The 60,948-nt window shown below is 39.0% G+C and overlaps 1 protein-coding gene across 1 annotated transcript; it reads right to left on the bottom strand.

Moving 5' to 3' along the window:
- Positions 1-513: 513 nt before the first annotated feature.
- On the bottom strand, positions 514-60,364 carry LOC145551475 (semaphorin-6B-like). The gene is made up of 7 exons (XM_081606455.1): positions 55,640-60,364; positions 54,279-54,428; positions 52,601-52,780; positions 47,975-48,115; positions 43,575-43,652; positions 34,558-34,616; positions 514-9,363 (listed from the first exon to the last, which is right to left on the bottom strand). Exons 1-7 carry the CDS (start codon positions 55,738-55,740, stop codon positions 8,456-8,458), a joined length of 1,617 nt encoding a protein of 538 aa, XP_081462581.1. The 5' UTR covers positions 55,741-60,364; the 3' UTR covers positions 514-8,455.
- Between the last annotated feature and the right edge of the window lie 584 nt (positions 60,365-60,948).

The raw sequence follows: 60,948 nt of genomic DNA, 5'->3' as shown, positions 1-60,948 counted from the left end.
ACAAGCTTCCTACTGACGTCAGAGAAAGCATTCAGAAACAGACCAGAGTGTTTTTCATCATCTCTGCTAGTATTTTGCTCGTTTTGTTTCCTGCTTATTAACATAATCTTAAACTCGTCCATCATTTGTCTTTACAATTGAGGTCAAAATTAATAGTACCCCTACAAAAAAAAAAATCTATATATATTTTTATTTTTTAATTGATTAATTTTCCCAAAATGTAGGCTAGAACGTCTTCCATATTGAATGACTCAGGATTCACTTCAAAATGAGCAAAAGTCTCATCTGTTGTGTTTTGGTTCACCTGATTAACATACCTTTCGTAATGCCATCAAATCAGATATACTTTGCAGAATTAGCAGTTTTGTTCTGCAGTGTGCCTTAAAAAAAAAAAAAGGCATGTTGTAAAATCCGTTATCCACACACCGCTGTACAGGAGGAACTCAACGTGCTTCTGTTTTTACATTTTTGCTTTAACTAAAGGTAATAAATAAAAAGCCAAAGACACTGCGGTCAATGATCACAACTTAGACAAGAATGTCTGAGTGGTTTATTAGAATAAGAAAATCAACACAGAGCAAAGTCTCCATGCGGAGTGACAGGCAGAGCTCGGGACATTGTGGTGGACGGTGAACAACTGCTGGAGTGAGTCCGGTTTTCATGTGCCTGCGTGTGTGTGCTGTGCAGCTGTCAGAGGGTGCATGCATGTGTTTGGCGTTCTGTGTGACAAGAGACACGTTTGTTTTGCGGACACGAGCGCACACACCTGCATGTACGGTACAAAATTCACACATCGCTACTTCAGTACATACACACGCACACGCACACACACAGAGGCTGTGTTGTCATGCAGCTACTGCACTGAAATTACATGTAAGCATTTAGGTTATGTACACATAGCAGGGACATGTGTTGCCATCTGATGACAGCCATCTCAAAGCCCCCAAACTCCCCGCCTTTGGGATCGGCTGGGAGTGTGGGGAGTTCAGCCTCTGGTCGGGGCGACAGGAAAACGGGGATCCTTCACAGTAGCAGGAGACTCCACATTAGTCTTTATAAGTTAATTTACTTCCTCTCTTCTTGTAATTCATCATTTAAACAGGACACAACACTTCGGTGCTCACAGTACTGCTTCATAATAATAATAATAAAAATAATAATGATAGTCATCAGGTTCAGCTTCATTGTCATCAATGAAAAAAAAAAATTCGGCACAGCAGAGAATTGAAACATCCCACAGAAGATTTAATTCAAATATCTACCACAGAAAAACAAGTAAAAAAAAAGAAAGAAAGAAAAAAAAGAAAACAAATCATCAGTGCCGTTTAAACACATCTACAAGTTCACAAACACGCAAATGTCAGCTGGAATCTTGCTTTTGTGCTTATTCCTGTCGCAAGTTGGCTTGGATGGGAGCAGCTTGATGACGCGCCATTTCTTCAATTTAGTCCCCGTTTCTGAACAACTTTTAGGACGTATAGAGGAAACATGCAGACGGGGGGCAAGACGGCAGTAATCGGCTGGGGACTCACACTGCAGGGCCACATGGTGAAAAAAACCCTCCAACCCAACACACACAGCGGCACAGTGTGTTCAACGAGAGCAAAAACACAAGATGATAACAGCGTGTAAATGGGAATTTTGTGCATATGTGAAACAGAGAAGCTTTTTCTTTTGCCTTGCAAAAGTATTCACACCAGTTGGAGATTTTCACGTTTTGCCATTTTTCAACCACAAGCCAGAAATTTTAAGTGTTAGACAAATCCATTGGTGCATAACTGTGAAATAAAAAGAACACGACACATGGTTTAAAGAAGAAAAAAATCATAGCTGAAAGTTTCTATGTGCATTTGCAACCAGTTCCCTTTGTCCCCTTTATCCTAATGCTCCCACATTAATTCAAATAACTTTCACAAGTTTTAATCTAAGTGAAACAATACAGATGTTCTGGAGTTTGGTTAAAAATGTTCAGAATAGTAAACAAACAACATAATTTAGACCAAATCTGGCCCAAAAGCTAAAGTGGAAAATCTTTCACTGCCACAGGGGCAAAAAAAGTCCAGAATTAGAAATGTTGTCCTGCAGCTCTGTGTGGAGAAAAAGTAGCACATGTAAACCCAAACATATAATCGCCAAACATCATTAAAAACACCACCATGTTTCACTGGTGATGGCAGCGTCATGCTGTGGAGATCCGTTCTCTCTTTTTTTGGAAGAAAGGAAGAAAGAAAGAAATGCAAACAATACATTTCTGTAGATTCGCAGAACTAGAAGAGTTGCAACAGCTGCAGCTGTAGTTACAGTTGAAAATGTAAATTGTAAAGATTTTCAAAAAGAACATATCCTTCACAATCCAGCCGCAATTACGCACTACTTCGTGATGGTCTGTTAAATAAAATGCATTGAAGTTGGTGCATTATGACAAATTGTCCTAAGGGTATGAATACTTATGCAAACCCACTGCAGATGCGCCAAGAAGGGAAAAAAAAACTCCCAACTTAATCAGTGACGGCAAAGAATAGCAATTTCTCACACGAGAAGCTGGATAAACATGTAAAAGAACAAGCTTAGCATTTAGGATCTGACATGAATTTAAGGAGGGTGGGGGCGTTGCTAAAAAAAAGAAGAAAAAAAAATCAGTTTTTGACTCATTAACCTGCAGACCTTTAACAGTGGAAAAAACACAATGAAAACCCTGGCTTTTACTTAGAGGAGATAATACGAATGGGTTCCCAGGCAAACTGGGCTTAAAAACACAGCTGCTGCTAGAAGAGAAGGAAGAGGAATGGAGAATTACGTAAAGTATGGAGAGATGAGGGAGGATGAGGGCTTTAATAAACAGACTTGCCTCTATGAGGTTATACCTGAATACTTTAGCTGCCTTGTAATGTTGAACTAAAGTAATCAAATTGTGCAGTCGGTAAGATAACATCATGAAGTGCTCTACCTTTATTTGAACCAGCCTGTGTCAGGCTCCGGTTTCATTTCTGATTTAATTCAATTACATTCCCCAATTTGTCAAATGGGGTACTTGCGTGTATGCGTGTGTGTGGCTGGTGGTCTGTAAAGGGTCAGAAAGCGCTGGCTGAACGAGTAGCTCCCTCTCAGAGACAACCTGTCTGCAGCAATCTTCCTCAGGGGGCACATCAGGCCATTAGAGGGGCCTGGCGTGTACTTTGCCTCATCAAGCATGTTTAGTGAAACACCAGAAGAGATGCGGAGTGAGGACACGGCTGGGTGGGCACGCCGGGCCCAGATAAAGAGGCCGCATTCAAAAACGCGCGTCTAAAAAGACGCAGAAATGGGAACACGGGATCAGGACGAGAGGCTGGGGTTCGCAGAGTGGAGCGGTCCTCGACACTAATGACCCGTTTCAGGGTCGAATGTGTAAAGCATACACTGCGCTAATGTAGCGAGGGAGTAATGTATTAAGATCACATTTGCCTGTCTGACCTCCTACGCTTGGTCTTGCTTTTATAAATCTTTTTAACTGGACTGCCTCATGTATTTTTATTTATTTATTTTTTCCTCCACACATTTTCATTGTACACCAAATGAAAATATTTCTCTCAGCTCGTTCCAGAGTACGTTTTGAGAAAAGGTTTGCATGTGGACAGGTTGAAGAAGCACACTTCACATCCTACAGCAGAAGCTGGACTTCTTCCCAAGCAGACTGTTGTTGCTGTCTGTGTTCTGGATAAATGAATGTATATTTCTTTCAGCATTCCTTATCATGGCTTCACACTGGCAGCACTGTTTCTGTAAGCCATTTCCAAGCTGTATGCCTCACAGCAGTGCAATGGATGTTGTTGGCTCACAAGGTCCAAACCTCTTCTGCAGCAACATATTTTCTGTACATTTTTCAAAGCTCTCACTGTAAGAAGCAGGTATAAGCCTACCCTCTCTTACAAAACTTATTTAGCCAGTTGACAGTGTGCAAAATGTCTTATTCAGAGGTTTTTTGTTGTTTTGGTATAGTTTGAAATCGGTTACATTATTCCTGCCTTTTACCAAAGTTGTGTTTACGCTGCTCGTGACTTTCCTCACATAAAGCTGGTAAGTGTAATATGGATAGACAGAGAGTTTAACATTAGGCACCATCACAATGCCAGAAAAACCATTCCATTCTTGAGAGCTGATTATTTCAGACAGTATGAGAATCAGCCACGCGCGTTTGTCATGTGATTTGTTATACGGGGAGTCTGAAAGTGGCTGCTTGTACGTTTTGCAGGGTCCCGTATTGCTCTCAGTTTATGTTTAATTTATCGACAGCGATGAGGATAAACCCCTGTGTATTTAGGACAACAGATTTATATAAATATAGGGGAAAAAAAACAAAAAACTTAGAGCAGACCAGCACAAAACAGCTGCAGGTTATTTAGAGGAGCAAGCATATACAAAATGTAAATATCAGCAAGAAAGAGACTGATGCGTTTTTTTGTTTGTTTTTGATTGTCCTGATGCTGTGGTTTACGTTTGAGTTGAAATATGAAGCGACAAGGGCAGTGGCGAAGGCAACCATCATCTTTTGGCCAGTACAGTAGATGGTTACTATGGAGACTGAAGAAAGGCTTTGAACAGACTGCTTGGGCATCAAGATATTTGACGGGTGCTGCTCCCCAGTCGAATGCTTATCGGCTCCTAAAGGAAGACAATGTTTTATCAATATCTCGAAGAAAAAAGAAATGCAGTTGTTGTTTTATTCTGTTTCTTAGCATACTTGAAATTATAAATAAATGACTTGTGATCCATGGGTTTATTTAGCCCGTTCGTGAAAAATGAAAGGCAAGAGAGCAAGGCGAATCGTAAAACATTTCTGAAAAGTTTTTTTTACTTCCAGATGAGAAAATAATGGTGGCGAAATGTCTGTATATTTAGAAGAAATATTAAATTTTGTATACATAATATCACAAATGGCAACTAAATGAGTTCCTAAAACATAAACAATTAAGAGTAAACTCTTAAAAGAAAATAAAAGGTGTGATTTTATTTTCATAGAGGCCTAGTTTTTCTTTGCTCTTTGTGGACTGAGGGACTCGTCATATCACCCTGGCAAGAGTGTTTATTTTTGTACTTTTCGTCATTTGATATCAAACTTTTTTCAGGCACAACTAAAAGTTATTATCCAAAGGATTCTTCACAGCAGCCATGCATCAGCTTAAACCTGCCGCTTGATGTTTCACACAAATAATGCATAAATACATGTGTAGTTGTTGTTCTTTGATCTGACATCATAATTCCTCATTTTATTGCATCAAATGGCCTGAAGAGGAATTAAAACAGCAACCAGTGGACAGTGTGATTTAAGATGTTCTAAAAATAAAACTGGGAAATTAAATTACAATCATGTGAAAACGTGGGCATTCTGTCACAACTATGAATTGTTCATAAAAAATACTTTACGGCTAACAAAAATAAACTGATGTGCCAATGGTTAATTACATGGGGAAAAACTGGTTTGCTTACATGAATGTAATCGAAAGAAGTTGAGACAATAAAAAAAAAAAAATTAAAGTACCAATTGGTGAGGGGGCAGAGTGACATTCTGCCACCAGGTTTCTCACTAATAAAATGGTTTGGTTTAGCTGTTTTTGTCCCTCTGCATGTTACACCATGCTGTTATTTTTCTATGTTCTAATTCCACTGTAACTCAGCCTGGGGGTCCGGCGCTCTTTTGCTCAGTTCAGTGAACCATCATATTGCCAAACGGCAGTGGCTGAAAACATGATACATTTCCTAATTTACAGAAGAGTTTCAACATTTGGGTCAAATGTGAGGTAAATCAGAGGGGACAACTAGTCCTGTACCGTGTTTAAAGAAAATGTTTGTAACCTTTGAGATTCTTCACATCATGTTAAGACAAACTCTTGTGCATTTCTTCAAAACTGTGAAGTGAAGGGAAGAGGATATATGGCTTTCTCATGCGTTTGTATAAATAAGAGTGTTTATATTCAACCCCTTTCATTCTGATATCACTAAATAAAATTCAGTGTAAGCAGTCCACCTGTATGTAACTTTATTTCAGTATGCAGTCTGCCATAAACCAAGTAAAGGAACATGGCGTGCTATTACTAATACTGATCATTATCCTGATAGGAGACGAGCTCAGAGGTTCCACACAGCAAGAGATACAATGAAATGCTTTGGGTTCGATTGGTCCAGTCAAAGTCCACTCCTAAATCCAAATGAGTGACAACATCTCTATCCAAACTTACTGAATTTGAGCAGATTTCTAAAGAAGAACAGGATCAATATGTTAAAGTTTGTAACATATTGAATAACTGCAACAACAGGCGCTTCTATCGAGAGTCAGGGAACTGAATCCAAATGCATTTCCTGCTTTGGGGGATTTTTATTTGCAAAACATTTTTGAATGATGTAACATTTTTTTTCCACTTTACAGTAACACACTACTTCATATTGGTCTATAAAATAAAATCCCAATTAAATACATTAAACTTTGCTACTGTAATGAAACTAATTGTGGAAAAGTTCAGAAGGCGTAAATAGTTTTGCAAGGCAGTGTGCATTATTGAGTGTTTTTTTTTTTTTTGCCAGACCCTTTTAAGCTAAGCTATAAATCGTAAAACACATGTGGCCTTGTTATATTAACAATATCAATCATGTAAAGGAAAAGAGCCAACTTGTTCTTCTATTTCAGCAGGATTTTAGGCCCAGTCTGATACTTTTTGCTTACATTTTGCAGCAGCACACACTGCTCCCACACAAAGCAGTGACACTGTTAGTACCTATTTGTAAATGTAAGGCGGATGGGGTTGAAAAGATAAGGTTTGGGCGAGAGCGAAACTGATCAAAGCCGTTTCTTGCACTCAATATGAGCAACACAGTGATGTAAACAAGCCCCAAGAGACTCTCTCATACACAAGCTGACAGACGCAAACAGAGCTAAATACCACCTTTTAACGAACCCTGACCCAGATGGATTAAAGCTAAGCATATCTACATTTGAATCAAGAACGGATGAAAGCGGACAAAAAAAAACATAAAACATGAAAAGATCAGACAACGGAGTGAAAGAGAAACTCCACACCCAAGTGCGCGCATGGCCATCTGTTTTCTTTATCCAGCTTTTGTTGGGAGTCACACTGAAAGGGACAAAAAATAAAAAAGGGACGAAGCCACCAGGGATGACCATTGTGATGGTTAGCCGTGTCCCAACACTGACCCACGCTGGGGCTTCAGGCCCCAGGTCCTCCCCGCACTGCCGACAGTGATTTGCCGCGACCGGTGATCCGCAGGAGATGCCCGAACCTGACTGGACGGAGCTGAAGCTCTCCTCATTGCTATTCTGCTACGCTGTGGTGAGTCAGATCCCTGACTCTTAATTGTTATTTGTGGCCGCAGTTTCTTCCTGCGCCCGGGGCACAAAGAGGCTCAGTGTCGGCAGAAGAGACTGAATGGAGCTCCCAAGCGGCGGAGCCTCTCCGCCTCGGTCAGATCGCCAGACAGCTCACATTCCCCCTTCTTCAAATGCACCACGGGTCCCAGGGAGGCCTCGTTTTGGGTCGGGTCAGACAGACCCAGGCATGTGGAGAGAGCCAGAAACTGTCCTCGTCTTCGTTGTAAAGACTCATTTTATAAAAAAATACTTAAATTAGATAGTCCTTTTCTCGTCATTGTCATTCATTTAGCTAATTATTGCTTTCTCTTACTTCACCATGGCTCTGTACAGCCCTAACTAGCCATTGATCAGCCGCTTAAGCTTCTGATTGGTAATCACACTTAAAATTACACACAATAAAATCATTTCTGTATAAACAATATTATCACCAAATTCATTATATAGCCATACTTCACAGTTAAGACAGGACGCTGGTTGGGGTTGCTGTGGCCAAACATACACCCTTACATGATGTATGATTTCTGTCTTTTTCAAGGTCCTCTGGCAGAGCTACGACAGTTTTGTCTCGTCTGAAATCCAAAGTAAAGCACATCGTTGTCTGCTGGCTGCCACTGGCACAAGACAACAGAGACAAAAAAATTCCCCAAAAGAAGGTCCGATCATGACTTAGCAATGAACGAAGTGGTCAAGGGGGGCCTGTCACATTTGCCCTTGAAAGGAATATTGTTTTGTTTTTCGTTGTTGTTTTAGGTATAAATCCTTCAGTTGTCTTTTCTTGGCCCCACTCTTTACCTTCCTGTGAGACTTGTTGTGTCAGAGCTATGAACTGCGGGTGGCACATCACAGGCTATGAACAGAGAAACTCAATGGTTTGAGAATTATCTCAACTTTCAACTCTTTTCTCTCTGCCTCTCTCTGAATGACGTCAGGACATTGAATGACAGTGAGAGAGGACAGAAAGGATAAGGTCGGATCAGGACGGCGAGTCTGAGGGGTGGATATTTTCCAGTTTTCTGTTGGCAGGAATGTTTTTTTTTTGTTTATTTTTTTTTAACCTAGAGAGCTTGGCATCAACGCTCGCTTGACTTCACCTCATTGGCCACTGGGGGTGTGCTCTCCCATGTTCTTCCCCAGAAGGTGGCTGAATTCAGCCAGCTCTCCCAGACCTCGAGGTCCGTGCATGTCTGGCCTGATGAGACCCTGGCGCTGGGCGTAGTAGGGCATGCCGTTGTTGCTGTTGTAGTTGAGCGCCTCGTGACTCCAACGAGGCTCTCCGTAGTCCACATGTGGGGTGGGAGCAGAGACCACCCTACGTCGATCTGGCGAATCCTGGGGAGTGGCAGGGTAGATGTACTCTCCTGCTGAGTTCCTCAGGCTGCCGGTGGGACGGCTGCCTCCATGCTCGCCTCTTTGGGTGGCAAGGATGAGGTAACGCTGGCGATCAGAGTGTGTGGGTAGGACCACCTCGCCGGGGTCCTCTATCCGTACCAAACCCCCACCTCCTCCGCCTCCGTGCAGAAACTTGGAGCTCAGGTAGATGACGGCGTTGCTGGGACACGGGTTTCCCACGGAGGTGAGGAAGGTCTGGCTCTGGTCCCAGTCGGCGTCTGGGAGGCGCATGACTCGTTTCTGCTGCAGCGGGGTCTGCTCGGGAGTGGGCAGTAAACCTGGGTCAATCTCTCCTTTAGGCCAACCGTTGGGCATCACGAACAGGTTATCTGGCTGCGAGCGCCGCCTCTCGCCTCCGCTCGTTCTGGTCACGCTCATCACCGAGCCGCTGCGACCCTGCCCCAGCATGGTCTGCTCTTTGTCGTTTTTGCGACGGGCGCCGTTGGCTCCAGAGCCGCGGGAGCTCCTGTGGCGGTGGCTCATGATCCAGCAGACAGTGAGACCAGAGAGGATGGCTCCTGTGGAGAAGGCTGAAACGGCAGACACCACCAGCAGGTTTACGGACACCAGGCCGTCCGGCTCCTCGATGAAACTCTCCTGAAACAGTATTCCTGCAGAGGAAGACGCAACAACACACAAAGACAGGAGGGTCGTCAGTCAACTAGTGGGACCGTCTTAATGGCGTAAATATTTCCTGTATTAAACTTGTGGGAGTTAATGAACGGCCAAATAAAACGACTTGCTTTCTCCCTTTCCTCTGTGGGTGGGAATGAGCATATGTTTTCCAGCCAAGGTAGCTCTGGTTAATTGCCTTCATTACATAAAGTGGATAGTGATTTTAATGGCTATAATAACTGTCTTCCTGATTGAGAATGGCTCTCAACCGTAACATGTTTTGCAACATTAGCTTTACAGGGAGAAAGCCAAGTCTGGCAGTAATGGTGAGTAATAATCAAATGTTTTCATTTCATAAAATCTGCAGTGTTTACAGTAAACAACAGAGGTGAGGGCAACCTCGTGCAACTTCATCTACAAAAATTTGGTTGCAGAAAACTGAATCATCGCTCCGTAACTGAATTACATTTAAATTGAAAAAACTGACAAATTACTTTTGGCACCCAATAAAATATTTGAAAAAAAAAAAAACAAACAAACTTTGGAACAAAAGTAAACATACACTTTATTGGATCTTACACATGAATCCGAATGACTTATGTATTCTCTGCACACCAATTGCAAAAATATTAATATAAAACGACCTGTTAAATGAAGAGCTGTGCAAGTAATGAATCATCGGACGACCTCTTTTCTTTATTGTGGCCTCACAAACAGCTATAAGTGTAATCACGAGGCACAGAATACTCAACTTATTTGAGTAGCTGAGGGGATTTCCTCAAAATAGCAGCACAGGCAGGGCAAAGGGTATTAATTTCTAATGACAAATGAATAAAAAAATATTTTATTTAGCTAAATCTTAAGAAAGAAGCTGATTAATGGGGGTGAACCAGGCCAAATTAGAGGCAATGACTTCATAGCCCCACCGATGAAGCACACATCAAAAACCTTTGTTGATGCATCATGGGATTTTTTTTCACAAAGAAAAATTCAAAATACAAGACAAATGTGCAAATGACATTGCAAAATCATTTCTAAGAAAACGACACAAGGGTAAAGGAGATAATTTCATTTTACTGAACATTAACAGAGACATATTTTTGTAGGCGAACTGAGTCAGACTGAAAGAACTTCAAATAATAATAATAATAGTAATAAGGGATGGGGGCTTCATGTTTTAAAGATGTATCAAAACATTTGCAGACGACAACACAAATCATCATGGATATGCAAAAGTATTACCTGACTAGATTATTGGAAGTGAAGATGCTGAGGAAAACTGATTCTGTCACAAGAAAATAAACAGTATAGAAACAACAAATATCTACTTACAGCAATACTTTTGCATTAAGATAATTTATAAATCACTGCAATCACTGTGAGCTGACAGTTTGAGTTATTTGTTATGCACAGGCAACATCTGAAAAATGCCCATTATTAGAACATTTGTTATATAGTCACTGATGTTTTGTCTACTGTTTTATCTTTATCATTTAGTTTGTGTTTTTATTATAGGCTTATGTTATCTATAGTAAATATGCAAAGCTTTTTCTTTTAAATCATTGCACTGAATAATAAATGTCTGCTTTTCATGTCTTGAACATTTATCAGTGTGTTTATGGATAAAGGATATCACATGTGCAAATGAAAATATTCCACATCATCTTTATACAAGTACATTTAATGAACTCCCTCTCCGTGAAAATCTTATGAATTATTGAAGACAAGACTGCAGCGAGACCACAGCGCAGGCTGCCATGGATCAATTAGAAAAATGCCAGAAGAAAAGTTGTTGGTTTTTTTTCCTTTTGGCTCCACAAGCTCCTGGGACCAACAGCGGTGAATACAATGAAATTGTGCCAAGGGAAGCAGATTGGAGAAAAGCAGATGAGGAAAAGAGGAATGAGTTACAAAGAGAAAAAGAGAGATAAAGAGAGGGAGAAAGACAGAGAGTTGCCTAAAGCAAACTTGAGCATTTGGGGGCTTAGACAAACAGTAGTAATAGTTGTTAAATTACAGCAGCAATAGTGGCAGAGGCAAAGTGTCTCCACAAGGACAGGAAAATAAATCCTTTTTCACAGAAAATTAATGGATATCATTAATAGGAATTGGAAACCACTTACTCACTAACCCTATGCAGAAAAAGAGAGAAGGAATGAAAGTATTCCAGGAAATAGTCATACAGTTTTTGTTTTTTTAAATAAACAAACTTATTTTTTTTTTTATGGTTTGATGAATTATTTTTTAATGGGGACTCGGGGAAGTTGTTTGTGTAGAAGATCCTGCAGTGAGACTTGGCCCGGTGGGTAATTAATGTGGCCTGTGGCTTTGTAATGTAAAGTGTTACTCTAGACACATCGGCATTAAGCTGAGGAATGGTAGATTAAACCCTGTGAAAAACCCTTAAACCGCCGCGCCGCACCAGAGGTGATGTTGTACATGTTAAGCTGTTAATATGCACAAGACGGAGACCAAGAATTAATGCAGACAGTATATATATGTTCCTGTCTGGGCCCAGACCCGAGATTCTATAAGGAGCAATTACTGTGATGGGAAAAATACACAGCAGGTACAACAACAGGGCAAAGGAGGAAGCCACAATCTACAGACGCAGATTCAAGAAATGTAAATGTTTCTCCCCCAAGTAATTTAGCGTAATTACCGAGGCAGCACAACGACATACAGTAACCCTGCTTGGGATTCAAACCACAGCTGCATCCTGTGGGATTGGAGAGTCATGAGTGCCTCTAATAATAACAGAAACACCAAGTAAATAAATGAAAACTATTTGGATTTTTAACTGAAGGTTTTAAATCTAAATTAGTTTAGCTAAAAATCACAGTTAGCCGCTTATGGAAAATAAAGATCATGAATCATTGTCTACAAGAGTACGAGGCAATTCTGATTTCAGCTAAAAGCATTCATTCGCTTCGGGGTTCTTGTGTAACGTGCAAGTATCAAAAATAATAAAGCCTATACTAAAACTCAAAGAGTGTGAAGGAAAAGCAAAAACATACTTCATTTATAACTGGCAACTACCTTAGTTGAAGATGAAGATGAAGATACTTTTCACATCTAATTAAAAACCTTCAATTGAATTTTCATCAGTTGCTTCACTGCGACTCTTCTGGTTTTTCTTCTCCTGGCTAAACTTTTCACTCGAAGCCGACCGATTTAAAATAACTCTACCAGTTCTCGTAAGAAGACTTGTACAAGCTTGTTCGTGGCTTCGAGCATTTTGTTTCTCTGTAGCTTGTTTGAAACATTTACCAAGATTTTTCCTGCGGGTGATTTCAAGCCTGTGTGCATACGTTACCTGGTAGAATACAGAAAATCCAGATCGACTTCAAAATGCGAACCTCGTTCTTGTTTTAAAAAAAAACATTGGATGCTCTGGTGTCAGTCAGTCTAAATAAACCGGGGTGCAAATTTATTAAGGTATTCATGTCTGTGATGTATGCATGTAAAATTCAAACTGAATCTTTATATTATTTAGCTTGTTTTAAGATAATAAAAAAAAACAAGAATCTGAAGGAACACATTTGTCTTACTCCTGTTTTCCATTACAGACTCATTCACATTTGGATAATACAGAGCATTAAAACTATTACTCCTTAAAACAGCGTCAAGTGGTTCGGACAATCTTACATGTGTCATTTCTGGTAAGAAATGAATGTGGACACCATTTATCACTTTTCTTTCTGCTACAAAATGCTTGGAGCTTGTGTGGTAGAAGCAGAGCTTCCAGCCTGTCAGCATGATTGCATCTGCTAAATAGTAACAAAGGGGAAAAAAAGAACATTTCAGTGAGATGGTGCTATTAAATATGTCCTCAAACAAAACATTGGGCATCTTTTTTTAAAAAAGGTTTGCACCATTGTTAGCATTTCTCTCAAGGGGGCAGGAAAACATCACATTTAATGACATTTAATGACACTTTCTGACAAGTATTTATTTTAAAAAGGTCGAAACTTTTGATTAGTGTCGTCTCAAAGGAAATTTAAGTGGATTAACATTTTCTGTTCTTCTTTAGTCAATAATTTCACTGTTGAGCTTTTTATTCACAACCTAAAAGCATAACTGCCCTCTAAAAGCCAAGATGACAACGACACAGACATTTCTTAAGCCTTTTATCCATTTTGTGTCGCCAACAATTGGACCTCCGAGTTCAGACAAAGGATTCTCAACGCTGTCGATGCAAATCAACATCCTCAACAAGTTTGCCTTTGCCATTGATCGAGACCTGCTGTAAAACAGGCCATGTTGGTGAATCAATATCCGTCCAGCACTAATTACTCCTTTATTACCAGACTGATAAGAGTGGATCCGCATGAAAGCGGGTTGTAGTTATTGCTCGTTAATGACGTGACAGGAACGTTTTAGTTCTTCACCTCATCAGAGGAATCCTTCCCTACATTCCCAGTCATATTTTATCAGGGGATTAATGTGAATTTATGCAAAATTTGCTTTTAATTCACTATTTTGTGTGATGCCTTTACCCTCTAATTTCTTTTCACATCAACTCTCCCTTAGTTCGGCACCACTTCTGAATATAAATTTTTGGAAGAAAAAAATTAACTCCTCTTGAAGTTGGCCCAGGGTAATAGATTTAAAAATGTGCTTTGAGGTATTTAGCAAAAGGTTGAGCTCTGAGGGTTCCTTTTCTGAGCTGCACGATTCACAATAACTCAAAACTACGACAACTTCTCATTCCCTGTATTGTTTTCAGATAAAAATATGTTGGTTTTTTTTTATGTATTTGATAGATTTAAGCTTAAATAATAAATGTTTTTTTTAACTGAGTTATACTTTTCCCTTTAAAAATTTCATTAGAGTCTTGGCATGAGCAAAGACTTTCTGTGAAGGGGCTTGTAAATGTATTCATACCCCTTGAATTGCAACTAAATCAACACATCTTGAGTCTAACCAGCTTTTCACATGAATTTTCTCCCCGGACTCAGATCGGAAGCAAAGTGATGCTTCTAATTTTCAATTAAATTCAAGTCTGTTTTTTGCCTGGAGCACTCTAACGCATGAATATAATTTAATCTAAGCCATTATGTTATACAGGCTACATCACCACAGCATGATACTACCACCACCATGTTTCACAATAGGAGTTGTTTTGTAATGGTGATGTGCAGAGTTTGGTGTCTGACAAATCTAACCTAGTGTTATAATTACAAATCTGACAAGAACACGTATTCCTCTGTGTTCTTTACACAGCAAAAACATGTTCCTGTTTGCAAAAACTGGAAATAGTTGTGCAACAAACCTTCCTGCTAGATAACGCGCTCAACAGCGCTTTGTGTGTTCAGAGTTTGAGATACTGTTTTGCAATCTCTTCTGGCCTTTTTAATAACTTTTTTCCTGACTGATTTCCTGACTTACATTAGTGAGTCTTCATGATAATCATTAATGTTCTTCAACTGACCTCAAGACTTCACAGATGTATTTATACTGATGGTAAATTACACGCAAGAAGATTTTATTCATTTTATTGGTGATTTCTCTAGGCAATTAGTTGCACTTGATTTTATTTAATAAAGGGTAGTACAGAAAACACTTATGTGTTATGGCCAATGTATGAAACACTTCAGAATTTTTATTTGTGCAGCTGGAAAACATCACTTTATCATTCTTCTTCACATGTATGTACTGCTATTAATTGGTCTGCCACATCAAGTCCCAACAAAAGACATCAACGTTTTTGCAACGTGACAAATTGTGAAAAAGGTTCAAGGCGTATTAAAACTTCACATAATTCATTCTGTAGAAAAATCTCATGGTTTCCAAATATTGTTGAAATCTAATTTAAAATTCCCCACAGTCTTCTTTTCCCCCCAATATGATCACAAAGTCAGCTCTTGGTTGTTGGGCCTGATTGGCTAAATGCTCTGTTTTTTCCAATAGCTCAGCAGCCATTTTTCTATGTTAAAATCTACAAGTTTGGCTCAAAAGTTGCTTCTTTTTAAGTGAAGCTAAAGTTTCTCTCCCCAAATCTGCAAATGTAACACACACACACAAAAAACCCATCTGCTGGTTAAAACAGATACAAATAAAAAGAGGTCAAGAGTGTCAGGTTTAACTGATTGACCACAGCTTTGGCTACTTAAAAAAAAAAATTAAAAATGAAAAGGCCAAAAAGCACAGACCGTTTCAGAGAGATAAAATTAATGACCACAAATCTGAAATTTTTCACACACGCTACATCTGGAAATGCTCTGCAGAGGTTACAGATGACATTTATCTCCACTGTGGTTCAGGGTTGCTGCATGACACTTCTGATTAAGTTCTGCATACTGCAATAACAGTGCTGTCACATTCACACAGGGGGAACGGTTCCGACTAAAATGGACACAGACCGGTTCGGCTTTTCCTCCTACGCATGGACGCCCCATTATCGCAAACTTATGATTTTTCTTGGATGAACAAAAGCTAAGCAAACATTTATAGCCAATGGCTAAAAGTTATGTGTAGCATGCACACATATTTGGCAGCGTGTGTGTGTTGTTGTTGTGACACATTTCTGTGGTTGCTACCAGGGGTGACAATAAAAACAGCTGGCTGGGCACTCTGTCCTTCCACAACTTCTTTCCCAAACCCGATCGCTTGTTAAAGCTTAATGGAAGCCAACAGGCTGTCTGTCAGCCCGACGAACACTGAGCTGTTTGTCTCGAGGTTTCTAGCTCCAATTACAACATAACGAGGAAAGGAGAGGAACGGGGAGGCAAGCCAAGGAGAGGAGAGAGATTTTTACAGTATGTGTGCTGAAAGGAATTGGGAGGACAAGTGAGGAAATGAGACAAAAGAGATGACACAATAGAAATGAGAGTACAAGAGCAGAATTCAGCCAAAGAAAACAGCTCGGGCAAAAAAAAAAAAAAAAAAAAAAGAGCAGATAGGAGATGATTAAAGCAGTGAATGGAGTAAGAAAGGCGACACACGAGCAAAAATGGACTAAAAGCACAAGAGCTATAAAAGCTCTATAGCTACAAACAATACCTAATGTCAATTTGCGTAAGTATAGCTTTACACCAGTTAACATTTAAAACACAAAGACTCTGTAGTTTAATACCTAGCTTAGTTTTTCCTTTTCTTGAAATACCATGTATGTTGTTTCCACTTTCGCCTCCTAAATCGTCTTGTGAGCTGTTATTTCTCTCCTGATATCTCTCTTGTAGCCACCTGCCCATTGATAAATACACTGCTCAAAAAAATAAAGGGTACACTTAAGTGAACACTTAAGTGTTCCCTTTATTTTTTTGAGCAGTATATATTGGCATGAAGGGAGCAATTTCACATTCCAAAAACATGCACATGTCAGTCAGTGAATGCTTTAAGCTGTTAAACTAACATAAGTATTTGTACAAATAACTTAAAAACAGAAAAAAAGAACTTCATTATAACTTTTAATATGCCTCCATATTTCACATCTCAAAACATAAAAATTCCCCACAAAACTGGTTTATTGTATTATGTGAGACGATTATTAAATCACTGACTGGTTTTATTGTGTACTCTACCCCAGCAAGTAATAGCTTCAGGATTACAGCATATAACCTAGTAAATCTTTAATACCCATTATCCCTTAAATGTGTCCCCTGCTTACTCAGCAGCTGGTGATGTAAAGGAAAACCTTATGAAGAGGACTATATCTACTCAAAAGTTTTATTTCCAATATAGAAAGCTAATGTTTTATGAGCAGCCCTTAGTACAATATCCGACATGGTTGCAGTGTGTATAACTCAAGTTGAAGTTGCGGGTGTGACCTTTTTTAAAAGCTCTTGTGAGGTTTTTCCCTCATTAAACCAGATTTAAGCAGCCCTGCACAAGGGTGTTCATGCGAAAACTGACAACATCACCCTCTACTGTGAATGCTTACTGAGTGGGAAGACTCACAGTTTGCTATAGAGAGAGAGAGAGAAAATTGGGAATGTTTCAATTGAAGGAACCACAGAGGTATGAAAAGCTTTTTAAAAGGAAAATGCATCTTAAGATCTAAATGAATGAATTACATTTAGACTGCGGAAGATTGAGAGAGAGCAACACTTAAAGCAGATAACAGACTAAATGTTGTATATCAAAGTTGCTGTGTTTTATTACTTTGAGCTCTCATCCTGTCTGTTTAGTAAACTGATGGATTTAAAATGTCACACTTAAGGTAAGGAAATCATTTTGTTTTTGCTTTAAATGACGATCACATATGTGGTGTGTCATCATCTGAGCTCCCAACATAAATCATTTTTTAAAAATCCTTATTTTTGTTTTATATCCACTTATACGTCTTGTACATATACATACATACAAACTCAATAAGCTCCCTAAAATCCATTTATTGTACAAGGCTGAGGCCATGTGAAATCACCTGCTTGGCCACTGCTCTGGCTTTGATTGCAGCTTGGGAGGGCAGGTGCTAACTAATTAATCTGAGAGCTATTCTGAAGCCGCCTACGGTTCGATAGGTTTCTTAATCAAAAGCCAGACCTGGAAACTTTTATTCACTTTCACGGCTAGAATACATGTATTACAATCAGGGCACATCAAACTCGAACAAAGAGACTTCACCGCGTCCCAGTGGACCCCGTCGATGGCATAAGCACACACTTCTAAGCTCGACAGGCTACGACTGTGTCATGGAGCAGCAAGTGATCTGAAGGACTTTCATCTCCACAATCTACCATTTCCATGCATAATGCCGATGTGTTTATGTACGGAGTGGAAGAGGGACGCACATGCCAGAGCGCGTGCACTCCACTGTGAATATGTTTGCATTGATGCAGGAATATGTGTGTTAATAAGTAAATGTGCGCACTGCTTCCACGGCTGAGTGACTTTGCTCATTATCCTCCTCTCCTTAGTCTTTGCTTAAAGGCTGCCGCTTTTTTTTTTTTTTTTTTGTTTTCTTTGCCACATTTTTGTCCTTTCTAGTTTTTGTCTCAACATGACTTGTAAATACATCTTCATCTATTGCTTTTATTTCTCTGTCACACAACACCAGACAGTTTCTCTCACGTCATCTGTCAAACTAAGACTGATCTGTATTATTTAAGTACAGAAACAAACTAATAAAGAATAAAGATGCTTTAAAAAAAGAGCTCAGTTCCTTACTTGGACAAATCCCTGGTTGCACATAAACTGTGTTGACTCTCGGGATGACAATAAAACCCTTTATAGGCCTTCGCTGTCAGCCTTTTCAGAACTGGGTTTTAAAAAGTTTCTGGTGAGTTCTGCAGTAACCTATTTAGCAAAAAAAATAAAAAATAAAAATAATAAGGTAAAGAAAAAAATTAATTCAGCCTTTTATCCTGAGGGCCTGTCAGACGTGCCTTGGCTGATCAATACGGTGAAACATTTATGCACACCAGCCATTCATGTGTTTATAATTAAAATTCTGTATAATCTGCCCCAGAAAAACACAGTCTAGATGGATTCAGGTTTTCCTCGGGGTTTATTAGCAGGGGTAGATCAGGCTGAGAGTCAAGGTTTGCTATGATGACTACATAATCACATACCTGCATGACTCTCCTGTTGCCCTTACCGTTCCTCTTCAGCATATTTCACTTCTTCCTGCTACCCAGAAGAGCTTCATTTTTAATTCGGCCTCATTTATGTTTATTTTTCGTCTTTAGAGAGTAGAGAGGTTTCTGAACGGGGTAAGTGAGGTAACTACATATTTGCTTCAGGCCAGGCTGTGTGTTAAAATCATCGGGGGGAGAGGGGATGGCAGCCAAGTAATCAAAAGGTAAAGGCTTTTTTTTTCCCGTTTAGAAGGCTTTTCATGACGGTTTTTCAGTGCCTGGCCTGCAATCAGGAATATGTGGATTCAATTATATCAGCAGACTTTTTTTAGTTTGTTTTCCCAAATCTGGTCAATCTTTTTTAAAGGGAGTCTTAACAAGTAGATACAGCTGAACCTTATCCAAGTAAAGCCACCAGATTGTGGTGGGCAATGTGGTGAAAGAAATTGTTTTATGTGCATATTTGCAAAAACTGATTGTTTTTTTTTGTTTTTTTCAGTGGGAGGCAGTGTTGTTTTTCTTTTTACATTGACTCTTAAAAGTGTACAAGCTCTTCTTAGAACACCAGGTTTTGGTCTAGAGACAAATACAAATAATTTCAAATGTCTTCCTACCTTTTTTTATGAGCCAGGTATCCTGTTAAATCAAACTGAAACTCGTTTGTTAGGGGAATGTGTGTGAAAAATAAAGATATAACAACCTGCTTGCAAAAGTATGGACATTCAGTCACGCTTTACAGAACCAACTACAGAATATTTTCAACATTTGTTCTTCTTGGGTACACCCCCAACAAATCCAGAAATTAAGATAAACCATCTAAGAGATTTTTCATTATATTTACCAACTTTTATATTTTTTAAGCCAGAGTTTGCAAAAAAAAAAAACAATATAAGTAAGTATTGAATAAGTGGTTTCCAGAGCATCTCGTCGTGCAAAGGTATCAGCAAGAACAAGGGCATAAAAAAATTATAGTGCATCACAAGAGATAGTGTAGAAGTTTTTTTTTTTATCTTTAAGAAAATTCAAAAAATGCTGCAAAACGATGACATTGGTGAGACTGGACTTTCCTCCCAAATGGATAAAAACAAGAGATCGATAGCAATGATGAAGGTGCTTCATAGGAATTTCTGTCAATTACTGACTTGTTTTATAGGAGAGAAAATCTTGAATTTCAAGAGAAAATCTTGAATTTCCTCTGTATTTTGAGATAAACGGCTTTTCTTTTATCCAGGCCGGATACAATTCTTAAAATGTTTAAGTTGTACAGATAAAGGGAACAATATTCAAGCTATCCAGAAGGCAGCTGGTTTACAGTTCTCTTGTTTCTTAAAGTTGTTCCTCAGTTTTGAACATAAATTGAAGTTATCACACTTACAAGCTGACAGTCAAATCTAATCTACTTTACGGCACAGTGAGTATTTATGTAATCAGGTTATTGTGGGGGTTTTTAAAGTTTTTTTTTCATGATCAATGATTATTTGTGGTAAAAGGTTTGAAGGGATTCAACACAGTCTCCTTTTTAAAAGCTGTCAAATACAAAATGATGTAAGAATTATATTGTTGGCTGTGCAAACGTGAATGCATATGGTGTAGAGCAATAAATATTTAAAAATATGTCTAAGGGAATGAATTAAAATGTAGGTCTGCATCGAATTAGTCTAACGATCTGCCCCCTGGGGTACATTATTCCTCATTCTTGACTTAGGAACCAAATTTCAACTTAATTTCTCTCACCTGCTGGAACTATATATAAAGTCAGAACCATATAGATTACAGTACTATATGCACAACAACAAAACACACACACACGCCAACAGGAGGCATGCCATCTGGGTGGCTGTCTGAACTGCTCTCACCTCCTCCTTTCCACCACTCGCCCGCCACCTTTGGCAATTTACAAATCACTTTTAATGAGATCTCTCCTCTGTGACCCGAGGCCAAGATACCTTCGAGTGGACATGCCATCGGGGTGCGTGACTTGAGCTCAATAATCGCTCAGGATCAGCGCGCCTGTCTGGACCCGGGACTACACAGAGCCTCAGCTGATCAATACCGAGGTACACTGGTAAACTCCGGGGTTTTAAGGTGACAGGATGGAAAGACGAGCAGAGGAAAAAAGATCAGGAGAAGTGACAGAGACGGACTGGAAGAGGATGTGCCGCAGAGAAGAGAAGCATGCACGGGGTGAAAGCCAATGAGAGTGTGGAGGAACGAGAGTGAGACTCGTGAGAATGAGTGAAAGCCTCAGTGGAAGTGGAAGTGTGGAAAGAAGGATGGCGGTGTTGTTGATACGCTGCAGAACAGAGGGAAGAGTTACTTAATGCAGAGTTATTCAAACTCATCTGGAGGGTTTTTTTTTGCTTTAGTGATAGAAAAACATCACGGCAGCGACAGGAGTGAGAAAGAGTCCTAGAACCCTGCATATCACATTAAAGGATGCTCTTAAGCTATTTCCCAGTGCCATCAAGACCTACCCTCTACCAACTGTGCAACATCTGTCACCCAGGAGGACTTATAATCATAGATAGGTAAAAAGAAATCTGGGAAATGAAAATAGGATACATCACAGCTTCTGAGTGCTTAGGTTAGCATAAAATGGGTTTTTGGGGAGGTGTTACTGTCTAAAATCATTTGCTCATTGTCAGGATTTCTAGAGATGTTTTAAGATAAGTTTTTATAACTGTATCCAACTTTTAAAGTTCACATACAGTAAGACTGTAATGCCTTTAAATAATGTGTAGAATCCCAAGTGACGATGTGATTGCTTTGTAAGGATGGTCACGAATGTCCTTAGAGGGCCATTTGTGGCAGAAAGCATTGATAAAACTCATTAAAAAAAACTTTTAAAATATAAATAAATAGCTGTGTCTGTGTTTAATGATATTGAACATGTTTTCACATTGATGTAATTTGGCAGTATGTTGATAAAAAACGCTTTGATGCGAAAGAAAAAAAAATATTTAAGCACCTATGTAATGTAGATCTGTAGTTCTTGTCTGTAGTTATAAGGGAATGTTTGGCCACTGCGGGGTATTGTTGTTCCCCTGATGAGCAGAGTAAATTCAGCTTGATGGTTTGATCAGCCAATAATATTTTGATTTACAGTCAATTATTATCAGAGATGCAGCTGTCACTTCAAATTGAAGACCAATCCATAAAAAGAAATGTCCTGTTGAAAAGGTTTGCATAGTACGTACAGTCATATTCAATAAATCAGAATATTACTGAAAAGTCAACTTATTTTGATAACTCAACTCACTAAGAGAAAACAGATTAATAATAGATTGATGTTTTCAGATTTTTATTTCACCTACTTGTGATAATCTGCTTGTATTACATCAGACCAATAAAAAACATTCTTAATTCAAAATTATGGGCTTAGTAAAAAGTATATTTAACAAAGGTTGTTAATGTCAAAATGTACTTTTAATCTCACAAGTTTGATTCACTGGAATGCATATAAATTTTTTTTTATGACTGAAGTAACTGTTTTTTTAGTTTGTGATTTGTAACCATTTCTGGTTGGCCACTGGGAAGGATGAACTTGGCTTACAGTTTAACGCTTAACTCAGGAGGTTCTGGTGTTGGAAGAAATGTATGCACCGATGTCGCAGAGTGGAGCTGGAAAAGCTTTGATAGCATAAACTGTTTAATTAAAGACACATCAAAAAATAACAGGTGGTTTTAAGCTAACAATCAAAATGACACTTGAGATCACATGGGAAGAATATTGGCAGATTTGAACTATTTAAATGGATTTAGTTCAACTAAATATTAATAATGGGAAACTTAATTTATTTTGATGCAGTAATTTGAGTGCTATCAGTATAGAATGTATTGCTACAAACTAAGTAGTTAAAGTAGGACTGTTGCAGGGTGACTATTGGGTTTTTAGGAAGAGAAGGCCCAACAATGTGAACCAGGGATTGTCATTGATATCGAGCTCATCTCCTGATGTGGCATCGTTTTCTTTTGGGTTCTGGAACACACAATCCTCATTTAATTGGACATTTTGAACCAACTTGGATGGAAAAACATCAAAAATGCAGTTGTGTAGAGAGTGCCTTAAACTGCAGAATAATGGTGCTACAAGTAGAGACCAGTTCCATCTTGGCAGACCACTCAAAGCAAATCGAAACTTAGCGCAAGATGTTGCATATATTCAACAGGTCTTGAGTGTTTTTCTCTCATCGTAATCGGTGCAGTTGAGCAACATCAGAACAGACAACTCAATAAAATCTCGGAAGGTAAACGAGGCCGAGTCTGTGGTGTGGACAGCTGCACAGAGACCCTTGAGCTCTCTCAAAGCAGAATATGGCAGGAGTTGGCAAGCATTGTGGAAAACATTGCACAACCTCCACACAACATGATGATAAAACCATGAAAGTTTCTTCAGCTGCAGATCTGTTTAGCTCTGCCGCAAAAAAAAAAAAAAAAACAGCCCAGATGGTCATTCCTGCCCACAGCTATGGCCCTAAAGACTTTTGAAAAAATATTCAAAGCATTAGGTTATTTTATTTTAATTAAAGATTTATATTCCGTTAATTATGTGTGCTCCAACAATATAACATTCCCCTAGGGGACTGAGTTTTTTCTTTTTAATTCAGTACAAATAGGAAACATAATTACTGTGCTTTTGGTTCAGATAAAAAATAAAAAAGTACTTTATCTACAGGATTGCAATCAGAGAAAATGTTTTTCTTTCCTGAAAACTCTCCTTAAGGTACTCTTTAAGGCATTTAACGATTGCTTTTACAGATGAAATATTATGAAAGTAATGTGATATAAAACTGAAGCTCTTTCTTCTGAAAAGCTACAAAGCACTGTGGGGACATTCCAATAACTTCAGGATTTATTTCACAATCACAAAACGACATTTAGGATTTACATACCCCAGCTAAGGGTCATGAGTTGGAACTGTAGGCCACTCTGAGCGGAGCCCAAAACACACAAACTCATTTCAACAAGTCCTTGAAAACACCCATATATCAGCAAGGGGCTGCCGCTTGCTGAAGGGTTTTTCAAGGTTCTCTGGGTTGCATGCTGTGCAGAGAAAGATGTGAAGAGAAAGGAAGGACTCAGACGAACAGACCAGATGAAAGAGTCGAAGCCTTCAGGAGTTCTTGCACCTCACCAAGAGCTCAAGCCACTGCTCTTCTTTTCAGCTTTCTTAAAAAAAACAAAAAAACAGAAGCCTCTATGCAAGAAACTGCACACACCACAAGGTTCAGAAATATATCAAAGCGCAAAATTAGGCCGACTGCTATAATGTCTTTGATTTTCAGCGAGGGGAAGATCAGGTTTCTCTCGTGAGACTCTCTGAAGCTCATTGGGATGGGAATGAAGGTCAGACCGTTGCAAATGTTTCCATACTTTGAATATTTTTACATTTTGTCACATTATTACCAACATTTTTCAATGTTCCTTGTTGGGATTTTGTGTGGCAGATCAGCAAAAACTAATGTACAGTTGTGAAGTAGGAAAAAAAAAAAGTGTTTCTTTGCTAAAAATACAAATTTGAAGAGTGATGTGCATTTGGTATTTAGCCCCACTGAGGCAGTACCTTTACCCTTTACCTAAAACCATCATTCACTGCAATTACATTGGCAAGTCTTTTGGGGAATGTCTCTACACATCTAGAAGCTTTTCCCCCAATCCATTTTCTAAAAAAAATAAAGGGTCAAGTTTGGGCAGCCAGGAAGGAGAGTATTTCTGAACATCATTTTAAAATTTCTAATGAAAGATTCAGAATAGGATTTAGGTTTGGACTTTGACCGAGTCATTCCAACACATAATTTAAACATTAGTGTAGATTTTTCCATCATCCAGAACATCTTACATGTAACTTGACGGCTTCTCTTGTGCGAAGGCCGCCTCGTATCACCATGGGAACGGACGGTGTGTTCAGGGCGATGTGTAGTATTACTGTTCTGCCATCAACATTGTTTCCTGCATCCAAACAATTTGATTCTGAGCTCATGTGACCAGCTCGTCTTCGTCCATGCGTTTGCTACACCTTAAACATGGCTTGTGGAAAATTGTAAATGGGAGACATTATGACTTTCATCTGGCCACTGTTTCATAAGGCAATGAAGAAAGTTTCACACTATGCATCCTTTACCTTTCACTTCACATTTATGCAGTGTTTCGTGTCGGTCCGTCACAAAAACCCCAATAAACTTTAATAAAGTCTGTGCAACATGAAAAAAAATGTGGAGATTCTAAGAAGTTTGAATGCATTTTCAAGGTACTGTGTGTGATCTTCTGTGGCCTTTCGACACAAGCCATTCTGCTTCAGGTCCATCTATTTGCTTCGTTGTGTCTTGGTGGAGTGACAGTTTAAGGAGTCAAGATCGAAAAAAGGTTAGAGAGCTGCCTCTCTGTGTTTGAAGAAGGAGCGTTTGTAAAGAGGAGACCTCCTCTACACTGTTTCTTTTTCATTTCCTCTCCATCTCTGTTGGGTTTCAGGCTAAAGGACAACACATTTATCACCAGCAAACCTACAACTGAGTGTTTTTAACAAGCTGCCATGTAAATCCAGAGAACTGTGTAGGTTTTGTCGGTTCCCTCTCCTAAACCTCAGCACCAGAGCCTCTCTCCCCCAGACCGCAGCAATTAGAGAGGAGTTAGAAGAGCCCGCTGTCGTAAATTTGCCAACTAATTTTCTTTCCTATAGGAAGCCTCCCACACGCATTAAAAACCACGCAGCAGAAAGCTAAAATGTGACCTGGCTCTGCGGTGATCATCACCCGCTCTGACGTGACGCCACGAGGAATCTCCGGCCTGCTCGCACCTCACTGATGTTTCAGTGGACCTCATTTACTGAGTAACTGTGTGTCCGCTGCTCAACCAGTCAAAACACTGCCTTTCTTTGGGAAATATTTTCACAGCACCATAATTGCTTCCATCTGTAGCTACACTGCAGCAACACTAGCCGTGTCATTACAGCCCGGATAGTTCAAACCAAACGGGTGGCAAATGTGTGACTGAAAGGGTTTTAGTGGCAGGCTTCGATTTATACTCAGTTTTTATTAGCCAAGAGGCAACAGAGATCTGAGGAAAGTGTTTGCGATGCTCCCGCTGCTAGAGGATCACACTTCCTAAACACACATCAGCTCCCACTACCAATTAAATACTGATGTAATACAACTGGGTTAGCAAATTGCAGTCCTGTAAAATGTCCCCCCTTGTTACAGATTTATTTTTTTTGGCCTCACTTAGAAGTTTCACATCAATAAACAAATGACTAAAGCAGACAAAGATGGCCTGAATTAATACTAACAACTGCATTCTAATAATCGATTAAGAGACTGTCCATCTTTGAAAATGAATGATTAAAAGTAAATAACCACATATTTTGGATAACTTAGTTCACTTTCATCAGTTCTTTAAATACAGACGGTCAGGCAACATGACAGGCTGGTAAGGTAAGAGGTATCAAAAAGCAACATCAGTGCACAATCCCCAAAATTTTAAGAAGTCAGTGAAACAAAGTCAGGGACATCAATCAGTCTGGTAATGGTTACAAAGTCAACTTAAAGGCTGTGGGATTCACACAAACCAAAGTGAGGAACATTAACCAGCAGGTTTTAGAGGAAGATCATATCTACACTCAAACAGCAGCGGTGGTGGTAGTGTTATGTTTTTTAGCTGCCTTGGTTTTTCAGAACCTACACAACTCTGTAATCGATGGCATCCTAATTCTACTCTCAACAAGAAAAATCCTGAATTTGTGACATGAAGCTCAAGGAAACTTTGGTAATGCAGCAGGATGATGATCCAAAACACACCAGCAAGCCAGCCTGTAGACAACAAATAAGCAGGTTTTTGAATGTCATAGTCTGAACTTGAATCTAATTATCATGCTGTGGTTTGACCTTAAACGGGACATTTATTGTCAAAAATTTTCCAATGGTTGATATTCGGTGCAAAGAAAAGTGGGTTGCAAGTTACTCCACGTTGCTGCAAGTGACTCATTGTTGTAAATACTTTGTGGGAGTTGATGACACCAGTTATGGGCCAACCGGTTGTGAGGTTTAGGGAGCAATTCATTTATCACCTGGTTGATTTACGGAGCTTTATTTTGTTCACTCAGATTATCTACGTTTGATTCTAAAAGTTCATCAATGATGTAAAACATTTAAGTGTGGCAAAAAGGTAAAAAAATTAATAAATAAATTGGCACTTATACATTTTTAAGCATCACCCAAATTTGACAATTTCCTTCAACTACAAATAGTTAAACTACAAAACGGGGAACATGAAGCTCTTTGCCAGTATAGAGTTGCAGGATTGAAATAAAAGATTTGCATGCACAAATCTATCCTTTATAATTATTATCACCTCAGAGTAAATCAAAAGAGTGAACCTGGCAGTGTGGCAGAGGAATCAGTCCATGTTTAGGCTGTAACTGATTGGCCTGTCAGCAAAGGTCGTGACACGCAAAAGCTGAAGGAAGCCAATCGACATGTCGCGATAACGTGCAGCAAGTGGATCTGACATCCTATACGGTCTGTTGATGGTTGAACCAAAGCTGACTCACTGCGATGTAAACAGTTTACGCCACCCGTCACATGCGCGTTCACACCTGCTCATCTCTGGTGTGAACACACAAAAATACAGCTCGGAGGTTTCTGTTAGCAAAGTCGGGACTCCTGAACCATCGGTGACACTAAATCTAGCGTGAATAAAAGGTGCAGTTTAGAAAACTGGTGACACCAACATGTTTTACTGGTGCATACAAAATTGACATGGCAATTTTCAGGATTTTTGCAGCATTTTTTTTTCTCTCATTACAGAAAAAGCAATGAGGTCAAGGTTGGGATGTCAAGGTCTGGTGTCTATCCAGCACAACGCAATTGCCTCGCAAAAAGAAAGTAATCGCAGCAAAGTTGATAGCTCAGATTTACGCTGTTATGATGAAGATTAGCAGTATGAGGAAGAGGAAGATGGGACAATTTGACTGAGAGGATGATGATCCATTAGATTAGAGATTTAAAAGACTGACGCCCTGCCAATTCAAATCGAAGGCCCTGCTGCGCAGACAAGGTGGAAGAAATGAAGCTGGTGGAGGAAGACGAAGAAAATTAAACACTGACTCAGTTATTATTTATGCAGGTCAGTTCATTGCAGCGTCCTTTTTCTTTGGTCATTTGCTTCACACATTCTCAGTGTTTAAAAGATCACTACTGCTGATATTTTATTTGCATCGCTGTAAGATTTAATGGGCTCCGTTTTCTAATTTTTATAGGAAGCCACTATGAAATAACTCACATCTGTTATCTTTAATTTATAGTGTGCAGTGTTATGTACAAAGTCCGATTTTTCTTTCTTTTTTGTTTGAGAAAACCACTCTATTGCTGTTTTAATTATCTGTATCAAAGGCAACTGTGCTCTACTTTTCCATGCAACACATTGTAATTCTAAATATGGTAGTCACATTTTGCTTTACAAAGTAATCCATTTAAAGACCCTTATGTTTGAAATTAATATTCCTTTTTGAAAATAATCAGAAGTGTGACTTGATTTTTGTTTAAGTTAGAACTGCCAATATTAGCACATTTTCTCCACATATGACAAAAGACGTAATTTACTGAGCAAACAAATGCTGGATTAAATCAGGTGCCACCAGGGACATTAATCTGAATTACCTTTCATCTACACAAATGAAAATACATAATACTGAAAACCTAGAATCCAAACAAGCTGACCAACTAATTTGTGCTACATTCAAAAGTGTTCAACACATGAACAGTCTATGCAGAGACCAGACCTGATTACGGAAATGGATTAACAGATTAAAAGATTAACATTTTATTAGAGGGAGAAAAACAATGTCAACAGGAGTATGAAGCACCTTCTTTCCTTCTGGGTGTAAAAAAAATAAAATAAAATAGAAATATTAGTTTTGAATTTAGTTTTTATATCCATTTTAAAGCGAACCTGTTAAGCAAATATTTTTGAACTTCTACTTGAGTCTTTACTGCTGAAACTAAAATATGGTTTGCTGTTTCTGCTCGTATTACCTCATTCATAGCTGTGCCTGCATGTTGGTTTGGACCATAAGAATACCAACCAAACGCAGCCGGAGATTGTAACAGACTTACAATACATTATGCACAAACACGCGCATAATTGAATCCAGACATTTCACCGAACTTCTCTCTTTCATCAGGACTGTAACTCCCACAACCTTTTGTCTCAACCGAATTTTGTGCTTCTAAAGTATGCTTTGATCAGATTAGGCTTAGAGGAAGGGCATGTCTTCTACGTCCTAATATCTGGCTGCGTTGGAAAGTGGGGGTAAGGCGAGTTCCCTTAGCGTCCAGTAAATGCATTAGTGTCGCCTGTAACCACAAGTCAATACTCGACTCCCTCAGTTTCCCCATTATGAAACTGATCCTTCTCTGTGGTCTTCTGATGCAGCAGAAAGACATTCCTTCAGTGATGCAGTCAAGAACAGCATTCTCATTTTATTTTATTTTATTTTTTCAGGTTTTTTTGACAGATATTAAACAAAACTGAATGATGCAAACTTCACAATTTGAGAGAAATAAAGAGAGGCGCAGCAAACGTGGCAGATTAAGAGGAGATGAAGCAGGTGGCTTACACCTACTTGACAAAGTTACAGCCTGGCAGCGGGCCATCTGAGGAGGCCAGTGGCAGTGTTGTGACACAGGAGATGGTGGTGGAACTCGTAGCCCATTTGTCATTGCGCCCTGACTGAACGGTTCTGAAAACAGATGCTGCTCTCGCCTCCCTGCAGCTTTCTTTACTCTTAGAAGTCGGGAGGCAGGTTCCAAAAGCAAACCGTGAGCTTTTCTAAGCTGATCCAAGAGTACAAAAAAAAGGCCGTCTGGCCAACAACACAGACAGCATGCCGAGGAAGAGTGTGGCAATTTAACCAATTAAAGTGCTGTGAAAACGTATTCCCAGAGAATTCATATGGTTTTTGTTATTTTATCAGCTTTAAATGGTCATAAAGATTTTAATATCAAAGATAACCTGAGTAGGGAAAAAAAAATTATAAGTTTAAACCAACCTTGCTTTGTGTAAAAACTTTATATATGTGGAAAAAATTAAGAGACCACTTAACATGACCAGTTTCTCTGGTTTTACTTTTCATAGATATAAATGTTTGAGTAAAATGAACATTGAGTAAAATGGAGCTCAAAATAGATTTGTAGCCCTTAGTGGAGCTTATAGATATCAATGACTTATGTTTCTTATTCTTGGGTTTCTTCAGATTGAGGTATGTTGTGCTGCTTTTGTTCTTCAGGTTGATTCGGATAGCTAATTTTTAAAGAAAAAATTATATATTTTTTTGTCAAACTTAAACGAAAGAAGAAATATTTCAGAAAGAAGATTCAGTTTTCATGGCACCATCAATAATCTATGCATACATATGAAAAATGAGCAAAAAGTACAAACACACAAATGTGATAAGTGAAAATCTTTCCTCATATTTTTTTCTGTGACGTCGCTCTTCCTGTCCGCTCACCGTCTCGTTTCAATATTCATACATCTTATCACCTGAGCCAGTTTACGCTTTCAAACCTCAAAGTTTTCCTTCGTCCTATGATCTCTCAATCTCTTCCTCATTCCTTTTTGCTCTGCCCTTTACTCTTCGATTTGATTTACCCATCCTTCCCTCTCCACTCTTGCCCTTCTCAGTCCCACTCCTTTTCCCCTTGCAGCATCACCCTTGAAATCTATTCGCCTGCCATCAGCCAGAAAGGAGATGAAAATCGATTCTCCTTCCAGCAACTGCTTCTCCCTGGTTAAAGGGAGAGGGGAGACAGTTAGCTGGGCTCTAAGTAAGGCCGTCCATCCATCTCCCTTTGTGGTCTGACGACAAGGCTGCTCTGAAATCGGTGCAGCCCCGACTGAGACAGCAGAGAAATGAGTAAAAGGAGAGCCACAGGGAAAGCAAACGAGCCAAAACTACATTGTGCAGTAATAGACTTGCAATAAAAAGCGTAAGTATGAGTTCCAAAACTTAAATATAACCAACCTAACTTCAAGGACTTTAAGAAAAACAAGAACTACCTGCCTAAAGAAACCTCTGTGATAGTGACCAACCATGTGACGAGTTTATTTTAAAATTTAGCATAAAACTTTACAATTATCCTCAACATAACATTACCACTTGATCTGAAAGCTATGTGACTGTGCGCAGCATGTTTTTAAGGTCACAATTTTTTTTTTGTGCACAGCTTTCAAAATTAGTCAACAGATTATGAGATATTTAAGAAGCTCTCCAAATTTATCGTAGGCATTTGCATCCTTCACGATGACAGTGAAAGGGAGACTCTTGACTGCTGTGATTGCGACTATGCTAACTGCGTTAGAAGAGGAAACTCCAGTCATTAAATTTCACGGCACTCAAAGCGAAACACTAAGTTTATCAAGTACAGCTTTTTCAGAAAGTTTTCCCCACACCTTTAACATTACCTGGAACCACGGAAATAAACGAAGATGGCAGTTATCAATGAGCCACAATGGGGTGTGAACATGAACGCTTTAGATTAGCATAAAAACATGGTCAGCAGGATGATGTCAGCTTGTCTTGAGCTGTCAGATGAAAATTATCTTTAAGGAAAATGTATTTTTAGATGACGTGTAGCTGGAAACCATGTGAACATGTTAATCTAATTAGCTAGATGAGCATATTGAGGCAAACGTTTAGAAACCCTGATTCGGGCAAAATCTGCAACAGCCGAAGCAGCCATAGGAGACGAGTTAAGAGGGACACAATCACGATACTAATCTAGATTATATAAAACTGATTAAATGTTTTGCCTTTGTGGAGTTATTCGTTTTTTAATCATATCCACAACATTTATTTTAATACAATCCACGACTGCGACTTGGTACCTAAACCCTAATCCTTAGGGTTTTTTTCATAGGAAGAATAAGTGGATTCAACCAAAGGTTACCATGTTTATAAATGAAACATCCCACCACATAAAATTTTAATCTGAAGATAAAGGAAGCACAGCTAAAATCGAAATATAATATTAATCAGATTTTTATTGAACAACCTACAGAGCCACCAAGCAAAGATTTTAAAACAAAGTCCACAGTTTGGATAAATGTATCAAGTAGAAAAATGTTTTTATTGCTTTTGTTTTTAGCTAGATTTGCTAAGCGATTTATTTTATGTTACACATACTGAGCTTTTGAATAGTGACTGGAAGCCAGAGGGAGAGAACATTTCATTTGAGAGGCAGACACACAGAGTGAGTCACAGAGGGGGGAAAAAAAAATCTTGCAAAGGCAGAGAAAATGAGTTTGCTGAAATTTTCCAAAAGAGAGATAAGCCAGCCAGACCACAACTCTGCTTTCATCTGCTGGGTCAAGATACAGACAGGTGAAATGAGCCAAATACAGGAGACATGAAATATTCAGCAGGAAATATTTCAAAGAGCTTGTGCTAATGTGGACAAATCCTGTGTGAAGGTGTTTACAGGTACAAAGATGCAGAGTACGTGTGTCTTGAATGCATGAAGAACAACCCCGTAATAAACAGGAGCTCAGAGACGGACCCAGAGAGAGAGAGAGAGCAGACAGTTTTCAAAGTCTTAGTGGTGTCAGTGACAGTCTGTCATAACAACCTTCTTGAAGCTGTGCCTCTCTGTCTTCCTCTGACTGAAGATTGCGTGTGCAGAAGGCTGTAAAGATCTCAGCCAAACAGAGAGCATTAACAAGAACAACACGAGCGTCCAAGGCAAAGTGTCACATTTAAATTGATATTTGACGTAAAAATGGGTCACAGCCCATGAGATTAAGGTTATTATAATATCTCACAACAACTAAGCAAAAGTTGTCATGAACAATAGTTTACATTGTTGTAGACTTTTGTTCAGTTCAGGCATTTTTAACGGCGGCAAAATGAGCCCGATTATTCCTCAAAGAGAGGTCCGGGGGAGCAGAACATATTTAGGTGTTATTGCTAAAAGACCAGCAGAGAGCAGAGCTCTTCACCTGCTCGTGGGCGTCAGGAAAGGTTTAAGTGTTTAAATCTGGAACTAAACAGAAAGAGATACGAGTGCCAGTTCTTAGCAGCATGCCCACTTGCTTGCTCTGAGTCAATGATCTGGAAAATTACATCATTTGCACATTGTCTCACCTGCCGATCCACTGTGGACATTCTTTCTTGATATGAAAATGTTTGCAACATTTGTTTCAAAATGTCTGGGTGTGTTTCCTTTACGGGGCCTCCCCCCCCACCCCCAAATTATGGGAATTTATCAAGAAGTAAAAAAGAGTTCTCTTTTCTCGAGTTTCTTGGTCGTCTGTTGTGTGTGCAGCCTCTCGCGGTTTGGTTACACTTACGTCAGCAAAGTTAAATCCGCCACTTCTTTTCTGAACTATTGTATCATTTGTACATAAGTATGGAGACTATAGTACTGCAAGTGTTGATGTTGCACTTTTTGTTTTTATAAATGTTAAAATTGTATTGAAATATGACTTTCTTAAAAATAATAGAGTAAATGCATTGAAATGTATTTTTGCAAAAATCTCCATCTCATGAAAAAAATTATAAATGAAGATAAGATAGTTCATATTTGAGCAATAAATGTACTTAAATCTGTGTTGGTTGAACATGGAGCTACCCGTTGTGAAGAGTGAACTTGCACAGCGACATATGTTAGGTTGCAAATCAAGAATACTGACTGATCCTACCAATGATACAAGGGTGCAAAAATTGTAGCAGTTCTGAGTTTATATCTAACAAATTCACCCATCTTTAAAATTAAATCATAAGTTGCAGTGTCACCATATTATAAAATGTATTGCTAAAAGCAGTGAGACCTTTTATAAGACGATCTGTGTTAGACACAGGGTGAAGACCGTTTGGCAGCTCTTTGGAAGTAACGCCAACATTTTAATTAATGTTCCTTGCTTGTTTCATAAAATGCATACACGTGAGCTTAGTGAAGATAAATAAGTAGTCAATTTTCACCACATGTAGACTGAGCGCTGGCCCTCGATTACAGGGTTCACACCCCAACCGTGGTTCACTGGTCAGCAGATCTGAAGTGAGAGCACAGCATCAAACGGAGCACCCCTCTAAAGCTGGATTAGGCTTGTATGCGAGCACCCTCTCTGAAATATTCATCTCTCTTTTCTCCAGGAGCACGGCACATGAACTCGGGAAACTTTCACAAGAGATGGATTAATTTGCACGCTTTGGAATTAGCAGTAAGATCAAAGAGAGAGGATGTCAGGGGAGCATCCTAAAAACCTCTGCGTATCTATAGCAGAGATTACACTTTGCTTTAAATCAGCTTCTATTTTCATAACGATGCATAGAAAGAAAAAAAAGGCTGGAGTTTTACATATTTAGTTACTTGTAGATGAAGTAGAGCCTGGCACAAAGCAGATGCAAACAACAAATTGAAACAATTGCTCTTTATGCTAGCATAGGACAAACCGAGACCAGAAGGGTGTTATGCTAGATTTCGATGCTTGTTCTGCAGAGAGACGGAACTTGTTTTTAAAAGTTATTTGTGAATTTTCATACCAAAGGACCAGCCAAGTTAAAATTTCCTCCTGTTGCCTTTTTGTTGGAACTGAGAAAGTCATGCAAACATGTGGGAAATACAAGAAATGCCATTTACTTTCACATGTCCAGGTAAACCGACAAAGAATCGGTCCTCTTACCGTCGCAGTCACCCAAGTGGGCCACGTTTCCATGTTCAACATCTTGCTCGAATGGCAGTCTGCGGAGGATAAAAGGCACACTCATTAATCAGAGAGCACACAAGCACAGCAAGCCAGCGACTGAAACACAGAGCAGATCGGCCCTGATAGGGCTGCACTATCTCAACGTTACAGGTAAGGACTGTGGGAATCTTTACAAGTTTTTTTGTTTTTCTGGTTCAATTCAAGAAACTCGTTTTTATTTTGAGAAAGTGGATAAAAATTCATTAAGTCATAAAAAACAACTAAAGAGGCCCTTGAGGTATCTAATGTTCCATACCAATTACCATTCCAATTTTAAAGATAACCATTCCCGCCTGCAGCTGCGTCCATAATTAAGCTTATTCAAGCTGGATGACAAATATTTCTAGGTCAGCATGCAAGTCTTCACATTAAGTTTTTTTGGCTGTAAATATAAACTCCCCGTCTTGAAGGATTAAGGAGTTTGTGTTGCTTGCAAATATCAATTTACTTTAAATGCGCACAGCCAAACATGTTAGTCTGTCATCTAAACAACAAATACTGCTCAGTCTGCATGTAGGCTGATAATGGCGCATTTTTACTCCTTGTACATTCTTCCAGGCACAATGACTCATTTTCCAATAATATTCAATAGTTGGAATAGGCATCTGATCACACTGAAATGAATACTTTGTCATTTGTATAATATTTTCATTTTTTTAAGAATGACAGCATCAGTGAGAATACTTAAAAAAATACAATGCATGAATTAATAAATGATCTGCATGTCATTAGGTAAAGTAGGTATTTGCAAAATGGGGCCCCAATTCTTAGAAAAACCTTACTTGCCAACACAGCAGGTGTTATTATTATTATTTTTTTAGTTGGCCACAAGGTTTGAACACAACTCAGGAGGAATTCTGGCCCACTCCTCTTTGCTTAAAGTCTCTAAATACTTGAGGTTTCATGACAACTTCATGACTTTTATGTGATTCTTTTTAAGCCACTTCTTTGTTGTTCTAAAGCCAATCTGCAAGATTCTGGCTCAGTTCAGAAGATTCCTTTCCAAGACTTTACTGTACATGCCTCTCCTAATGGGGTTGAAGTTATTTTGTGCCTTTAGAAGAAACTGCTCCAAGCTGACTGTGGGGAAAATTACTGGGTCATTCAGCATTTTTTTAATTCTCCAAATAGAAGAACTATGGCAGGAAACACACACACGCACATTAATAAAATGTGGCTGTTGCTTGTTCACAGTGTGAATAAAAGATATCTTAAATGAACAAAAAGTCTTGCACACATTGCACACATTATGACTGCGTTGGGTGCAACAGCAAAAATGTTTTGAAGTTTCAAACGTTTGGCTCTTAATCAAAATACTAAAAAAATATATCATTTTTTAATAACATGTGACAGTCATGTGACTAACTCGAGTGAGCAAGAAGGTTTCAAAAAGTGAATCTGTGAAAACATTACATGACGGGCTTAGTTGCAAGCAGAATTTGCTACATGGCAAATATTCTGAGGGGGAAAAAAAAGATCTTAAATGATCACATACAGGTCTATGTACTTGCAAAAATAAAAATGTTCTAGAAAACAAGCTTGAAGCATAACCTTTCCAATTGTTTTTTTTTTGTTTGTTTGTTTTTTCCTGTAGGTTCTATGGTGTTCATGTCATAATCGGTGTTTCATCCAAACATGGAGAGTTGGGTTTTGGTAAAATCATTTCATGCAAACCTAAGCTAGGAATCAACATGTTCTTCTGTCACAGGCAGATTTTAATCCATGCAGCTCAGTATGTTTCCAATCATGTTCTGACTCTGGTTCAAACTACCACCACACTATTAACACATTTCCCCTGTTTAACTTTGGGTTGATTCCTCCACTTTCTCATGATCATCTTCAGCCATGAGCCAAGATCTTGGATGGAGCTCAAAGACAGACTGATGGTCACTGTCTGCATTTTGTACTTCTACAGTCCCTGAATGAATGAAACACCAGCTGTCACTGATGGTTTCTGGACAACATTCCAGCCTTCTTCGGATTTACTTTTTGTTTCTGACGTCCTCTGAAAGCTCTTTGTTATTTCTGAGGCTTGGACCGTGAGAATCTCATGACTTTGAGGACAGGTGTGTTTTATACTCACAGCCACTTGAGGTCATGAGTGTCTTTATTTGGCTAATAGGACCAATCTGTTGGAGCCAGAACTTGGGTTGTGATCCTGATGGTTAAATAGTTCTTTATCTCAATGGCATGCAAATAATTTTTTTAGCTCTTAACATTACAATGTGTTTTTTTTTTTCTTTTTACAATTTTGGTTGACATTCGGGGCTGCACAGTGGCGCAGTTGGTAGAGCTGTTGCCTTGCAGCAAGAAGGTTCTGGGTTCGATTCCCGGCCTGGGTCTTTCTGCATGGAGTTTGCATGTTCTCCCTGTGCATGCGTGGGTTTTCTCCGGGTACTCCAGTTTCCTCCCACAGTCCAAAAAAAACATAACATAACTAAATTGCCCTTAGGCACGAGTGTGTGTGTGTGCATGGTTGTTTGTCCTGTGTGTCTTTGTGTTGCCCTGCGACAGACTGGTGACCTGTCCAGGGTGACCCCGCCTTTCGCCCGGAACGTTAGCTGGAGTTGGCACCAGCAACCCTCCCGACCCAACTGAGGGACAAGGGTGTAAAGAAAATGGATGGATGGATAGATGGTTGACATTCTCTCTCTCTGCATTGAAACCAAACTACTTGCTGTTCAAGCAGGAGGTCAACATCCATGACTATTTCATTTCATAAAAATCTAGAAGAATATTGTCAAATTATTCAAATGTTACTCTAAAAATATTTAAACACTTTTAATTGTGAGATTAAAGAAAAATGTATCTCATAAAAAAATGTAACTTATTATATTTCTGCAACTCATTTCCTATTTGGCCAACAGGCGAGAGCAGAAAACTCAACACTGTATAAGTTACAACGAAGCGAGGAAGTCCAGAGGAAATGAGAGCAGCTCGGCGCAGGCCAGGTGCTCTCAAAGAAAAACACAACTGCTTTTGGTTACGGCTCGTGTCGAGGGAACAGCCCCACGTTGCACCGCGCAGAGACAAACGAGACCGTTTAGTTTAGTCTGAGCACAACGTACTTGCCTGCAGGCTTCATTTAGAGCAGAGCTCATTTAATGAAATTCATGTGAAAGAAAAAAAAAAAGTTATTGTTTAGCGATTTAAGTGGAACATATGTGAAGGTTCTGCTTTAGCAATTTTTCAAGAGCAAAATAAAACGTACTGCATCCTGTTAAACTATATAAGCTTTTCCCCATTTGTTCAAGTAAGAGTCATAAGATTATTTAATGGGGATTTTATGTTGCAACCCAAAACCAAATGGTGCAGAATTGGAAGGAAAATGATATAAGGTTTTGTGACTTTTTACTGAACAAAATATTTAAAAAAAATAAAGTTTAGGTGAACGGCTGTACCTTTGTAGATGTTAAAATCTCGTATTGCTGTTCTTTAACTTTCACCTCCTTTGAACATCTCTACAACTTTATGTCTGACCTTTAAAAACAATTACTCCTACACGGTTTTAATTAGGGTTATCAAGCCGAAAGGGATTGGTCACAGTTTTCAAATTTTTTATTTCTAAACCGTTATCTTCCAATTTATATATATGAGCTGCTTTGTGTTGGTCTGTCGCATAAAACTAAATAGAATATATTGATTCTGAGACCACATTGTGACAAAAAGGGGAACGTTTAGTGTATGAAGACACTGCACCTGAACTGTTTGGTGATTAGTAATCGATGTAAACAACCATATGCAGTATCATCATCACACACACAGAAAACAAATGTCTAAACTGATTTCACTTTAGACTTTAGAGTAGAAAAGGAGCAGCTCGGCAGGAGTATCAGAATAACCTTTGAAATTGGTTCGAAATGCCACTCTGATTAGTTTTCTACAGATACGTCTGGTTCCTGCGCTTTGGCTGCAAAACAAAGTGTGCAACACACAGTGACATTTAAAAATCAAAAGTGACAGTAAGTGCTGAGCAAAATTCAGGCTTTGTAGGACCAACATAGAGAAGAATCAGTGGAAAAGGGGCTTCAATTTGTCAGGTGAAACTGAAAGGAAGAATATCAACAGTGTCTCAAACAAAAATAAGGAGGTGAGTTGCAAACAACATTACACAAAGTCTGTGCTGAGATTTAATCATAATCTGATTTGTCTGCAGTCTGAGGTGATTATAGTATCTTTCCCTCCAACATTCACAATAATTTAGGATATAGCGGGGTATGTTCAGATTCTTCCTTAGTGGTAGATGGGCTCGTCGATAACATTCTGTAATTGCATTAAATCTGAGCCCCGGGCAGCAGACCATCAAGTTGGCTATCATAAAGACCAAAAACAGGAAGGAGCAGTGGACCTGATGCTGTCCAAAGCCTGAGCAGGGGTTCACTGTGGAGTTTAGCAGCAGGGAACAATGTCTTGGCACGAGTTGATACAATCCATGGCAAGAGTGCATCATTCCCCCAAATCTTAAACACATCTTAATAACTTTTCATATTTTGGTTGGAATTTCTTTTTCCTTCAATGCATAATTGGTGAAAATCCTAATGAGCACATGAGGAAATAAGCCAAAGCCACGTCGCACGTTCCTATACAACCTAGATTATGACATTTCTTTCAAGATTTGTTGTTTTGTTTCTGGTTCCATGGAAAGCAAATATATGACCCACGTACAACATCTAAAGAATGAGAGCAGATGAGACGACTAGACTGCCTTTGAAAGTTTGATTTTACAATTAGAAAACCTTGCTGCACTGCAACCATTTGGCCTTTTAATGCCTCTGAAACACATTGATAAATGAGTTTAAATATGCAGTGGACGCATGGCAGATATCATAAAGAATAATGTCTTGAGTTCAGCTAGCTGCCTCATACTCTCTGCTAGACTACATACAGTCTGACAATGTTGCTTTTGCACATCTTGTACATTCATCCAGGTACACCAACTCCAACTCATTATTCAAAGCCTTCAAAATAAGACATAATAAAAACCAGATGATTTCCATGGCCCCTGCTGTTCAAAGTGTTGCAACATGGTGTCCAAAACTGAGGTGCTGATAACCTTTATTGCATTCCTACTAGAGAAAAATAATGCATCAAGTAATTATTATAATTTCCGGACAGAACATCTGTATACTTTTACTTTGCACCAGATTTAAAAGTACAAATGTGCTGGCAGGAGAACAGAGATGTTAAAAATTCAAGCTGAAAAGGATCATGAACGTCATGAAAGGTAAAACTTTCCTTCAACCAAAGTGGCACAGATGCAAACATAAAAAAGCAAATAGGAAATTACTGTTGCAGTGAGACATTTACATGAGGTCATCAAGGATACAAATGTCTGTTTATTTTTCCCTTTTATTAAGTCTTTGTGACATTAGGGGCCTTTGATCATGGCAATCAGAAAGGGAGAAAAGGGGAGCAAAGATCCCAATATGGAGAACCGCATACCTTTACTGGTTATCAGGCTCTGCGTATGGGATGCACACATTACCATCATTCCACGAGTCATTACATGCTTTGAATAATATTGTTGCCTTTCACTGATATTTTCAATGGCTCATTTCAAGCACACCTCATTTTTTTATACTGGATGCAACAAGTTTGATGTTATAATTTCAACTCATTCACACGGACAAAATAAGATGCACAGGCTTAATGACATACATAAATCTTTCACTACTACAGTGTTTGGATAAATCCTCCTTCGTAAGTCCCACTGCACAACCCACTAACTAGCCAGGATGCAAGTCCAAGTTCTTGTACTTCACCTCACAAAAAACATTCAGCTCTTTGAAACGTGTACAGAATTAATAGTTCCAGCAAGGCAGTGCTCCCAACCACACATCAAGCCACTTTTGCAATGGATAAGGCTGGATAACGTAAAGTTTCTCCAAATTATCTGGTGCAACCCTATTGAAAATAAATAACTTATGCTTAAAAGCCGAAAAAAAACCTAACCAGTTTAAATAATTTATACCAATTCTTCAAAAAACAATGTTAAATCTGGCCAGAATTGTGCTATGACATTCCAGATTGATAGTTCAAATAAATCATTAGAAGCACACAACCTAATATGACATTCATGTCAATGGTATGTTAATGGTAAACTTCTGACAGAAGCTGTGGACAATATTACTAACTATCTACTTTCTTTGATTTTATGCAGGGGCGGATCTAGAAAAATATTTATGGGGTGGCAAGAGGGTGTCAGGGAGTTTTTCAGGGGTGGCAGCATATGCCAGTATATATATAAATAGTATAATATTTATATATAGTATAAATGACAGCATAATGTAACAGACTGAATGTTGTGTTTTGGTGGATAGAGCCAAATAGAGCAGATAGAGCTATATATAGTGACTATGTCAGTATATATAGGGAGATAGTATATAAAAAAAAAATAAAATTAAAAATTCCCTTCTCACCCTCCGCGGGTGGTCTGTTTCATCCTCTGAGCTCGGGTCCTCTACCAGAGGCCTGGGAGCTTGAGGGTTCTGCGCAGTATCTTGGCTGTGCCTAGAACTGCACATTTCTAACACACACACACACACACACATATATATATATATATATACTATTTATATATACATATATAAATAGAACGTTTCGTTCACTCTCACGTTTAGTTTACACAGACCTAACATTGGACTTAATTTACTTGATTTACTTGTTGCAAAATGTTTTAACTTGCATTCATGTAGCACTGAGGATTAAATATAATTTCTTAAGATAGTATAGTTAATTATTTATATGTCTTTCATACTCCTGCTAATTGATATGTATGAGTTATGTCCAGAAAACCATTTTATCCCAATGCAGGACGAGCAGAAATCTGTCACAAAAATATTCGTAGCGCCATCATTTGTTATCAGATATATCTATTAAATACGACTTAAAATAAAGAGAAGAAAACTGATGTTTGATAAATTCTCCGTGATACAAATCTATAAACAATTTTGTTTCTGTTAGTTCTGTCAAGATGCAAGAAGGGGCAAATTCCTCTTATATTGGTCAATCGTTTTATTTTAAATATGCTGTAGGAGCCGTAGTTTGATGATTAGTTCAGTTTTTGTTGCTCGTTTAACTTTTAGGAATTGCAGCGGCTGCAGTGCGCCACAATAAAGGTACAATAACGCTGATAAACAGGTGAAGAACCAAACACCACTTCTGTTCTGCCTTTTTCGCTGTGTCGGCTTTACGCGGACCCGTTGCCATGGCAACCGACAGACAACAGCTCAACGAGCAGATAGAGCAGAGATTATTGATCAGAGGAATCAACACCAAAAAACAAACATTTCCCACACAAAAAAGTAGCAAAACCACCAAAACAGAACATTCAGTCTGTTACATTATGCTGTCAGGCTTGATGTCTATATTGTCATTATTAATAAGTTTTCGCCTGAGCACAGCAGTGGTTGATTAGCTCATTTAAACAGCTGCTCTACTGATGACTATGTGGGCGGGTTGACCTGTTTAGTGCTAACGGAACCAAAACACACCGAACTGCGCAGCACATGTTAAGGTTATCAAAGTTAATAGAAGGCTAGCAACAGTTAGGCTAGCATAACTGACCCACTGCTCACCTCTGCAATGTTTTCTTTAAGTTAAAACTTTTTACTCACCTGTTAAATCTGAAGCCCTTGTTATCTAATTCATAGGGTTGAATTAACCGCTAAATGTTGCGTCCATTTTTCAGATTCTTTGCGTGATTGTGGTATTTTCTGACCACCCATAATGTTGACTCACTGGACAGCAATGGCGCATGTGCGGCGCACGATAAGTCACGTAATGTCCAGTCCAGTAATTTATATCCAACCTATCAATGCTGCTGCCTCGCGCTCTGTCCTTCGATCTCTCTCACTTCCCGCTACTCTGCAGTAGGTGTCAGGTTACATTGTGTTGCATTCAATGTTGTCGGAAAAAAGAGATTTGTACGCTTAATGTCCGATTTGCCATAACTATTTATTGAATTCATAGTCGCCAGCTGGGGTGGCAACAGGGGTGGCCAGGCTCTCATTTGGGGTGGCAACTGCCACCCCATGCCACCCCAGTAGATCCGCCCCTGATTTTATGCTAAAATCAGAAAAGCACAATTACAGAAATACAAATAAAACCATAAAGCTAATGGTTTTAACATAGAAAGGCTCCTTGGTGACTTTTCCAAATCACAATCTCTAGTCGCATGACTGTCTGATGATGGCTACCTGAGAAAGGTTGCATTATTCCACAAAAAGGAAATTCTCAGAAACTCAATATGTATTCGATTGCAAACTTGACCGCCCTTGGTAAATCTAATCAAGACAAAACACAGAAGCCTTTAATAGTATAAGCAGCCTACCCGAGGCGGTATTTAAGGCCTATGTTGTCTGTTCAGCTGGCACTACACTTGTGTTTGAAAGCCTAACTCAATAAGCGGCTTGATTTATGAGAGATTTGATTTCAGTGGAGGGAAACGATCAAGACTGGAGGTGAGCCGTGAAGACAGACAACTGCAGCAGGAACAGCGACGGGTCTCACTCTGGTATGCAAACCCGACATCTCTGACACCTTCGCAGTGTGCTGTGACAGCTCAGTAGATAAACACACACACACACACACACAAAAACATTTAGGATGAGCCATAAGTACACAAAAAATAAGACTGCAATAGATGAGAGACAGGGTGAAAAAAAAACTTTAAAGACTAGAATCAAACTTAAAACTCCCAGTGTGGATAAATAATGCATGGAATATCTCTAAGGGTGCCAGTTCTGCTCTCAGAAGGCAGAAATAACCACGGGATGACTAATAATCAACACAAGAACAAATCTTTAGAATCAAAGGGAAAGAAAAGAGAGTGGTAATAAACCATGTACAACTTCAAAAAAGAGAATGAAGAAACAGAGTCACAGAGCAGACAGGAAATAGAAGCATTTGGAGTGTTTGCATGGGCGTGCAGCCGCAAAGGAAAAGCATCCCACCTGGTTCCAGGTCTGAGAAAGGAGCAGGTGCTTCCTCTGGTCCAGCCGCAGTACGGGTCCCTGGAGGCGATGCAGTTCCTGAAGGACAAGCGGAGGAAAATTAATTACCTCAACCTCAAAGATTAAACTAGGTTCCCTTAAGGAGGCCTCAAAGTTAGTCTCTGATCCACTTCATGATGATGATGAAAGCAACTTAAAGGGATAGTCATCTCAAACATGAAGGCTCACAGTTCACCAATTAGTGTAGTTAGTGCAACATTTTTACATATAGGGGTAACATCGTATTTATATACGCTTCATTGAAAACACACATATGCATTTCTTCTCTGCAACATAAAATGTAAGTGTTCTCTGTTTAAGGTCAATTAAAAATACAAACCTTTTTTTATGTATTTGCCTGCATAAAAAACCCCAAAAAAACATCAAATACAATCATTTAAATTTTAACATTTTGGTGAAAAAGTTAGTTTCAGGGTAACCAAGGCTGTAAAGGACACTTATGTGTTTTGAAAGACTAATAAAGAACAATAAATAACTGTGCTTTTGCAACTGACAGAGGCTCCATTAAGTTAAACATGGATTTATATTTGGCTTTGATCGGTTTTGGTTTAAAACTGAAATGTTTCCCAGCTGTCAATCAGGCCGTCATCCAGTGAAGATGAATGTAACCCGCGTCAGCAATACCTGGATGCCTTTCAGCAATATTTGAATAGATTTCTTCACAAAGCAGAAAAAGGTTCTCACAGCTCTCTATATTGCACAAATGCAATAGAGATGCTGACTGCCACTAAATTCTCCATCTACAGCCTGTAGAGGACATTTTAAAGTTTAGTGCAAAGGTTTCAATGTTTATTATGACAATAAACCATAAGTAATATGCGATACATTAATGACGTAATTAAAAAAAAAGTGCAGTATTTCATTGCTGGAAAAGTTTTTAATAGCAGTGTTATAAGTTTAAAATAGTAAAACAGTGAGTACACGGTTATCTTCGGAAAATTGTTTCCACCTCCAAAGGAAATCTGGACGTTTGCCATGGGTCAGTGTTTTTAGTGTTTTTATTTTTTTACAGTAAATCCAGCTGGCTGAGTAATCCTGTGTTTACGTTTGTCTCTTTCCTAATGATGGAGATGTTGATCTAAATACCTACGGGTACTCATGAGTTTGGTTTCCCCCTCAAAAAAGTCCCCACAACCAGAACATCCGAGTTCTTCATTGTTGTAATTTCAGTGCATTTTTTTTTGTTTGTTTATGTAAGGTTTAGTTGAGCATCCACAAACACTGAAGACGTCAAGACTTGAATCAGACCAGATCCATTATGCTTGACCATATTTGGGCTTTTAAATACAAAGGATATTTTTCAAAGTTTGACATACAAACCCAAAAAGACCAACTGGGTTTAAATTAACTGGACCTTGTTGAGTTGAAGTTGAACCAAATCAGGTCCTCAACGACTGGATATGCATCGAACCAGTTTCTCTCGTAAAGTGGCATCAAATGACAAACATGGCTAAATTTTACTTTAGTATAAAGAAACTGAAGATAAATCATCGTAACCCCGGTTTAGGAAACGTTGTCGGTGTCCATAGTGCTTGGTGTAACAATTTCAGTGCAACATGTTAATAAATTACACATAAAATCTTATATGGCTGTGTTTTCTTAGTTTCCCGAACATCAAATGCCACAAGCAGCATTTAGTAGTAACAAAGTAACAAAATGTCCCTTGTAACAGAAACCACTGCCCAATAAAATTGTTTGAAAAACCAATATTCTCTGTTGTAAAGTATTGCAGAGTGGATTACAGTCCAGTCCCCAATTATAAAACATTTAAATCCTCTGATGTTAATCTCTACTAACATTCTATAGACCTCAAACAGGTCTGACTGTAAAAGTCTAAATTGCCTGGTGTGTGCGGGCTGCAAATTCAACTTCTTCTAAATACTGAAAAAAGGTTTAATTGAACAATTACAACTAAATTGAAGGGGAGCTACACTTCACCATTGTCTATATGCTAAAGAAATACTCAAAATCACGGCTCACAGGTAAAAAAAAAAAAAAAGAGCTTGAACCGCTGAAACGTGACTAAAAAAATCATGAACCTACTCATGCACAAAAAAAGAACCCTGATACGCAAATATAATAAGCACACACGCTAAACACACCTCAGGGAGCATACGAGTGGTTTCCAAATGTGGTCTGGATTACACGCCTGCATGACTCACCTGCTCCAGTGAACACACGTGCTGCACTGGTTTGTGTTAGTGTGGCGGTGGACCCCAGCGGGCCGCAGCCACAGGTCTCGTGAAGAGAGGAGTGTTTCCTGTGTTGCTCTGATTGCACGGGGTGTAAGCAGGTGGAACGTCATTACATCGCATTTATGCATATCTTGTGTATTATGAGTGAAATTGACCATAACAAAGGAAAGCTGTCCAAATGGCCTGGGTCAATCTTTTTGGGTTTTACCTCTTGATTACACGTCATGTTTTGAGCATAGTGGTTAAAAGAGAAAAAGAAAAAGAAAACTTTATTATTTAAAAAAAAAACTCATAAAAGTAATGCCACTAATAAATGAAAAGGAACAAATGAAAACAACATGCTGAACATCTCCATATTTTCCAAGAACACCGTTTTTTTCCCCCTTCGAGTTGTTTATGATTTCCTTTGAATAAGTAATGCTTCAACACATTATTGAACTTTAATAATGACTGGCAGAAGAAAGTTGGGCAAGAGTGCCAATCGTTTTACTTTTTTGTTGTTATTTTGATGTTTATTAAAAAAGAAGTAAAGCATTGGAAGTTACACTCAAACTAGCACCGGCTAGCATTGTGTAGCAGTCGTTTAAGGCACGTAAAAATAAGGCGGCTTCAGTTTTACTTGCCATCATCTTGCAAATATGCGCACAACCAAAAAAACGCGTTTGGTCAATTTCACGGAAGGCTGTGATTTAGTAACTCGTGAAAGATTTACTCATTTTCCATGACAGCTCTCTGATTGTGTATACATCGTAAAGCCAATGCTGATTTGAAGCACAGCAGAGGAAGTTATTAGCAAGTTCTGCTCTAATGCAGCTGTGACAAAGCTCAGGGTTTCTCAAGAAAAAACCCTGTATTTAAAATCTTTTACTGCCTGAATCTTGACTGAGTTATTCATGAACATTTTCACAATCAACAACAACAAAAAAACAAAAAACACACACAAGATCATAAACAGATGTTCTAACAATGTAAACTATAAACTGCTCCAGTGTAATTGCACACAGGAACCAGGAAATTATCTTTTTTTTTTTTATCATCAAGTGATCAGAGGCAATGGAATCGGTTTCATCTTCCAAGTCATGCCTCTGTAGAGTCATGGCAAAATATAGAACCGGCAATATTTCTATAGAACTAAAAGCACCACATGGAGTCATTTTGTCTCTGCGTCAGAGGTGCTTGGGCAAACACGACATTGCACAATGTCTAACCCTAACCCTAACTTTTGCTTATTTTATGACAGTTTCATAAATTCTATGTAAATAAAGAATTGTCCAGCGTGGAAATAATTAAGCTGAAAAGGGAACATCAAGTTAGACTGCAGCTCTATACAGAAATACAGGCAATTCATTAAATTTCCCCAAAATTCCTCTGAACATGGCTGGACAAAATTTTGCCCCGTTTCGCTATGGTACTTTATGTGAAGAGAGATAATGAGTGATGATGTCATGAGTGAAGTTTCTGTTTAAAACGGATTAAAACGGCCAACACCACACACCCCCAATTATAAACGATAAAACTGAAGAGTTGTGATTTGGGAGAGCAGTGTTTGTTATGAGAATACATTTTCAGACTATAGCTGTGGTTACTTAAAAAAAAAAAAAAAACCTTCAGTTTTTAAATCCTCTTCTGTTCATTACCTCTGTTGAACTCTGTGAGGGGAGTCACCGAAACCATTAAGAAATATGATTGTGGTTCGGCCATCGTCACCAAACGAATCACTCAATCAATCCACTCTACTATTTGCTAGTAAAGAACACCTAAAGTCACATCTGTAACTTGCCCTTCAGTCGTTTTTGCACCAAAATCTCAATATTACTGGGATAAAACAGGCCTAGTGGGTCTTAAAAGTTTCAAAACTAAAAGCCTTTATTGAACATTTTACAATCCCACCGCCTCAATCATTTAAACGGGACTCAATTCAGTTTTCAGAAACAATTAGGTATTATTGCTTTTATTAAGACCAGAGATTATTTCAAGCTGAGCTTCTCTCAGCTTGCTGCAGCAGACCTCAGGTTTGCTGCAGCTAACAAAGCTCACCCTCCTTAAAGACAAATGTTGGATGGTCCCTCCAAGGTCACCGACTTTCTTTTCCTACCCCAGTGCCCATTTAAGGTTTGGTTTGTGCTTTATGCTTCGCAAGCTTACTTCATGCATCGGGAATAGAGCTGGCATCGGGCCACCGGCACTCTGACCACACAAGAGGGAAAAGCGAGGAGCAGTGTGTGGCTCGCCCGGTCCAGAGTGAGAGACAGCAGCTGCCTGGCTTGCATAGAGTCCTCAGCACACCTGCATCACAGAAACAGGCAGGAACACACGAAACAAAGAGAATTTGCATTAGGCAATTTCAATTACTAGCTCGCGACCGCACATTATACCCCTGACCTTGATCTGAGCATGGCAACAGGGCAAAAAAAAACATCTCTCTTGACTCATTGTGAAACACAAACAAGCCAAAAGTGCTCTATGAATAATAAAAAAAAAAACTGTAATAAAAGCGAGAGCGACAAGTGCCCGATGTTAAAATGCCAACCCAAACAGGCTGATTGTGGAACTTCAAGGGGTCGACTGGCCTTCAAAAACAACGGCCAGGATCCAAATCACCTCTAATTGGCACTTAGAGCCACAAGAGCTGGCAACAACCTGCCTCCATGCAGCAGATTTACACCATATTATGCACATGTGCATCCATGCATTAGTTATATCTAGACGGTTTATGGTAATAAGATTGTGGATGGCCCACAGTCATTAAGAAGAATATATCATTCTGCTAAGGTCGAGCTGCGAGTCATTCTTCACAGCCAGAATCATGAAATGCAGGGAAATGAGGAGGGAGAGTTCTGGAGAGGAAAAAGTAAAGAAACCTTGAGCAAAGAACATTAAAGTAGTAAGATCAGGTGAGGGAAGTAAATAGCAGGAGATGCATGGTGCATTTGAGAATATAGATCTGCCTCACAGCAGACTTTAGGAAAGGTTGCAGTATACCTAAAACATGTTATCTTTGCGCAGAAAGCCAGTGTGTTTGAGTCTGAAAATGAAACAAGCACCTAAAATGGCTCTGCTATTTCAAGTCAATGTGTCATTTTGTTTGTTTTTTTTATCTGTCATTGTGTGTCTTTAAATGGGTAATGGATCTGTTTGGGAAAGCAGCATCTCCAAAGTTTTTGCTCCTTTTTGTTGTAAAATTGAAACTAATAACTGCAAGTGACATTTTGTGTAATCTGGGGCTTGTCGCACTTTCTTTTTTTTTTAAGAGATGCACAGAGAAATTGACTTATGATTGGAATGGGAAGATTTTCAGCTTGCTCAGCTTTTAACAATGACCAGTGGGTTGGAAACTCAGAAATCCTATCTTTTTTCCCATCAGTGCTCTGATCAGTGGTTTGACAATTTAACGGTTTGTGAAATTGGCAAAGGAAAGACAGACCTGGAGCCGACTACAGCAGAATACTGGGGAGGCTCAATGTGTACCAGCAAAGTTCTCTTTCTTAGCTTTCTAAGTTTTCAAACCTTCTAAATGCTGAATTTTTGAAGATCTGGAAATCTTTTGGGAATCTTTTGAATAAAGCTGAGGATCTTCATTCTTTAAGAAAAATACATAAAGACTTATACTGTTTACAGTTTGTGATGCTAAACTTCTTAATCGTTAATAGAAGGTGCGAAAATATTTTTAGATGACCATCACTCCAAATCCTGTCTTTAAAAAAAAAAAAAAGACGATGATCATCCTGTCTTAAAGCAGCATCTCTCTAGAAGTGGGGAAAAAAAACAACATTTTGACCAAATCTAAACAGCTAAAGTCAATATTAGCAGGTCAAAGCTTGAAAACCAGAGAGCTCAAATCTCTCGTGAATCTTAAGGGGTCTTTTGTTTTAGATGTACAGGTTAGGGTGATGAGGGCCTGGAGGAAGATGCAGCTGAAGCCTGATTAGACTGACGCCTGCTGTGATAGCTGGACTGTCAGTAACCTCCCGGTGAGCTCACCATGCACACCAAATTATTCCTAACACACTGTCTCCAGACCTCACCAGCTTATTTGTCAAACTGTCTCCCTCACATTTCTCCAGCAATCACTGTCCCTCATTTTGTCAAATTTGTGACAGAAATCATAAGCATGGGTTAAAAGAGATGAGAAAGGAGCCAAAGAAAGAAAAAAAAAGTCTGTTTTTAGCCAGTCAGTTCAAGAAATATTCCCAATTACCACAGCAGAAATTGTTTAGAAACATCTACTTTCTTTTTAAATGCCTCTAATTATCCTTAGTGAAAGATAATCACCATCCAAAACTGCCTGCATCTGTGTGACAATTACCCCCTCTCCCCACTGCTGTCATGTGGAGCGCTGCATTTCAGCGAAGAACAAAACACAAAAAGGAGTGAAAAGGAAATGCATCCAGTGTTCACTACGTAATGATCTAGATCAAGTGTAGTCTCAAAGCTGTGCGCCTCGTGCAAAATGCTAATTACAGAAGCACAAGAGGCCCTGTTCAATCCAATCTCTTGTTAAGATGCAGATAAGGAATAGGATTCAGTTCAGACTGAAGACTGAGGGTCTGCCTTCCTGGCAATAACTTTGGTCAAGATCAAGGATGATTGGATTTTCACGTCTCTTTCATTATTTTCTAATGTTTGCCCATAACAGTTTGTCTCAACCTCATTAGAGGATAGTCAGATTCTGTGATAATGATTATTAGGCTCTAATTCAAGTCTCATCTAATTACCATAGTTCTCCCTCTTGTATGTTATTGGACTGTCTCAGACACTGCAAAGTGATTTATATCTTGGTCAGCACATTCAAATGAACACATTTATTAGCAGTGCTCATATTCTATATGAATTTTAAACTTCTGAGGAAATTAAACTGAGCACAATTCAACAATCATTAGGAGCGACAGACTAAAAATATACCTAATTTCTTGTCTGTTAATGGTGCAGTGCCATCAAGTTGATAAAAAAATCATATGTAACTTATTGCCCAGCCCCTTACTGAATACATTATGTTCATTATGGTAAACTACCTATAAAATCTTAAAATAGTTATCAGTCACAACTGTGAACTGATGTTGAATTGCATCTAGATTGCCAAGTTTTGCTCGAAGGGTTCCTGCTAATCCAAATCCAGACAAAAAGCACGAAGCGCAGAGATCTGCAGAAAGCGCACCATTTTTAACTTTTCTCAATGTATGCTTTATCTTCCTGACACAGTGTTAATTAGATATTGTTGAGCATCAATTGAATCAAAAGCACCTTTGAAGCAGGACACCAACATTAAAATGTTTAAAATGACTATTTTGAGGCCTTTTTCTACCAAACCAGTTCTTTGTGTTTCTAATTTTAAAAGCTCTGGATCCAAAACCTGGTTGCTCCCCCAAACATGACTTTGCTTCTGGACCAAACAAAGAAAAAATGCTTTCATCAGAAGATGGGGGAAGGCTAAAGGACACGACAGACGATCAAAACAATTTGAATGTAATGTTTAAGACTTCAGAGTTCAGTTTGGTTTTGATCTGTCAAATTTCAAACAAATAAAACACCTTTGAAAATTGCATCAAAATTGCATTAGCACCAAAATAACACAAACCGACTCTCTCATCTTCCCACAGTTCTTCGTATCGTCCATGCTTAAGTTTAAGTAGGTCAATGTCCTGTTTGCAGCCGAGCTCGCAGCTGATTATATTCCACTGAATCCATGAACTAACTCTGTATTCCAGTGCTGCAAATGTTATTAAAGGACCGGCTGATTAGGATTGTGAAGCATTCACGGTCACCACCTGTTGCTTAAAACTGAAATTTGAAATTAAGCTAGTGATTGTGCAAAAGGGGTTCTCTTTTGCAGTAATATTGGGATAAATAAAAGGATTTGCTTTGTGTAGCTGTGTCTATGTACCATGCTCCTTCACAGAAACACAGGACAGGGAGGATCAAATGATAACTGATTTAAATGCTGATTTAAGCGCAACTCGTCCCCCGGGTAGAGGAAAAGCACAATTGTTTTCTTGCAGAGCCAGTTGAAAACTGGCACCGGCACTAGATAAGCACTGGAAGCATAACTTTAGCTTTCTACCAGTTTGAAATGAAATTTGAGGTAAATTTAATTGTAAACTTGTCTAAAAAACAAAACAAAAAAACTGTTTTTTGCCAAAAACATTGTGTTCTTTGTTTTTCCCGCATGATTAAACTGTTTCAAAGCAAGCCCTTAATCTCTGCTTTTAGACAGGTTTACATTAAAATACATCACTCTACTGATTTTGTTTGTTCAAAAGCCCAAACTAAAAAAAATACCTCCTTGTGATATGTTTATGCTTTTTGATTTATAATACACAAATGAAATGGATAAGCTATCTAAATCAGAGTATGTAAATAGTTTTCCACTTTTTTAAAATCTATTTTACTTTCTCAAGTATTTTTTTTAAAATCTCCATTCTTTAATTTTAGCTTGTGATTCATTGAGAAATTTTGTGGTAAATATAATCTACTTATTTTCAGCTTGACCCAAGCTGGCTGACTGGTTGAATTTTCAAAAATCTGATATTTTAGCAAACAGGTTACTCTAACAATATAAAACTGATGTGGGAAAATGACTCAAAAGCAGCAAAAAGAAAAGTTGGGCAAAGATGCTATTTAAAACAAAGACCATTTTCTATGAAGACTGATCACTAACATAATGTGTTATTTTTTGTTGTCTAAAAATGGTATTGGTAGGTCAAAGTTTTAAAAATCAGCACAAAATTGTGATTCACAACCAATTTGATCCCCCATGCTATTCTGTGGTCTTACTTGTCAGGATTAAATCCTTCCAGTTCCTCCAGAAAGATGTTGCTGCTGGTCACCGTGTTGTCTTGGTTTGGCATAATGAGAAACTTCAGGATGGTTCCTCTGCTTGACCCAAGGAAGAGGACGGTGCGGTTCCTGTACGGCCCGGCTTCTGTATCCACCACAATCTTATTCAGCTGGTACCTGAACCACAGGAGAGAGTCAGAGTGCTGCATGAATGCCACAGAGTGAAGCAGCTCATTCAAGCCATTCCACTTATGAAAGCTAAAAGTGTTGTAAAGAAGCTCCTGGAGGCCACCGTATGATTCAAGTCCATTAAAACAAATTGGCTAAAGTGAAAAGTACAGAGCCGCATGAAGCGAAATCAAAATATGTCGTTTCTCTTGAGAAACTGGAGAATGAAGTGAAATCCACAGTAGAAACTTCTTATTAAATTTGAATAATACACTAATTAAACCAGACATTTCAGTCATTAATAATATCAGTCGAGTGAACGGATTTAAAAAGAAACAATAGCAGAGCACAGTGACGCTACACACAGTCCTGACTAAGTGAGTGAATAGATGTGAATAGAAGCCACGTTGTGCGATATTTTATAATATTCTCTGTCTCCAAAATACCCTGGTGGATGGTGGACTCCATATATAAGGTAATGAGTGGAGAATTACACAACAAGCATCCATTAATGTTTATGGACAACACTATAGCTCAGTGTTGACCAAAGTCAGCCGTCAAGAGCTGGACTCCTGCAGGTTTTAGATCTTTCCCTGATTCAACACACCTGAATAAAATGGATACTTGATTACCAGGCCCCTGCAGAGATTGATGACATGCTGAGGAGGTAATTCAGGGATCTGAATCAGTCGTGATAGAGCAGGAAAACATCTAAAAGAATGGGGACTATTATCATAAGCTCTACCAGCAACGATGCAGCTCATTCATGTCTCATTGTACATTCATCTGTGTTTCCTGGACAACTAATCTGTGAAATACGATACAGAATGTTGATATATATGAAGTTTGAAAGTAATTCAAATATGAATAAGTTCTACTGATTATTCTCTATAAATGTGTGCTCAGCAAAAGTCATCCATCCATTTCTTTGTTCATCAACCCAAACATAATAGATCTTTCTTTCGGCAGGTGGAAAAATATGACGGGATCTTTAAAGGATTGATAACATTGTGATGCATGTAAACATAATCCAGCTATATGCTTTGATAAAGAAAAAGGCAGAGGAGACCCAGAATCAAACATCTGAGCTAAGTGATTATATTAGTCAAGAACTGATTGGACCCTGATTCAAAGATAAAGGTAGACATTGAGGCAAATACAATTTGGCAGAGGTTTGTTTGAGGTAAAGAAAAAATAAAAGTGCAGGAAAAAAAGCCCCCTGAAAAATCATGTTATAATTGTCCAGCTAAAAATGATAAAGTAGAAAACGAATCAGTGATTTCTATTAATTCCAGATTTCTGGATGCAACAGTTTGCGGATAATTAAGATATATTAAAAACCAGGCAGGGTAATAATGGTCATATTCATTTTATTGCATATGTAACGTCCCGAAAACATACCAACCTACCACAGAGCTACACTTCATAAAGTCTTGTACAATTTATATTTAATTACCTGTGAAGTAGGATGCAAAACATCCAAGCCAGTTTTTCACGGGGTTCTCACCTGACCATGGTCCTCACAATCCAAGGTCTTTGTCCGAGCGATGGAACCGCTTCGTCCATCAGGGGATGGGTCTTGACGAAGTTCAGCATCTCGTCGGGGAACGAGTTGGAGGAATTAAACTTGGATCCTTGGACGGCGCAGCCACCAGGTCTGGGGACAACAAGACGGAGCGCGTCAAAAAGAGGGGAGCGAATTGATCTGACAACATCAAGCCACTCACGTCTCCATAATGATACATTATTAAAAGGACAGTCTAGACTGTCTGAGTGACTCACATTCACATAGAAACTCTTTGGTAGCAAAACTCCGATGAAAACAGAGTTTTCTTTATTTACTCTATATTTTCCAACATTCTTCAATATGTTTTTCCAATTTTTTTTTTTTTTTATTAAAACCTAAAACATGTCTGCAAAAAATCAGAGGACACTTTAGTCATGTAATGAATGCCTGACTGTGAAAATGCCAAAAATGGTACAGTGACATGCAAAAGTATCCACACCCCATGTCCTCCTTCACATTTTGTTTCAACATAGTTAATTTGGTGACCAACACAAAGTAGTAAGAAATTGTGAAGCGGAAAAAAAAACAAAAAAAAAACAAGCCGTAATCGATCCCGTGTACGCTTTGTGTGGCTTACGTGGAAAGGCAGCCATTAATTCCTGTTTTCCTGATGCTCTGTAAAATGTTCAAAGCTTAGAACATTGTTTTCTAACCCAACCCTGCTTTCATCTTCACCACAGATTTCCTCCCAACTAGTCTGCTGCTCTTCTTGCTCTTCATCAGGCCGTTTGATCGTTGATGTTCTCAAAAATCCTTCATAGAACAGCTGCAACTTGTGCTAAGATTGAATTTCACAAAGGAGGGCAGTCAGATTAAATGGGTTAAATACCTTTTCACACAGCACGATTTGACGTTTTATTTGAAAATATATTTTCTTATTTCTTTACTGTGGTGGAGTACTTTGTGTTGGTCTACTCAATAAAAACCCAGTTATCTACACACTGAAGTTTGTTTCAGTGTGTCAAAGTGTCAAAGCTCAGTCCTCAAAGACCAGTGTCCGACAAATCTCAGATGTTTTTCTGTTCCAACACACCTGACTGAAACAATGAAGTAATTGGCAGGACTTAGAAAAAGGTGACTACATGTTGAGGATGTGATTTAGCCATTCGATTCAGGTGTTTCGGACCAGGAACAGATCTCACAACATACACTAGGTATGAACACTTTTGCAAAGCTCTGTAAAAAAAAAGACACTTTTTGCGGTAGCATCATGTTTCAGAACGGCATTGTCATTCTCCCAGCTTGTTGATAACAATCTGAAAGCACAGGTGCATGCATTGAGCACCGCCATCTGGCTTCACCTTGGCTTTGGGATGAGTTCATCTGGAACAGGCGTCCAAATAGACTCCGGAGATTTCTGCTCCTTAAACCTTCCATCAAACACAGCAGCCAGCTGCTCCATGTCAAAAGCGCACACAGCCGAACCCGGTATGCTGCAGAGAAGGAGACGGGATGGTGAGACGGAGGCAGATGAAGCACTTTGAGCTGACACAAAATGACTGTCAGCCCCATGTCAAGCCAGCTCTACTCTCCAAGAAGGCAGCAGAGAGAAAAAAAATAACATAAAACGGAAAGAAAGAGGATTAAACCCACACTAAAATAAAAAACCTGACGATAAAAATAAACTCAGATGTACACACTGTAAAAGAATTCGGAGCCCAGCTGAGATGACAAACTCTCTGCTTTTTATTTTTCGGGAGCCTACAGTGGAGCATAACGGAAATTATGACTGATACACACTGAGAATAAAGAAAGGAGAGACAGTATCAGCTCTGGGCTCATCTTATATAGATATTCAGTAGATAGAAAAGCTATATTAGGCCAAAGAAAAGATCCCGGCGGAAATTCCTGGAATATAAAGCAACAATAGGAAATGAGTCACTCAAAATTCAGTTCCCCACAAGGAGGAGGAGGGAAGGGTTCTCGTAAAGGAAATGAACCCACAAAAACATTCCAGTGAAAAGCCCGGCGCACCTCGGAGGCTGTTTAACCGCTCATGAACCCGGCCGCCCGGAGAAGTGTCCGGTGCACCCCCGTGGAAATAAACACAAAGAGACATTTACAACAAACTGAGAGGCATCCAAACAGTGAGGCTGTCTCTGCTGAGCCTGATGCTACATTTGTGTGTTTTAAGGCACACTGAGAAAAGAGGGGAGAGCTGTCAGGACGAGATAAGAGATGAGTTTAAAGAAAAAGAAAACACCATGCTCAGTGCTCCACTCTGTTGTGAAAGTGTCCACGTCAACGAGTAACTACATACACGGAGAGAAATCTTCAAACTACTTTAGGAATATCCACAGAGACCGAACCACTTGTTATCCGTCGCTGCATGAATTTCAGCTGTCTTTTACGTTAAATTAAATGTCCAGCTGTTGGTTTTTAGTCCCTCTTGGGTTATGTTCTGAGCTGAGGGTCACTTCCAGGAGTGTGTGGAGGGAGCTGCGTTTGTGAGCTGGATTTTCTGGCTGCAGCTGGGAACCGTGCTCTCACGATGTGCTATTGATTGGGTCAAGCCGATCCGTATTTATCATTTACAGACATTTACAAGCAGGAGCATGACTCAAGCCTGGCTAGAGCAGCAAAGCAGTAGTCATACAGTGATGGGAAAAAGCATTTGTCCCCTTAATAGGGTGAGGCAATAGAAATATCTATTCTGATACACATGTGACCAATATCAATAAAAAGCACGTCTGATAGAATATTGATCGTCCAATCCAGAACTGCACAGCATTCTGGGGGTTGTAGGCAGACAAGGTCAGAGCATCAACTAACTCACTCGCTCTTTGCTGCGCAGCAGCACTTTCGGGTTTCACCACCGTCCCTCATAACTGCTACAAATAAAAAGGAACGATGTGGACGTGAAAGAAGAAAACGAGGAAATTGTGGCTAAAAAAAAGGAAATGTCATGTAACCAATTTGACAGTATTTTGAATATTTAAAGCACTGATATGAAAGATTGTGATACATCAGCCCAGTCATAGTTCTATATTGATTTTCTCTGCTTTACTCGTTTTTCACACTGATGCTCTTTAATATCAGAAAAAGGTAGCTTAGATCAGGTTATTATTTTTTTTTAAAGCAACTGATCATCACACAGACAGTCCAACATGGTGGTGGCCGTCTGCTGGTATGGAGTGCTTTGCTCCATTAAGATGTGGGCTACTTATGGTGGAGAAATAAATTCTACTCTTTCACACAAAATCCTGAAAAATGATGTCTATTTGTGAACTTAAGCCGAAGCACACTTGGCTTATGCAGCAGGGCAGTGATTCAAAGCACTCCAGTAAATCCATCTGTGAATGCCAATAAAACAAGACTGACTGAGATGCTGTGACATGACCATAAACAGGGTGGTTATTCTAAAAGAAACCCCCAAAAAACTCCAATATGGCTGAATTACAATTCATGAAAAAAAAGAGCATGCTGAAATTACCACAGAGATGTAAAAATGTACTTTTTGGAAAAACCTGACTGCAGCTGTCGTCACCTAGTTATAAAAGCACAAGAGCAAATTACTTTTTCACATTGAGTCAGGATGACTTGGATATCTTTTTTCCTGTGATAAATGAAACAGTTATCTGAATACTAAATTGTTGTATTTACTCTGTTGTATTTTTGTTTTTTTTACTGATATAAAAAAAAAATTTAATGACCAGAAACATTTAAGTGTGATAAATCATAAAAAATCATAAAACAGAAGAAGTCTGTGAGGGGGGCAAATACTTTTTTACAGTCCTTTAAATGTGTCCGATGCAGCTTCCCTCTAAGGACTGAAGGCACCAGATGTTATATGTGATATGTCTGCCAGCTCTGCCAGCTTTCTCTACCCTCACCAACCTCTCCACCCTCCCATCACTCTGCTTGCAGGTCACTGGCTTTGCCCTGTGCATGACTCCAAATCTAACGGAAGAAAGCCAAAAGGCCTCGGGCTGTTTTCCTCTCACAACTGTCTTTTATTATTCTCATTTCCAAAGTAGTTTCTCTCACTTGCGCTACTCAGTCATGTTTTAGAATCTTACTTATGCTTCCCTTCGGTTATTTCTTTTGCTGATTTTTCCCCCTCTGTTGTTCTTCATTGTGCTTTGTTTTTTTTCCAGAAAAAAGTTTTGCAGGCTGGATGCATATGCCGTCTGTTTGAATGAGCAGCCCTATTGTTTAAAAACTCTCAGACGGCATGAAATTGCTCATCTTATCAGTCACATGATGGGTTCCAGAGATAAGTGAGAAAAATAAGAAAAAAAACATCAGTCAGGAGATTTTTAATCTAATCCTTTAATTATAGGATGCAGCTAGTTATTCTCCACATTCCTCAATGAAATTGAAATAAAGATCTGCTAAATCAATTATCTCCAGAAAGGATACATCTATGAAACAACTCAAATTGGTCAAGCACAGTAGATCATACTATATTTAATAATGTCCATAATTAATTTTTTTAAATGCAACTCATGAGTTCAAAACTACCAACTATCATCCATCATTCAGATAAACGTCGAGGCGGGGCCAGACCATGGTTGTGTTGGGACCTAAGCAGAATAATATTCATGGGTCCACTTCCTGCAAAGATCATCTTCATCTGTACAGATTCTGAAGAGTCAGAGTGGTTGGTGGAAAGTTTCATGCTCTGTCTATTAGCTACCACAGTAAATAATAAAAAACAACTTCTATAATTTGTTAAATGAGTTGTAAACAGTCAAAGAGTGCAAGAAACGTGATCTCGCCTAACACACAAACCTATATTTAAAATATGAGTCATAATGTAATATTTTGCTTTAAAAATGTTTTCCTTTAATGTTTACCGTTGGTGCCTTGAGCTGCTTTTAGGTCGAGGTCCACATATTCTCCACACATTTCTCTCGTGACACTGGTGTCCAGTCAGACGCGTGGAGCGTCATTCTCCAGTACCAGTTTCTGTAACTCTAGCTTGTGACCTTATTATGTATTCCTTTGCCTAGTCTGTTTGTGGGCCCGCGGGGCGTGCAGGAGGTTTATCCTGCACATCTGTGCAATCTCCCCAGTGTGGCATTCTTCATGGCATCATAAACCTGTTCTCCTCCTTCTCCTCGTTGCTGCTGTGTTTTTTCCCAGAGGGACATCCGGCTGTCACGCAGAATTCTCCGCACGGAAAGCCAGAAACGGCGTCCCGCTTTCAGGGCGCACGCAATTTCATTTACAATGCGAGGGAAATTATACACAGCTCTATTAAGCCCAAAGAGCCCACGTCAGTCAATGCAAATGGCCTTTTCAACTGGCAGAACAAAAACCAGCTAATACTGAACCAGCCGAAAACGTGTTTTTTTTTTTTCCATTTTACTTCGTTGTTGCTGTCGTACTCAAAATCTCAATGGTATATTTTAGGGGGGAAAAAAAGAAAAAAATGGGCCAAAAAGCATTTGGTGAATGCAGCTGGTATGTGGTGGTAAAATAACCCCTGGAGAGTGTGGGCACAGGAGGAGCTGAGCTTCCGCAGAATGTAGAACAATAAATCGTCAACTTCATTTCGTCACTCCCGTACCACGGTGTGGCCTGGTGGATGTTGCAGCGGGCCAAGTGGTAAGAGTGAACAGCTATTACCTTCCTCCAAGGTCCTGCTTCATGCCGTTTCCACTACACTGTGCCAGCCAAGGCAATTTGTCTGGCAAGCACTTTGCCGACGTGCCGCAGCGGGCCACGAGGGGCCTATGGGGAGTTTTTACAGCTCACCTCACACGTTCTCTGCGATAATTCCTGCTCATTTTCCTCCACCTTTACGCATCTGTATCTTTTCTCCGAGAACCTCCACTTCTGCCTGGCGGTTATTTAAAACGAGACCCAAGGGCAGCTTACCCGAGCACGGGTTGACAGTTTGTGTGTGTGTGTGTGTGCGTTGGTAAATGTGGTTTAGCAGGACATTTCGTCAGAATACACACAACACTAGCAGGACATTTTGAATTAACGGGACAGGAGCGGTGTCCTGCTAATTTTGACAAAAATCTAAAAGCGTAGAAAGGTTTCTATTGGTCTAATAACCCCAAAAATGCAAAAAAAACGAGATGTCCGTTTAATACACATAAACCTGATTTTGTGTATAATCTGTGTATCACCACAGCGCCCCCTATGGCAGGTTTGTGTAGTAGCAGGACCTCATGAATATTCACACAACCTCTCATTCTGATTGGTTGTCTGCCGGAAGGTCCTGCTAATTACTACAGTGTCTTTCTAATTCACGTGTCGCTGTTTACACACATGAATTGTGTGTAAATTGCCAACTCTTACACTGGGTATGAGATGGCAATATGATTACTCTGTGCTATAAGACTGAATATTTTATAAAGGTTAGTTGGATGCCTAAACCCAACCTTGGAATTTATGTGGCACCTAAAAATATACAGAAATTAATATATATTTTGATCAAATTTTGTTTAATTAAAATATTATGAATAATAAATGTGTGGAATAAGTGCATGGATTAAAATAAATATAAACCATAATAAAGCAATTTTTTCACCAAACTATTCCACTGCTAACAGTTTGTTGATTCTGGTCTGCTCTGCATCCCCAGAACCAAGCATTTTGAAGCAGAATTTAGCTTCAATGTACCACAAATCTTGAATAAACTTCCAGAAAACTG

The sequence above is a fragment of the Poecilia reticulata genome, chromosome 4 (genome assembly GCF_904066995.2).
Source record: "Poecilia reticulata chromosome 4, P_reticulata-male-v2, whole genome shotgun sequence".
NCBI classification, from domain to species: Eukaryota; Metazoa; Chordata; class Actinopteri; order Cyprinodontiformes; family Poeciliidae; genus Poecilia; species Poecilia reticulata.
The sequence above is the reverse complement of the archived record's forward strand: the minus strand, read 5'-3'. Positions and strand labels throughout refer to the sequence as shown.

Coding starts and splice junctions, on each gene's coding strand:
- LOC145551475 (XM_081606455.1), bottom strand. CDS start 55,740: ATGGAGCAGCTGGCTGCTGTGTTTGATGGAAGGTTTAAGGAGCAGAAA. Junction 43,653..47,974: donor CTCTATTCCCGATGCATGAA/GTAAGCTTGCGA, acceptor CTTGTCCTTCAG/GAACTGCATCGCCTCCAGGG. Junction 34,617..43,574: donor TTTCTCAGACCTGGAACCAG/GTGGGATGCTTT, acceptor TATCCTCCGCAG/ACTGCCATTCGAGCAAGATG.